At 43.0% G+C, this 61,941-nt stretch overlaps 1 protein-coding gene across 1 annotated transcript; it reads right to left on the bottom strand.

Annotated features, from left to right (window-relative positions):
* Window positions 1-21,884: 21,884 nt before the first annotated feature.
* Window positions 21,885-35,893, bottom strand: LOC121837400 (cholesterol 7-desaturase nvd-like). Its single transcript, XM_042293017.1, has 5 exons — window positions 35,684-35,893; window positions 27,664-27,787; window positions 27,392-27,580; window positions 23,969-24,564; window positions 21,885-22,263 (listed from the first exon to the last, which is right to left on the bottom strand). The coding sequence occupies exons 1-5, from the start codon at window positions 35,834-35,836 to the stop codon at window positions 22,099-22,101; spliced, it is 1,227 nt and encodes a 408-aa protein (XP_042148951.1). The 5' UTR covers window positions 35,837-35,893; the 3' UTR covers window positions 21,885-22,098.
* Window positions 35,894-61,941: the final 26,048 nt, after the last annotated feature.

Genomic DNA, 61,941 nt, shown 5'->3' with positions numbered 1-61,941 from the left:
CCGACCGTCGTATTGCGCGGTCGGACGTCGGATCGGACGGTTTCGTCGTACATGTGTTTCGCGCATAAGCCACATCACCTACCCCGGCCACGTCTACTTGGCGTGACCCGGGGACTCTCACTGGGGGAGGCTTTTGTCCTTGGAGCTTTTTTTTTCTTTTTGCAGCTTCGCGCTTCCCACGAATCTGCATAGTACGGTAGCGTGGACCCCTTTAGTTGAATGTGTCTGATACGACAGCGCCAACATTTTTCCGTTCTTTTTTTTTATTATTTGTTTGGCCGACGAAAAAAATGTGGTGGCGAGACGCAAACAAAACCGCTTTTTTTTAATTCATTTGTTTCGGAGGTACTCCTCTCCATCTCAGCCCACGGCAGCCTACGGAAGAACCCAGTCAAAGCAGTCCTCAGCAGCGCGCTACGGAGTGGGAACTACCTCGCGGCGCAGTAGAGTCCCAGATATGACGCCACATTGTGAGTCCTTACCATCGACTGCAAATAAAGCAGCACTCATCTCTTTCGCAGTTACAGCCAACCGGGTGAATTTTCAGCCTTAAATTCTGTGGACGTAAGGAGAGGCAAGTGACCAAATCCCGGCGCTTCTGAACGGCTTTGTGGTCACGTCAGTCACGAACGGACACAATGAGCCAGTGCCCTACAATAGGGTGACTTACAATGCACGGAATGCACTGAGGCACCCCCACAAGACTGCCCAAGCGAGAACGAACAAACAACGTTCGACTGGAGTCGAATTATACGACATCGCGGATCGTGCGCTCGACAAGCAGTGACTGCGCCAGATTTTATGTGCGCTTCCCTACGCTGCGATAACGGACCAGCAATCAACACGTCGACGGCAGTCCGTTCTCAGATTTAGGAGCGAGGTCGACCATCTATGAAGAACTACTGAGTGAGTCTTTTCATTCTTGTTCCAAGCCTTTCTGTCCCCATTGAAGCAACAAGATTGGTGTCAGAACGGTTTTCGGTGAACTAACTTTTTAAGATTTCTCTGTGACCCGTGATTGATTCAGGCAAATGTCAATGAGCGTCGCACGTAACAACAACGTTAGGAACCTTTGTGTGCATTCGACAAGGTGTGACTCCGAGAAAAAACGACGTCTAAAACGTCGCCGAGTTTGGAAGATGTTTAAGCAGCGCTACCGGACAAGCGCGAGAGGTTTTACGTGTCAATTAAAGGGGCCCTGCAATCATATTTAAGTGTCTGCCTTTTCTGCGGTTTCCACGTCTCTTGGGGTTCGGGCAAGCCAGCGGGCACGGAGAGAGTAACTAAAAATCAGTGCATCATCTTTTAATCGGACGACGCGGAAACCTCCTCCACCGACGGGGGCGACCCGCGGTACCGAAAGCGCGCGAAATGTGACGTCTTTGGTCCTTAGCTTACTACTGATCAGAGCCGCTAAAAGCTTCTTTTTAGTCAAAATACAAAATATAAGTGGCGCGAACCGTTTCAATTATTTATAAACGTAGTTTTTGTTCAGTATTTTAGACAAGAAAAGAAACGAATGCGGTTTCTAAAGTATGGAAACAAGAAATGACCCGTCGACATACCCGCCACCAAGCGGTGGAAAAGGGGGCGCATCCTAGAAAGGTGTAGTGGGATCACGCGCCGACACGAAAAGGTCCCGGATGTACGCGGCGGCGCTGCGGTCGTTTACGGACTGGAGGATCCGACCGGCTCGGAGCGTTCCAAAGGCCTTCAGTGAGCAGCTTTGTCTTGCGTTTTGGCCGTTTCGCGGTAGGGCAGTGCGAAGTGCATGGCTCCCATTCTGAACTGATCTTTACACCGTGTTTGCTGTTGTTTGTGGCCAATGAAGTGTCATGCCGAATTAGTGTTTAATAACGCAGCAAATGCAATGAGAGCCGCTCTGGCTGCCCGCTGTATACAGCCTATCCAGAACACGCTTTAGTGGCGCCTTCTCGTGCCGTCGACACGGAGTGCGGCAGCCGTTTGCGCTCGCTGAGCTCACTATCCCTCCTCTAGTTCACGGCCACGGAAGGAAGCAAGGACGTCACGAGGGAGGTTATTTTTTGCTTGTTTTTGTAATTTTAATTTGCCTATAACTTTTTAAATAAAGCGAAATTCGAGAAGAGAAAGTTGCATTAAGTTACTGCGGTCAGCGCGCTCAGGTTCGGTGCAAATTTAAAACCACTAAAAAGTGCTTGCAGGGCCCCTTTAAGGTGACCGCCATGGGTCACTGGACGAGATCGTAAACTTCGGCATTCGATGTATTCATTGGAAATCGACCGTAGTACCAATTTGTTTTTGATGCTCATTAGAACGGTCCGGGGTGTAAATTTGTGAATAGTTGTAAATACTTTCGCGGACGCTGCGGAGTCAGGCGGTGCGTCCGCCGGATGGCACGCTCGTCACTATACGTCCCGAAGCAACTTGCATTGCCGCAGACGGGCTTTGGCAGGTGGGCAGCGTACCCGCCGTGTCGAGCGACTCGTAGGTGGTGATGCCGGCGTGTGTGCCCCGAACAGTCTCGTATAGCTGTTAGCACGGTGTCACAAAAACCGGCCTGGTCCCGCCGGGCCACGCGTATTGTAAAGGGCGCCCCGTCGGCTGCCTGCGGGGCCATGTGGTCGCCGCGGGTGGTGTGACACTCCCTGGTTGGCGCTAGTTAGCACCTCGCCGGTCCGGACTGGGAGCCTTACTTGACTTGTTTATGGCCTCTTCGACTCCCGTTCGGGGGACGCTTTTGCCCGATGCTTGGGCGCGGTACCACTTCGTGGAATTCGGTAATGAGTTTGCCAGATGCCCCACTTGAGCGTTTTTGGTGTTGACTTTGGAGCTTGGGGCAACGAATGTCTTCGCCGCTGTGACGGTCATTTTTTTTTTTTTTGTGTGTGTGAGTGCACTGCGATTGTAGGGGAGCGGGTGTGTTTTGTTTACTTTATTAAGAAAGAGCGCCGTTCGGTTGAAACTGGGAAACGGCACGGCAGTCGACTTGGGAGGTTCGAGAGCGCAACCCGCTCTTCCTGTCGGCTCCGGGCGTAGCCTCGGGCACCGCGGTAAAGGGGAAGACTCGTCGGGACACTGAACGTCAGCTACTTCTGTGATCCTACTCTGTGCGGACTTCCTCTGCCGGACTGCCCAGTGCGTCGACCGTCCGTGACGCGACAGCGACTAAATCCAACGACCACCGCCTCCGGCGCACCGCAGCCACGTCGAGAGGGAATCAACCGCAAGCGACAGACTTCAGGTGCTCCCACGCCTCTGCGAGCCTCGTCGTGCCGGACTGCGCCCAGTGCGGTATCGTCCCATTCCTCTTGTTGTGTATTCTCTGTCTTGCCCATAGCTACTCAGTTTCTCTTGTATGCTTCTGCCTGATTGAGACTGTGTGTGTATTATCCTTTCACTTTTGTCACCATCTTACTATAGTCTTCATTAAATGTTTCTGCTGCTCTGTTCGTCACGTGCCTTGTCTTTGTCCCCCCGTCCCTGGAGCCTACGTACTGTGGTATAGCGGGCGTCCGAACCTCCGTTGCGGTCTACGGCGAGTGCGCTTTTCCTCTCTCTCCGCACCGGACCGTGACGCACGGGGTTTTTCTTTGAAACCGATTTCTGTCATCGCTGATGCGGATAAACTCGTGCTGCAACGCTTGACCTCTACGAATATTGCAAGTCAAGGTGGCTGTCCTGCGCGGCTGGGGGATGCATTCGGTGCCCTCCTTGGTGCGCGATGGCCAGGGCGGCAGGCGACTCCAAGTCTTTTCAAAGTTAGGTCGCTGTGCTATACCTGGCCACAGGCACTTGCGTTTTAGCCTAAGGTAAAGGCTAACATGTTTGCTGGGTGTGAATGAGTGCAGTGAATAAACTTTATTGTAGCGACGTGTGACTAACCCTCGGGTGAAGCCCATAGTCCGGGGCTCCATACATGGCAGCGACCGCCTTGGCGCGGTCCACCAGCGATTGCTGGCCAGTGGCCGTGTCATCGGTCAGCCGCTTTTCCCAGGAGATGGGGGTGGGATCGGGATCGGGTGTAATGACGGAAGAAGCTGGCACTGCCAGACCACGTGAATAAGGTTGGGACGGTCGCCGCAGTGCGGGCACTGAGGCGGGCTGAGTGACGGGTAGAGGTAAGAGTAGAAGAGGGGGGTCGGGAAAGTGTTAGTTTGCAGTTGTCTCCACAGGACGGCGTCTCGGCGAGTAAGGATAAGGTTAGGAGGATAATGTTGCCGAGCGAGGCGTAGCTCTGCAAGGTGAGTGCTGTAGGAGTAAGGGGCTGGCTGGATGCTGACACAGTCTTCCCCAGGCGCCCGGTGTGAGAGGTCTCGGGCGAGCGCATGAGCGCGCTCTTTACCAGGGACGGCTGCGTGCCCAGGCACCCAGACCAGCGGGAAAGTGTGGGAGGTGGGGGATAGGAACGGGTCGAGCAAAAATGCAGTGGAAGGATGTAGGGTTTTATATGGGAAGTACCGACAGGCCGTCTGCGAATCCGTGAGGATGGGAATGGGGATGGAGGAGGAGAGAAATGGAGGTAGGAAGTATTTGCCCTGGCGACCGCTTGTTCTTCTAAGATGGACACGTCGGCAAGACCACGCTCAGTGGCCGCGTGGACTCTCCTGACATCAGAATCCACGACAACCGGAACACCCCCGCGTACACCCTGTGGACTGGCGTCCGTAAAGAGGGCCGGAACGTTATCGCAGCCTTCATACGATGGGGGATGGGAGCCGCAGTGAGTCTGGCACGTGTAGCGGGGGAGACACCCTCAGCTGCGAGGGAAGCGGGACAGCGGGGGGGGGGGGGGGGGGGAACCAAGGGTGGGAAGGAGTGCCCGCCTCCGAGCCGTGCAGCGCAAGCGCGCAAACTGCGCAGCCCGATGAGCGTCAATAAGCTCCTCCGGAGTGTTGATCACCGTACACACTATTGGCTCTCCCCTTCCCCCCCCCCCCCCCCCCCCCCCCCAACCTCTATTACAACGCTTCTCCTCCTCCAAGCCTCTCGAGGCAAACGGTGGCTGTGCGAACAGGGAGGCCGAGCGCAAGTTTCTGCGCCTTTCGCAGCAATACAGATATACGAGTGCGTTCGGTCTGGCTGAGATTGTGGTAAGGAAGGTGGTGGGTTAAGCGAGTGTGTATCAAGGCCTGGACAAGGCGTAGGGCATCCGCCTCTTTAAGGCCATGTCGACGATTTGAGACGCGGCAAAGCATGTGCATAATTTGGTTGCACAGGAGACATTTTTTCCTACTTCCCACCTGGGGCCTTTTCTTCCGAGGACATTTTGTCCGTGGACTTTTTTTCCGGGGACATACTTTTTTAGGAACATTCTTTCCTACAGCCGAAAAATTCTCAAACATGGCTACTTTAAGGTTTTTATCTTACGTTTGTAATTTGTTATCTCTTAGAGTTTGTAAGATATATCGTTTAAATTATTTTACAGGCTCTTCACATAAGGGTTTATTGTTTATATATAATGTGTCACTCTGACTTATAAAGAAAACGATTTACAGTGCTCTAAACATAGCCAAAAACAAAAAGTCCCCGAACCTCAAATTGCAAATAAAAAAAATCTTAGATTTTTTTTTTTTTTTTTTTTACATTTTGGTGACGCCTTCTACACTATATCACCCTGTTTTCTCATTAAAAACGTGGAGTATTATTTTGTCCGTGTCAGAAATACATTTCAAAATGCAGAAATTTGGATACTTTGACATTTTTAACTAATATTGGTTAGCTGTTATCTCGTGAGCTTTTCAAGCTTTGCCATTTATTTTTTACTCATATATTCTTCTCAAAAGGATCTCATATAGATGTATATTTTGTTGTCCTCGTGCATGCTCTGAAATAAGCACGACGGGCGGGCTCGTCACAGGATGGATGCAGTTGAAACTTCGAACTATACTGCCTAATATATGTTTTTATGGAGTAATATATCTCAAATTTGAACTTAGCCACAAATCAAACAAAATACACAATTACAATAGCTGTCTTTTATAGAACGTAGGAGTAATTGAGGCCGCGACAGCTAGTAACAAAAATGTTCATCTGAATGGTATTCACAAATTCAACAAAATATAAAATTATGATAAGTTTCTTTTAAAGGACGTAGAAGTAATTGAGGCCGCGATAGCTAGCAACAAAAATATCAATCAGGAGGGTATACATTAAAAACATGTTGCATTATTTTTCCTCTGTCAGAAATACAACACTTCGAAATGCAGAAATTTGTCTAGTTTGACGTATTTACCTAATATTGGTTCGCTGTTATCTTCGCAGTTCTGTGCTTATGACCGGAACAAAATAAAAGCAACACACATTTTAATGAAACGCACGGCAATGTGGTGCATTATCCTTTACCTAAACTTAAAAAAAAAGAATCAGGTTGTTTCTTTTTATTTTAGCTGCACTTTGAATTTGCAGAGCATTTTACACTGAGACATGTTTGAAGCGCTGTAAATATTTTCAGTTATAAGCGCGAACAACAAATTATTTATTTATAATTGATCCTTTTGAGAAGAATGCATGAGTAAAAAAAATAGTAAAGCTTGAAAATCTTACGAGATAACAGCAAACTAATATTTGTTTAAAATGTCAAAGTAGCCAACTTCCTGCACTTCGAAGTGTTGTATTTCTGACAGAGACAAAGTAATGCAACATGCTTTAATGAGAAAACAGGGCGATATGTAGTAGAATTCTTCACCGAAATGTAAAAAAAAAAGATCCGAAGATGTTTCTTTGTTTTGTATTGAATTGCACGTTGAAGTTGTGGGACTTCTCATTTTCGGCTATGTTTAGAGCACTGTAAAGATATTTTCTTTATAGATCAGAGTGACATGCTATATGTAGACAATAAACCCTTTTGTGAAGAGCCTGGGAAGAAATGTAAATGATATGTCTTAAAAACTCTACTAGATAATAAATCACAAACATAAGGTAACAACATCAAGGTAGATTTGTTTGTGATTGTTTTACACACGATATATATTTTCCAAAAATGTATAAATTATTTCATGTATTTCCATTATAGACTATTATTTGAGAAAACGTTTTGAGTTTTATAGTGTTCGTTTTTCGTCCATAACGTGCCGTCAAACTTGGTAGAAATGACAAAAAGCCAGAACGGGATTGCCGGCTTGGTGCAGTTTTTTTTTTTTTTCTTGAGAAATAAATTTTTTCTTGCAAAACGTTTCGGGATACCATTCCCTCTAGACGTTGGGGAGTAACATATAACAGTACAAAGAAAAAAAAAACCTGTCAACTCGACACGCGTGCATGATCTTAACAACCTCTACGTTTTATTCTTTTTCTCAATATTTAGTTTTTGCTGATTTCCTCCGCGAAGGAAACCAAAAATGTAAATAATTGCAATAATTTCGTTACGTAAAAAAGTAAGTAAATTAATTTACAGTTACTTCCTTAAATAGTTATTTATTCCCTTACAAAAAGTTTGAAAATGCAAGGGACCAGGTTACTTGTAAGGGATTACACACAAGTATGTTTTGAACCATCAGTCGTTTAAAGTAGATTCAGTGTGTTAATACACTGAAGCCCGTAGCACATTGAACTAGAGCTGACGCTGCAGGACCCAGGGATCCTGGGTTAAACTCCCACTCCTTGCCGTTTCGATACGCGTGATCATCGCACCGGCGTGCGGCCGTGTATCACTTCTGCGTGATGCACATTGGAGTCCAGGCTAGCAGTCTAACTGCACTGGCTAAATTTCTCATATACAATGTAAATCAGTGTCGCCATGACTCTTTTACGCCATGGGTTACAGTCACGGTGTTGCGGTAACGTTTTTCTAAAGCGATTATATTATAAAATTATTGTTACTGATTCTTTTCTAAAAGAGTTGATGTACATCGGTCGTTGGCACATTGTCAGGTGTGTTCCGTTTTTTTAAGTTTTTTATGACAGACACTTAGTAACTCACCTACATTTGAAGTATGCGTTTTATTCTGTTCTACTATATGAAGAATATCAGTAACTTGGATGGGTTAGGGCAAAATATACCTTAAATGGCTGTTGGCGAGGGGTAACAACGATTATACAAACAAGTTTGTCTATGTCAAGCCAAACTAAATATTTAGGATCTGAATTGAATTTGGAAGGGTATTCTTGATATTTAAATAGATTTCATATTATTTTGATGTAAGTATAACTGAATCAACATGATTGCTTTTAAACAGCAGAATAACAGTACTTATATTGTTATTTTTATGAGCTGGTAATAGCTGTTGTTGCGTTCATAGACGTCCTAATTGTAAAATAAAAATGAGATGCTATAGAAAGGATTGAAAGGGCTTAGAGTAAAAAGGCATAATATAAAAAAATACTAAACTTGATGTCATTGTTGGGTCACTTAGATGTGTACTTCACGTTATTATATAGGCAACTTATGTCTGTTTTAAACTAATGTATTGCTCCACTCAATTCTGAAGTAAAACACCAGCACTGCTTCTCTCGCGTGGAGTAAATCCGAGACACGAGAGGAGATTTTACGACGTCACGTGATGATCCGTTTCTAGAAGCCCCCCCCCCCCTTTCCCCCCTATATAAAGTTAAGTAATGCACAGCAGGATGGAACTTTCTTTAATCATCTAGTTCAAGGTCTCCCAGCGTGCAGCGCCCTCAACAGACCGGCTCTTTCTTCCACCGCGGCCGTTCTACAAGGACAGATTGCTCATAGGGATTCTGGTCACAACAAAAGTTTAACTTTCGTATAGTTGGAAGGTCAGAGCGTGACAGTTTTATTTATTTACAAATACCGCCAGGTCTCTGAGTGGTATTACGAAGGGGAGTTGGTGGTTAGTGCGAGGCGAAACTTGGCGTTATCGGCGGTGGTGACGATGCTATCTGGAAAGCCATTCCAGTTCACAAGGGTAGCGGGTAGGAGAGAGGGTTGAAATGCTGTAGAGGTAGTCTTGGGGCGGGAAATCTTCCATGAGTGATCGAGTTTCGCCCAAATATAACTGGGATGGCTAAGAAGTTACCTTTTCAAGTTTCAGAATGATCAACGTTATGAGGATGGCAAAGCCGGAAAATTTTACGACGCGAGAAAAGATCGTGAAGTGCTAGTTGTGATTTCATTTTAGTAACACTTGAAAAACGTTAGTAGTCGGAAAGAATAAAGCAATCAGCACAATTTTGAACCATTTCGATTGCATTAGCTTGGCCAGATTGGTGAGGGTGCCATATGGATGAGGCCTACTCTGGTTTGGGGCGAACAAGAGTGATATAAAGAAGTCGTTTTAGATGAGAGGGGACACTTTTAAAACTACGACGGATATAACCAAGTAATTGATTCGTCGAGGAAATCATTTTATTAATATTAACACTCCAGGATAGGTTAGTGGTTAGATGCACACCTAGATATTCATAATAGTATCTACAGACAGTTAGTTGCCAGGCATGCACTGCAGCAGTCAGTAATTTTTTTAGTATCATTCTGAAGAATAAGATGATGGTTGAGTTTTTATTAGTCGGTAAATGACACGATCATGAGCAAGAGGGTGAATATATGACGAGGGTTAAAGAGGGGGGTCGTTAATATATTTAAAAAAAGCAGAGGCCTAGGACAGTACACTGCAAAACGCAGGAAGAAGCGCGAACCAAGGATGAAGCAGTGTTTTTTGAAGAAACAAATTGAGAGTGATGGCTAAGGAAAGAATGAGACCATATAAAAACTTGGGGATTTATTCTTTGTAATGAAAGTTTAAACAATATACGATTATGTGGGTCTTTGTCAGAGGGTCTAGCGAAGTCAATGAAAACGGCATCACTAGAAAAGTCAGTGTCAAGATTTTTAAACAATTCGTTTAGACAAAATAAAAGTTGAGTGTCACAGAAAGATGTTTGCGGAAGCCATGCTGTGCATTGGCAAATAAATCGCAGGAGCCCAGGAAGCTAATAAGGTGCTAGTAGAATATATCCTCCAGGATTTTGCTGAAAATGTAGGTAAGTGATATCGGGCGGTAATTTAGTGGAGACAATTAGCTGCCGCACTTGTGGACTGAAATAACCTTGCCAATTTTCCAAGCGGAGGGTTCCATTCCTGTTTCCAGGGACTTCTGAAAACGCCTAGTGAGGAACAGTTTCGATAAAACTTTGGTGTTGATTAACAGTTTGCTATTAATATTAACTATTGCCCACGGTTATAATATTTTTAATTATTATAGAAGGCTGATTATGCCATTGATGTCTTTAACTCGTGAAATCCATTCGGAATGCATTAGATGTTAGGAAAAAAGTCAGAGTTATTGGCGTGGTTACAATGAAGCCATTAGAAATACACTGTAAAGAACATTAGACACACTCATCAATCAGTATATATTCACCTCAACGATCAACTAGTTTGTTGTCTGTAGAGGGTTTTTGATTAGAACATTCCACACTTGACGAGGGTTGTTTATTACCATATTTGGTAAAGTCTGCTGAAATAATGTCTGCTCACGCTCCTTCGCCATAGCTTTGTATTGAAAGGAGCATGTAGCATGCTTTAACCAGGCCTCCGCTGTATTTACTTTTTAACCTTTCTAAAGAAATTTTTTCTTTTTGTTTGACGAAATGTCAAGGAAAAAGAAGCATCGAAATTTGTTTCCTTATTTTTATCGCAAGGTAAAAGGTGTGTCTACACTCTAAAAAAGGGTATATTCTTACATTCCTTGTCACATGTACGACACCCCATAACGTCAGTTCGACGTACAGCGCAACAACGCATAAAGTTGGGCGAGTTGGTTTGACATCTTGAAAAGGGAACATGCAGCGCGAAAATAAACGGGGGACAAGCAGAGGAGGTAGCAAGAGACGGCCCGTTTCATGACGTACAGCGCAGTGACGTTGAACTGACGGCCCCAACTTTTACGAGAGGCTTGATGACGCTGCGATGTAACGCATTAGGAAACTAAATTACGTATAAAAGACTACAGAAAACCAACACTGAGGTTTATCAGTAGGGCCGAGGAAACTATAATTACTTCGTTTGCCGTCAGTCACACTGACTTTAGCTATTTTAATGAGTAACACAACTCAGTTATCAAGCCGCTCGTGAAAGTTGGTAAAGTCGGTTCAACGTAAGTACGCTGTGCGTCCAACTGAAGTTTTGTGGTGTCGCATATGTGACGGGGGGCTGTAAGGGCTACACCTCCTTTTTCTTAGTGTGTAGTAGGGGGTTCCTTTTAATATTGAACACTTGTGGCGGAGTGGGTATTTTCCTTTGCACGAAAACTACGTATGCATGTAGTAGGCGCACTTTCGAAATGAACAAAACCATTGTCCAATTTTTTTATTTATATCTTTTCTCAAATTGTTTAAGTGAAGGAAGGAGAAATGCTTCATTTTGTCTGCTTGATTTTTGTACCCAGTTCTGTTGTTTGTTATAAATGATTAAAAACATGGTTTTCGTCAATTTTATACATGTGAAACCCACCTCCTCACATTTCCGCATGATCTTCACGCCACTCTTTAGGGAGGCTCCAGAACTGACTGTATATTTCTCGATTTTTCAAGAACTTTTGATAGGGTTTCTCACGTCCTTCATCATGATAAACTTCAGGGCCTAACCGCTCATTCACACTTGAAGCGGATCCGCGTTCGCAAAGCGGTTGCGAACGCGGTTATATAAAGATACAGTACAATGGCATGCGCACTCGATTACATCAAGTGCGCGTGCCATTGTACCGGATCTTTATAAAACCGCGTTCGCAACCGCTTTGCGAACGCGGATCCGCTTCCAGTGTCAATGAGTGGTTAACGTAGGCATTCAGGTTCCCGCTTAGGTGAAACACTTCCTAACTAAACGTCTCCTATATGCTTATGCTAACGGAACTAATTCTTCATTCTCACGTGTAAACTCTGGTGTCCCACAAGGTTCAGTGGTAGGTCCTTTCTCTTCCTTATTTATGGTCGTCCTATCCGTGTCTGCTCATTTATAAGCCTTCTTGCTTACGTCTATGTTGTCTACAAGGGAGTCATCAGCAATTTCGAAACAACTGATAATAACAGTGTTATTAAGCGGTGCGATTACTGGCATATGAAACTTAACATATCTGAGAGTAAATCCTCGAGAGTCTTTCAAAATAACCTTGTCCTTCTTACTTCAATAAATTTATCCTTACCAGTGATTACCTCGGCATTCACATACCTAATGATCTCTCTGGAATAGCCATGTTGGCTACGTCACTAACAGCGCAAATCAATCATCGGCCTACTTCAAAAGGAAAATTTACCTGGTGAAAATAATTCATGTTCTTATTCTCCGAAGTTCCCCTTCTCCAGTGATTATTATTGTCATTCTTGTCCAGCTCGCTTGTACTTTTGCATTAATTGCATAACCATCATTTACCTGACCCCCGCTTTATTAAAATTTTTCTATAGACCCTTAATTCGTACGAAACTTGAATATGCAGCCTCAATCTGGGTCCCTGGTATCACCTTTGCATCTGCACTGGAACTGATCCGAAATCGCACCGCTCGTCTTATACTTTCTAACTATCCCCGCATAGTTTGCATCACCTCTATGAAGTCATCCCTGTCCTTGCCTAATCTATCCCTTCGTAGAAAAATATATTCCAAATATTTGTTTTACAAGTTTCATCACTGTAACCCAACACTTCGATGAGCGCTGCTTACGAAGCCATCCTGAAGATTATCCCGCACCAATCGTCAACTAAAATTTTGGATACCCCATTGTAGCACACTGCTTCTAATGATTCCCTCTTGCCCCAAACGTTCCTTGCTTTGAATCACCTATTTTTACTCACAGATTTACAATCACAAATACCGCTAGTTTTAGAATTGTAATTACTAATTTGTTAAATAATGTTTCAATGTAATTTTGTATCAAAACATTTTATTGTTTTAACTTGTATATGTGTTTTACAGTGTCCCACGCCTCCCTGTAATGCATTCGGCCCTGAGAGTAAATAACCAAAATGATATAAAAGGAAATCTGGAAGCAACGATCGAGGTCAGCTGACTTGCTGGAATTTAGAATTCTTACTTTTACTACTTTGTAACTAATAACTAATTAACGTGAAATTTGTTTGGGGCACTGATTGCACATTTCTACTGCGAGGAGACTCGCGACGTAAACTTTACAATGTTTCATTAAACAATCCCGACGTTAAGGTATACAGATACGCTTTTTGCATTATTTCCTGGTATTCACTATCTCTAGTTTCAGCCTGATATTAGGGAGTTCTAGAATAGTGAACGCAAAAGCTTTGCGTACGCTAAAATACCGTCGTTGCCACTGCGCATGCGCCGAAAGCTAACCGCGTTTTGCACATGCCATTTTAGCGTGCCAAATTTTTCGAATATTGCTTGTGTACGCAAAGAGTCTTTGCGTTGCTACAAGGAGGACTCGTAATACATGAGTTTGCTCAAGCTAAGAAGAGCGACGAACACAGAAAATGACGGCTCACAAACAGAATGGTGCCCGTTACTTGAAAAGGGTTATAGGATTACAACTACAAATTACCGAGCCTCCAATGTAATTCTTGTTCGTTTACCGAGAAAACAATAGAAAAGGTTTCTATGCTTTCCAAACTTTTTTGCAAAACTACTTTCTACTCGTCATTTGCCTGCATTACTGCAGTTCTTGTTAAAGTAAAAAATCTCTTGCAATTAAGAGAAAGGATGTAGATGCCCTCCGTTCACCTGTAAGCTGACAAGCCAGCCAAAGCTGCAACCACAGTCGTTATCCCGATAGCTTACGCTGACCGGAAATGATCCCAGGAATTCTGCAGGCTAAGTTAGCCGTGTGCTCAGTAGTATGGTCTATCTCCGCTAGGAGTTTAAGGAGAAAACGCTTAATCGGCGTTGTCTTCTTGATCTTTGTTCTTCGCATATTTGTATATGCCCTGCATGGTTTTCTAGCTCTTCTAGTAGTTTATCAGGCAAGAAATCGCGTTTTTATTTTTGTTCTTCTTCGCTTTACGATGTTTTCTATTTTGTTGAACTTGCTATCTTTATGCTCCCGAATTGCCTGCTCCAGTTTCTGTAATATTGTCACATTTTGAAAAGGTAACGAGTAAATAAAGTAATCCGTTACAACATTTGTAACGAAATTACATTACAAATTACTCTCTCAAAAAAAGTAACGTGGAAATCACAAGATTACTTGAAAAACTAACGGATTACTTCCGAAGTATGTTCACAAGGACCGCGACTGCGGCCGCCTTGAACAATCTTAGCGACTGTCGCGAGCGCGGCGCTGGCGGCATACTCCCGATTGCGATTTTGCAATACAGGACGAAATTGCCTCTCTACGGGGAAGAACTTTACAAACGGTTTGGAACAGTCAGCAAAGTGGACAACGATCGCCGGTAAATACCTGCTTCCGACACGCGAACGTTTCTCGGCGAAGACACGGTGTGCGAAGGTCACTGATGAGACTTGTCTTCCTCACTGTTGGTGCGCTGTTTTGAATATGATGTCATCTTGACGACTAGCGCAACTCACCCCTTTACTATAGACTTATCTTTTTGAGGCGACATTAGCGAACACGGCCGGTCGACCACTCACGTCGCATGCTCATATTTCAACAAATCTAAACTCCTAGTTTCGAACAGAAAACGTGTCTTTTGTTACTCAAGTTCCAGCATTTTGTGTATGAAATAAAAGTTGTTACTGTGTCTTGGTGGCATTGCAAGCGCGAGATGCTTGGGGCTTTGCGTCACGGCGGATTAACGCTATTCTCAGTCTCTTGCGTAGCGTGGAAGTAAGCCCTCAGTATAGCGCTAAAATTGAGTACATCATTCTAACACTTTCTATTTACAGTATGTCACCAGATGGGGCACCGGACGTCACGTGATACGATGACTTCACGGTCCACAGTGACATAACCTGACGCCATGTCGTAACATGACTCTCGGACGTCATGTCAAACCGTGACATCCCGAGTCACTGTGACGCTGCGTGACGCTGCGACGCCACGTGACCACGTGGCATTACGTGACATTGTAACGTCATGTGATTAGACCGAGACGAGCAAGAGAGGCTTCGGGAGGTTTCACGAACCAAGCTATTGGTTTAAGGTAGAATAGTGGAACAGAAAACGTATAGGCTGAGTAGAAATACTGGTCTTTTCAGCTTCCATCTGGAAGGCAAGCTATTGAAGTCGAAACTTTTAGAGCGCAGCTCTTAGGCACCTACTTCCGGCTTGAGCGGCGTCGTTGTCGGCCTAGCCGCGCGCGTTGCTTTATAGGAATAAACCACCCGTTGCATTATGGGAAAATTGCCCCGCTAAATTTATTCGGAAAATTTTCGCAAAATTTCTTTGCAAAAGTCAGCGGCAAAAATTTCTTCGCGAAATTTACCGGAAAAAGTTCCCCGCTAATTTTAGCGGAAAATTTTTCCCAGTAAATATATCGAAAACTTTCCCTGCTATATTTAGCGGAAAATTTCCTTGTTAGATTTAACAGAAAAATTTCCCTGCTAAGATTAGCGGAAAAAAATCTCAGATAGCAAGATAGAAAAGCAAAGATAGATCGGAAAACCCTCCACAATAATGATTGCACAAAACAAGCGAAAGTACGAGATTTATTAATTTTTTCAGTTCTCTCTCGAAGTTACAGCCATGGCAAAAATCTATCACGTATTACGCACATGCGCATACCGGCAATAAGACTTTTAGCCGTTTACACACCCATACGCATGTCTTTATTTTTTCTTTTATCTTAGCACATGATAGGTATACATAATGGACGTCAAGTATTCTAAGTCACAAAATGGGACTTTTGGTTGAAAAAAATCTTGGACTACAAGGGCAAAAAAAAAAACGGCAATATTAATACGAAAATCTGCCCAAAAAAGCGAGCTAAAAAAGCAAAACAAAGTGTTTTCATGACCAACCTGACAAGACCATGATCCCACATTGAAGAAACATGCCTCAGACATTCCTAAAGACTGTCTTTCGCATGATTATTAGCCGTGTCACCGCGCCTAAATTTAGTGATCTTTCATATACGCATAGACAGAGAAGGCGCAGAATCGTGCCCAATTTTGGATGGTGTGCCTCTGCGTAGTGACGCCAAAGGAGGATGGGGCAGCGGGCAGGGCGTGACAGCTCAGCTATATACCTTCTCTTGAACACTATATCTGAGCGGTTCGGCAGATTACACCAAACATCCTCGGGTAGTCATTCAATTACTTTCTGATGTAAATTGAATTTTAGAGCGCAGCACTGACGCGCTCACTTCCGGCTTGAGCGCCGTCGCCGTCGCCGTCGGCGTAATCACGCGCGTTGCGTTATGAGAATAGTGGAAGCGGGCGTAATCGGGTGTTGCATGGTGGAAAAACTTCCCCGCTAGATTTAGTAGAAGAAATCCCGCCCCCCCCCCCCCCCCCCCCTAGATTTAGGAGATAACGTTCAGTGCTATGTTTAGCGGAAAAAAACTTCCCCGCAGTATTTAGCGGGAAATTTAGCGAAAATTTCCCGCTAAACCGGAGGGGAGCATAAGATGTAGAGGGGAGGGGAAGAGGGGTATACCCTTCCCTCCGTGCCCTCCCCCCTCCTCGTATTCAAGAGCTGCGCTCTAATTCGGCATAACAGAAGATTTTGAACGTCTTTCATTTCATGAACACTGCGATCTAGTTTTTGGTGGTTTTTTTTCTGTTGCTTTATCACCACGAGAGAGAAACCCTTTCGATTGCGCCAGGAAGGTTCGCTACACCTTAATATGACTCAAAGCCAGCGGGGCCGCTTTTTAGGAAACGCTGCCCCTGTGGCCTCGGCCTCGGCCTTGTAGACGCGTGACCATTACGCGTACAGCTAGAAATGTATTTATATAGCATGCCCACTAATGCTTCCAACCCACTTTAGACAATCCGCAATACTAGGGTCTCTCAACGTATCGCGCTGCGATTTGCTACGAATGTGCGGTTAGGCAGTGCAAGCATGAAATAAAAATAACAACGGATGAGCTTACCATGTTCAGAAAAGAAAAAAAAAAGTAGCCTGTACTGGCCTAACTGCGGCGCCATTTTCAAAAGACGTCATAACAGTGCTCGCCTATTTGTTCGTGGTGCCGAAAGATGGCCTAACCTCGGACACGAGGGTGGTGCAGCGCCTCGACCGATCATCTCTTTACCGAAACTGGAGAACCACGAGAAATTGCAATCCCTGTTTTCTTTTTCATTACTTTCTAAATTAACATTGGATCGCACTTTGAGGATATTGCATTAGATATAGGCGCGCCGGCATAGTGAAAAGTTTCCGTAGGTCGTTTGCTAAACACGGCGCCGTGTGGTCTACACTTCCGACATTTTGAGATTTCGCGCCGGGCTTGCGCTACCTATAGTCGTTCCTCTGTAGTAAACTGCAGCACGATTAGTTAAGAAACAAAATTTTGATGACCACATAAATTGGATTCGTAACGTCAGTGTACATGTTGCATCTGACCGGACTCCACTATAACGGCTTCAATTCTTGGCAGAGATCCCTGTTACACCGTGTGCAAACAAGGCCTCGTGATTTCGCCTATTTGGTTAATGCTTATCTGTAGTAATACAAATTCTTAAAAATAAATAACAGAACAACTAATATTCGGGTAATGTATTTTATGCTATGTATCGATTCCCTTTTTGGGAATCGATACTCTGTTGATTGTTAACAGAGTATCAACAGAGATTCTACTCTGTTGATTGTTAACCGGAGTTCATGGTCGAGGTTGAAACCAAAAGTTCGATATTATAGTTGGTCAAAATGTCCATCGAAACGAAATGTCCATCGGGTCAAAATGTCCAACAGGTCACGTGAGACGCGTGTCAAAGTGTCAGTTGAGGCGAAATGTCCAATCGGATTGAAATGTCCACCGAGTCAAAATGCCCATCAAGACGAAATGTCCAATAAGGTCAAAATGTACAATATGTCAAAATAGCTAGTGTCGAATTGTCCACAAAGCCAAAATGTATAACGTTTTTTTTTTTTTTTTGTTTGGTTTCAGAAACTCGTTAAAATATATCCCGTAACAGGATTCGTGGTAGTAGATGGCAAGAAATCGGGTATTTCTGATCTAATATCCGGGGTTCCGCAAGGTTCGGTTTTGGGACCTCTACTCTTCTTACCTTATATCAATGATATCTTGGAATCTATGACATCAAGCATGCGAATGTTTGCAGAAGATTGCATGTTCTATAGAAAAGTTAATTGCGATTTGATAGTCTTATCTTTCAAAAAGACTTAATGCAATACAAACGTGGTGTGAAAAATGGCGGATGAATCTGAATTTCGAGAAAACCGTATGCATGACATTTTCCAGAAGAAAAACAGTCTGTGAATTCGGTTATAAAGCAAACAATATTAGCCTAAAAGTGGTGTCTCAGTTTAAGTGTTTAGGCGTTTTCTTTACATCTTCGTTTCATTGGAGTCGACAAGTCGATTATACTGTGGAGAAGGCTTCACTATCTTTGAATTTCTTCCCCGAAATACGCGTAACTTTCCTCAAGTCACCCTGGAGCTGTTGTATAAAACAAATTTGTTATCTATTTTATAATATGCCTGCACTGTGTGGGACCCGCAGACTATCACTGACAGAGATAAACTAGAAAAGGTGCAAAACTTTGCGGCCCTCTATGTATGAGAAGGTAGGTAAACGATAGAAATTTTAGTGTTTCACCTGCAAAAGAAACTCTACAGTTGGATACACTCGACTACCGTAGAGCAAAGCTTCACTTGAATTTTTTTCACAGTATATATCATTCCCCAACCGGAATCCCACGTGACACCTATCTTTTTTCACCACATTATCAATCCGCCCGAGTGTATCACGTTCATAAGGTTCGTTAGTACAGATGTAGGACTGCACTTTGAAGTAGTGCTTTTTTTCCGAAAACAATTTGCCAATCCAACCGGTTACCTTCTACCGTAGTATCAAGTTTGTCAAACGATGCCTTTTATTCTGCCCTGAAATCGGTGAAGCTGCTAAAATAAAAGTTATGCAGTGTGTGTCGCGGAATCGAGGTCTGCTTTGATGTACATAAACTGTCCTGCTGTCATTTGTTGATATAGAGTGATGCTGTGTGTTGCGAAGTTGTGATTTGCTTCCATGTGTATGGAAGATAACGTCAAGTATGCCGTTCATTTAACCCAACTGTACTTCACAAGAAGCCTGCTTGTGTGTTTTCAAGTAATGTTTGGCGTTTGAAACCCCCTTCCCCCCTCCCCCCGCTGTAATGCCGAAAGGCGCTGCGGGTTTGGGATAAATAAATAACTCGGAACCCAGAAGACAAAAGGGACTGAGAGCTCTGAAACCACGAAATGTGCGAAAAATAAAGTGGTCTTCGAAACTTTATCTTTACACATACACCCATGCCTCCCTTTTCGGTGTTTGACCAGTTGACCCAGTTACGAAGTGTCCTATGACGAATTCTCCTATGCGACAATAGCCCAGCTACTAGATGACCTTTTACAAAATGTCTTTCAACGAATAGATACTTAGCCTCCTCCGCTCAGCTAAGTATCTAGAAGGTTCAGTTTAAGGTTTATTGTATTCTGTTGTGTCCGAGACCTTGTGGTGTGGTGAAGTGTAACGTTTCATGAGGCAACAATGCTCCATTTGTTCTGGAGCTTTATTTTAAAAGTTTCTGCTCCAAACGTCATGTGCAACTCGTTCACTTTCAGCCGAAGCTGGCACATTAATGATCCGATTTTATAAATTATTACAGGAGTCAGAAAATTGTTCACCGAGATTTTGAGCCAGGAAGTTATAGTCGAGTTATTTCTTTTTTTTTTTAATTTGTGTCTTCAATTATTCTTGGCGTTATCTTATCTAAATAACAAAACTTTTTACAGTAATTGTGTATTATTTTAGCTGTATCAAACTATATAGATACTACGAATACACAGGGCGTTGGGAGCGTATACAGCCCTGTTTTTCTGCCGCTAACATAATTAAATATCGCCAGACCCTAACTCCACCATTTTGATAGTGGAGCGGAGGTTTTCAGAAGAAAGCTCTGTGTCGTAATGTTGAACTACAGGCCAAAAGAGACCAAGCATACTGTGAGTTAGATTTTTTTTTTTTTGCGAGTTTGATATTTGGCAAGTTTCTCCAACGAATTTTCTAGATTTTGTGTGTTATACTTCCTATTCATTCGCGTGGGGTTATTGGCTCACGGAACCAGTTGTTCGTGATTATTTTAATATTGCTATATTTGTGACACTGAAGTCTGCGAACGTGCCCTAGATTGTTAATGACATTTTTTTTTTTTAATCGCTCACACCTTTTAAACGTTTTACTGAATATTCGGCATTTTGTTCCAACCCCTAGGCACGTTCTGGCGCAAGTTCGACGGGCCGTAATGTTTGTTTTATTTTTCGAATAGAAAAAGCTATTCTCTCCTAAACATTCGGTACAGGAAAATAAGATTTGTCACAAAATACAAAAGTCCCTCAGATTTGCTAAAGCGGTACGATTATGGCCATTTGTGCAAGAACGCGTGTGTATATATACTACATATTTTTTCACGTCGGTATCAGCACCGGTGTTAAATATGAGTGAAGCAGGTGGAGTGCCCAACGGGTCGAAATGTCAATCCGGACGAAATGTCCGTCGAGTCAACATGTTCATCCAGGTAAAAACGTACATTGACACATAAATGTTCATATAGCCAAAATGTTATTGGACATTTTGATTCGATGCACATTTCATCTTGCTGGACATTTTGACCTGTAATCGTAAAGGACCCAGTTGCGGTCATACTAAAAATAGCGCAAAAGAGACGGGACAAAAAGACGAAGAGGCACACAGGACAGGCGCTAACTGGCAACTAAACTTTATTGAAAGCTTGCAACTTTGCTACCGCCATGCACGCGCTTAGTCTCGTTCAACAGAAACAGGGCGTACCGCCAAATCGGTACGCCCTGTTTGCCAGCAGACCAAGCTTTTACGACCCAGTTGCTCCGCTCCGAGCGCGAAGTGTCTGCCTGTAATAATACTTCGTCGTACGCCAGAGCCATGATGATATCAAATCCTTGCGTCTCGGCCGAGCCATAATAATAACAACGCCTGGCACCCAAAATTGCATGAGCAGGGCAAAAAAAAAAAAAATATATATATATATATGAAGTGCTTCAAAACGTGGCACCGGTGTTTGCTTAAACTCTGGTAGCATGGTATTCAACTTCAGTTTCTACAAAACGGTATTCAATAAACTAAAATAACTATAAATAAACATATTTAAACTTGGCCATGCTTATACATTTCTCTTGCTTCTGGGCTTTCGAAAGTACATTAGGTTTGTAATATCTAGAATATGCATATACATTACGAACGATAAAATCTTGCCTTGGGTACCTATTGTTTACCTAAATTACATTACTTAAAAATAAAATGCATCGTGGTACAAACTACCTTTTTCAAAGTATACTTTGAAATAAGATTTTCAAAATATTTATCGTGCATTTTCCTATCATGGCACTGAATACGCCATGTTAAAGTTGACTGTAGTATTAGCGAAGAAAAATAAAACACAAATGGAAATATTTTTTGCGTTAACTCTTAATAAAAATATTTTTTGTGACTTCGATCGCTCGCTTTAGACTAACCAAGAACACAAAATATTTGCGCAAAACCATTTGTGACTATATATTTTTACAATTACTTTAATAAATCTAGAGCCCCCAAGGCACTCCGAATTTTAGAAAAATAAATACCGCCATATGATAGACAATATTTTAGCTAAAAAACTTTAGCTGTATCTACACTTTTTGGTGCCTCCTGGGGGGATGATTATAGCAGCTTCTGGTTAGGGGTGACTTCGTTCAATATTTGATTGATAATATAGAAAAGACCCATGAAATTCACATCGATCATATAAATGTTTGTGGTATTGTTTTATAATGTTTGGAAACATCCATACCACAAAAAAATACAAAATATAGATAGCATGCTGAAAGTTCATTTTCATAGTCATTCACAGGTTTCCACAGCAAACATTTATTTTCAGCAACCCCCACCACATGGAAATATTCCTGTGATCATAGACATGAGCTTTGCCAGGTATGTATACATACAAAAACCTATCAATCTGTACATTTGAAGAAAAAAAAACAAAAAAAGGGAATTATTTTCTCCCAGGGCGCTCTTCATTCAAAGAATAGCTCGTTTTCATAGAACGCATGAAGAATCACCACGTCATTGTGTTATCCATGACATCCTTCCACGTCGGACTATGGAGGCTGTAGAACTGGGAGTACCACTTGCGGAAAGCCGTAATGGGATGCTCCTCCTTCACCAGCAAAGGGTTCCTGAGGCGAATCTTTTTGTTCCAAACAATGATGTCTCTTTCCATCTGAAATGGGAAGACCCTTCATCAGTACAAATATTTAAATGCTTGAAAGATGACACATGGATATTGGCAAAAATCCTAAAGTGCAACGAGAACCTAAACTTGTCAACGTGATGACACAAGAAAATGACAAACCATTCGAGCTACGGCAAAGCTCACGATGGTCGAATAATGGTCACCTATGTCATCCATAGAAAGAGCTTCCAGCCAACCTTACTTGCCATTTCAAGATGTAACCCTCCTTCCCTTCCCCCTCCACAACGTTCGTCACCAGTTCACTTAAACGCCACCTCTTTCGCTCGTTGCTGCAGCTCTGATATATTTCTGGAAGGACTCACCGCTGCGTGCAGAAAGGGTAGCACTTCAGTCGACTGAGGACAAACATCAGCAGTAGAGGGGACAGAGTCTGTACCTCGTAGGTTTGCCAGCTGACTTACTTTGATAACCGTACTATAGCTAACCACGTAGGTAAACTAACGGTCTGATCAGCAAGAGCAATCCACCTTAGAACCTTCTGATGTCTCAGATGCATTGTCCTAACCATGTAGATAAATACATTAAATATATTTCGAACTTGTTATTCGCTGCATGTTTTCTACATACATTTACTTGGTCATTAATTAATCTTTATTTATACGTACATGTCATGACTCTTTTGTATAAAGTTCAGTCTAGGCGCTCATTGTCTTTACAGGCTCGTGATTTAAAGGTAGAACAGCTAAGAGATGTTCCTATGTTTGCCTCCACTAAAAGCCAGCATTTCCATCCTAGTCTTATATCTAAAGCATCGCCTAAAGCATGTTCCAAACACTGAATAAAATTAGGCGTGTGTTGATCCTAGCTGCATTTAATAACCAAGATAGTGCCGAAAGAAGGGTATGAGCCTTGTATTTGACACGCCGTATGTCCACATGTTAAAGCTTAAAAGCATCAGATTACGATTGGTAAGTGGCCCAATCAGTCCGATTGTCTAACCAGCTATTGCATAACGACCTATTCCTTTAACAGGAAAAAATTCCTACGCTTATCTGGCTTTAAATTTAGCTTTAAAACCGGCAAGTGGTAGGTGGAATATTGATTAGACCACACTTATAAGCCACGAGTATAAGTATGATCGTTCACCAATTAGCCTGCGCGATTACACGTATGTCGTCTAGACATATTGTTCTCAAAAGAGGTTGATGTCTACATACGTCCAGTTTTGCGATATTCTATATTTTAATGCATAATGCCACTAGAGATTCATATTGCTACTCAAAACCAAGAGGCATTGCACCATCTGTGGATTTATAAATGAACAATTTTAACGCTAAACAAATGAGATTTTAATGCGCTAAGTGAATTATCTCCTCATCTCTTCTTTAAAACTATTTTCATAGTAAGAAAAAGGGGGCTTGAATACATTCGTTCACTTTTGACGAGATGAAGGGAATAGTATGGTATGTAGGTTGATTTCAAAGCTCCTACTTTCAAATAACTGCAACAGCTGATTGTCCTATATTGTCAGGCTTTAAATCTAGTGTAATCTTTTAAAGTATATTTGTGTAATGTAGAGCCTAACAGAGCATTAAACGCAATATTAAACCAAATAATAGACATGAAAAGAATTTCTTTGTGCACCACGTTTTCCCGTTTCTATACTTTCGAGTGCGACGCACAACTATCTTCTCTAGACTTCCAAACCCACGCCTTAAATATACAAACCCACCATTCTTCGGTTTCCAAGTTCAAAAAACTTTCGCATAATCCATGGCATCCTAGGCTCAGTGAACGTTAGATGGATCAGTCGTTGTTCCTGTGGTCCCATGGGTGTCACAGCCATGACAGTTATGAAGCCACCGAACACTGTTCGAGCGCGGAACACAAGCAGGGCTGGTCCCAGTGCCCTGAAGTATCCTTCTGTGACGAACTGTTTTATCTCTAGTCCCATGACAGACGGGTAGATAGTAAGGTCAGTTCTGGCAGTAGTTCCTTGTGAAGACCACGCAGCGTCGAAGCGGTAGGACATGAGACGTCCTTTCCACGACTGGCCGGCATCACGGGCAAAGTCTTCGGTGGAAACGAAAGTCGAAGGCTTGTGGATTGCGTTCAGGTGACCAATGTCCGCTCCATTTTCCGAAATGTCTTGAACGTGGCAGAGGGCCCGTCTTTCAAAGCGCGATGTCTGTATCCATGCACCGTTGCTAATCTCTGGCTGATCTTCCACCTCCCAGGACGGTGCTTCACACTCGGCGTGATGCCAGACAAATATGAAACCCAGCAACTCCCGACAGAGCCACGTCTTGACCTTCGCAAACTCCGGCACTGCGTTGCAAGAAAAGATTTTTTTTTTATATCTTAGCACATATTGCAATGGTCAGTTTATTGAGGTCCTATAGGACATTCTCGCGGTGCTTGAGATAGCGCAGAGTAGAACATCGCGTGCACGCGTTCAACACTTCACTCTAATAAGTAGAGAGTTCTGGTAGACTTATATTTGCACACTGATAAAAACAAATTAAAGAAAACAGAACACGGCAGTCTTTTCGCGAGCTTGAAATTATCGAGTGTTTTAGGGTAAACGATACTTCCCGGGACCATAGTCCTGGTAACATGTCTATCTGAAATATCGTTTAGTAAATGTCTTTTTATAGCTCATATGCAATTGACCGAAGCTTGCTTTCGTATACAGTAGTTATATAGTGTGTTTGCAATGCCGACACTCGATCTCAAATGGACCATGAAACCGGGCGCCTTCATGTTGCCGTCTTAACTTTTTGTCAGAGGTGTACATCACAGCTGGGTTTTGACTAACGGGGAGGCCACGTGACCAGATGGGTAGGCGAGGGGGGCTGAGGCTTGCGAGGAGGTGCTCGACCACCTGTGTGCACTGTGGGACAGGAGCTCGAGAGTATAGAAAGCACTTGAAGAGCTCCAGATTTATCTGCACAATTAACGGTAGTATCGCTTTATTCTAGGAACAACTGTCAAGTGTACACAAGCTACATGTTAAACTCTCTGATCAAGAGCGCCGCGCACGTAGGTGTCTGGCGTCTTTAAACTCAGAGTATCGTTAAACGACTGTGAAGCTAGAACGTTTCACGTATGCAACCCGATCGGCCAATACTTTTCCATACACTTTATGTCCACGCTTCTTTATTGTGAATCTCTTCAATGGAGTTCCGATTGGCTACTCCCGGAATCTCACTGGCTGATAAGCGACTATAAGATGTTCAGGCTTCGCCCCGTTTTTTTAGAGCGCAGCTCTTATGCGCCCGTTTTCAGCTTGCGCGGCTTCGCCGTCGCCGTCGGCGTCGGCGTAACCTTGAGGTCACATGACCCTGAAGTCACATGACCACATCCCCTCAGGTCACGTGGCGCCGTGACGTCACGGGTTCACGTGACCTCAGGGGGGGTCACGTGACCTCACGGGGACCACGGGGGGTGAAGGAGAGGAGGGGAGGAGGAGTAGCAAGCAGGATGACGAGGTGAGGAGGAGCGAGGAAATGTATACCCTCCCCTCAGTACCCTTCCATCCTCCTCCTCAAGAGCTGCGCTTTAATTCGGCGTTACAGGGAGTTGTAAACGGCTTTCATTTTTTTAATTTGTGAGTGACTATACATGCCCTGCACGTGACGTCAAGCCACCGTAGCAGCCGTCACTGCTTCGTACCATGCTCGTACCTTCTGCAGCATACATTTAATGGTACCACAATATTTGTTCTTCTCGGTGCAAAGTGACTGCTGCATAAGGTACGGGCACTGGAGCATGGTACGGGGATTAACGATGGCTCATATGACGCCAATGCAAGCGATGCATAAGAATTGATTTTCAATCAATTTCAGTACTCTCCTATATATTGATCTGTTCATTGTAATCAGAGAAGAAAGACGATATTTTAGATGTCCCTAATTTCACATCCTCTCTTTCTATCCATACATTCGCGCCCTACGCCAACATTCGATGTCAAAGATGCTTTATGCCAAAACAGATTGAAGAGAAGTAGTGATCTCATAATTATGGATAATGACATGTCATCAAAATAAGGCGAAAAGCTAAAAAAAGTCTCACCCTTGATGGCGCGTGTCTTCGAGGCGGAACACCACGAAAATAGAACGCAAGAGCCATTCACATAAGTTTCGTCACTCAGATTATAACGAGTGAAGTTTTCTAATTGCGGGGCTGCTAAAACGTAGCTTTTAGAAAGTAAACTAGAAGAAGCGACCAGTGTTTTACTGGATAATTTTAATAATATTGTTTATATTATACCAACAATACGCTATTTATCAACATTCAACCATCTTTCGTGTAATCTATTGGGCGGTTGCGGGCTGCCGAAGCACGAACGTCGGCTGTCGGACACAAAATTTCAAGTTATCATTAAAAGTGAATAAGGTTGACGTTTTTTTGCTTGGCATAATGAAAACAGCGTAACTAGACGGTACAAAGTGAAAAAAAAAAACACGGGACAGGTGCTAATACTGTGTGCTTCTGGTTCATCCGAGTGCGATATTCAACCGTTTAGCGCAACTTAGCAGGTGCTTAGCGCGTGCCCTATGTTGTTCTCTTAACCTAGCCTCGTCTATTTGTGTTGTTCTCAAAATATTTATTTCTATATTTATACTACGTCTCCTATTGTGGAATTCTTAGGAGTGGGGAAAGATGATTGAATAATACAAAAAAAAAATAACAGCATAAAACAACGGGAAACTGTCAGCAGTATCAGCAGGATAGGTATGAAATAGCTTGCGCTATGCCATTCATTCACCAACTAGCCCAGCAAGCCACTTTTCTTTTTCTTTTTTTTTATAGAGCAAGAAATTAAGCTATGTTTAGCGTATCGGAACTTCATTCCACGCTTTTATTGTGGGTGCCGCCATTTTGGGGCTTAGGACAGAATGCGCGCGATTGGCGATCCTTACTATCCGTAAGTGCCCTTTCCTGTTCTTGCGATACAGTGTCTAAACGCTCAGGCGATACTATCTTGCCCTCCGGCAAACTGTTTTAACATTTCTGGAGGACGACGTAAAACCCTTTTTCTGCAATTTCTGATAAAACTTTAGATCGCTGACAACAATTATTTAAGGTGCCAAGATGGCTCAGGGAGCCCTTACCTCTAAGCGTACCATATTTATCGGGTTCTATTCTGTACCTTTGCTAGCATACGGCACGTGGGTGCAGACTCCGTCTTCTGCTCTGAACCTCCAGCCGTGAAAAGGGCACTCGATGCAGTCCCCCGTCACGCGGCCCATGGTTCCCAAATGAGCACCCAAGTGGGGACAGTAAGCATCCATGACGTGAGGCACGTTATCTTGGGTTCGGAATGCAACAAGTTCCATGCCTGAGAAAGAAGCATATATGTACTTAAAATAAATGCGTTATCACTGACAATTTTGTTAGCCACCCATGCAGTTCCTTACGCACCGATCGCACTGATGGACTCGACTTTGTTCTTCTCCAACTTTGAAGACTCGAGTATCGGGATCCAACCGTTCGGGAACACCGGTGGTAATCCTCCTGGGGAGCGCCGAATTCGGTTCGAGTGGCCCTGGGGGGTGAACAAAAATGCTAAAGGGGCACGTTGATGTGGTGTTGCATTCATCTATGTTGATGTGTCTCTCCTAGTTTCGTACACACTATGTGCGCCCAATGATGAAGCAGTTGTGCAGACGTCGTCGGAAATTAATTTTTATATGTTACCCCTTCCCTTATGTAATACCCCTAACCGGGTCTTTAAGGTAATAAAATGAAAATGAAATTAAATTATAGTAGACACCAAAACGTGGCGAAGACTTGCAGTGCAGAAGACACTTGCCCCTTGCACATGTCTGCCCCAGCGCTGTCCCGCTCTAATTCCGCCCGTCGTCCCGCGTGAGAGCTGTGCTTTTGGCCGCCCGAGGCCAATGTTGCCCGACGATGCCAAAGGTTTGGTTTCGGTTTCTGATCACGTTCAAAATAAAATTTCATAAAACATATCCCATTTTCGAAATGCAAATGACGTAGTGTATTTTATTAGTGCTTTTCTTTATATTGTGCACGTGCATGAGCGAAAAGGAAGCGTCTTCGTACTCCTAGAACGTAAAGATTACTCTTACTCTGAATGACTCTCAGCGTAAAAGATAAGAATGCCAACATTACATTACCGAGTCAGTCTCGTCCTAGCTCACTCCCGAACATTCTAGGTCGAATATTCGATATGACGAGTGTATTAGATCAGGAGCCGAGAGTGTTCTCGCCGACTCTCTCTTTCGCAGTATCGCTCCAGCCAGCTTTCAAGCCGACGCAGCGACGTTGCCTGCTGCTGTTTCGACGTTTACACTTTCTTTCGTTTTTCGCACAACTTCGCCGATCAAAGCTTCATTTTAAGTTTACGCTCGCCGAGCCTTTTCCATCCCTGACAAAATGGAGTCACGCATGAACACAATTTTTTCGGAATTGAGAGGAGCTGCCAGGGGACCCGGAATCCATGTTAAGAAGACCGCGACGGACTTCCCTTTTCAAGCATCTGGCCGGATATCAGCACAAGACATTTCCGTCTTCCGTCGGATGGGCGTTGCTATCTTGGAATCACATGACGCGGCCGCCATACGGTGGCTCCCGACCCGTAGCTCAGCTCTTCCCTACGCGCCTTGGCGGATGCATTGCATTCTCATATTTCGTCGCGTTTCACCGCGAGGAGCGCCGTCCTATGCTTATAGACGCTTTACAGCAGCTGTGCATGGGCGCCGCCATAACTGACCTTCAGTTTTTGTTCCCTCTTATTCCGTTCGCTTCACTTCATCATTACCACAGCAGGACAGGTTATTGCCATCTTAGGTGCTACAGTGTACTTGTGCCCAGCATAGGCCCTTGTGAAGACCCGTCAACGCCCGCTTCAGTGGCTCGGCATCTCGGTAAGACAAGAGAAGGGCAGCTATGGCGGCTCAATCTGGCGCGTGTGTAAAGCGTCTATACAATAGTATGCTTAAATTCATGTAAGGTGCACAACTTCTGCACTTCAGTTTATAACCCGTTTTAACTACTGACTTCGTTCAGTGACTAGTCGGCGCACCAGATACGTGTGTGTCAGCTAGAGGAGGCAGAGGAATCAGCCTGAGCACAGATGCACATTGAGTGTGTAGATGTCTTTAATAAGGATTTTGCTTGGGGGATTTGGAGCGGTTTTATACCATAGTTACACAAGCGCTCTCAACTGCCACTGACCCAACCACCGTTTGACTCAATCGCGATCGGCCGGCGTCAAGCTTGGTCACACAATTCTGTAAGTCGGACAGAGTGCGACTAGAACGCTTGACGACGTTAATCCTTTTACGGGTTGCTAAGGCAGCAGCTGCGTCGGCTCGAACAAAACGGGGTCAAAATCGATTTTGGTTGAAGATTGCATACGACCGCACGAGGGTTGAGAGGCCAATTCCAAATTACAGGGCAGGATGTCTTATTGACAGTAGCGGAACATTAGCAATAAAAAGTGGAATGTACATGTATGATCGCGTATCTAGGATATTAACACTCGATAACTAGTGTCAACTTAAGGTGCCACCATATCTGTTTTTGAAAAAAATCGTGCTCTGTCTTGATGAGAAATCGAAAACAGAGGGTCTTGATTTTATGGAAAAATTTTTTTGCTGCCCTAAATATTCGTTTGTTCGGTTTATTTATGAATTTAAAGAAGCTTTACATTGTGCTCGGTCCTAAGACTGCACTCATTTGGGTGTCTTAATGTTTTGCTGAAGATATATAATTCAATTATTTCTTTTAAACAGAAGTGCTAGGTATTCCCATTGTACAAACTTTTTTTCCCAGAGAGCTTGTGAGCGCCATGAAGTACGCGATATGTGAATCTCAAAAGAAACTGTCTGAATAAGAATCATCAGAATGCAGCCTTGTCGATGTAGGACTTACTTTCAGCGGCTGGCAACTCTGCTGAAAGTAAAAAGCGCATCTGTTTAAAAGAATAAAATCGGTCTACACAGGTCCATGAAGTGGTACCTGGCATTCGACTCCAGCTCAGCTTGCAGGAGGTCCTTTCTCTTTAACCTTTTATTTTCATTTCGCAATTTTTTCAAGAAAACAGATGCCAACCCTAACCTGACGGGTCTCTCATTTATCTCATAATTTCTTCAATAAAAAAATGGGAACAATATTATTATTATTATTATTATTATTATTATTATTATTATTATTCCTCCTCTTCCTCCTTTCCTTTTTTTTCTGTCATCTCCTTGTCCCATGCAGAAACGATTGCGCTTGAAAGTGAGAATTTCAATTTCATGATTTTTATGTGAGCTTGTTATACGCCTCCTTCACAAAGTACTAGGAGTTTTCTAGAAAAATTAAAAAAAAACACTCAACTGCATAACAGGGGCTAATTTTGCTTGGTTGGCAATAATAATAATGATGTAACAAAACAGGATCGATGTGATATGTCTGATCATTTGAACATACTTGCAAACGAGGGTATTGGAAGTGCTTTTAAAGCTCGTACAAGAGAAGAGATATTATCAGGTAAACTAGTCACGTCCTGCATCGATCATATCTGAGTTCGAGCGGAGAATACCGTTACAATGTCATCGGTTATCACGCAAAATCTCGCCGATCATTATTTTGTAGGATGTCAGTTTGTAAACCCTGGGGAAACCAAGGCTGAAGCCGAAACAAAGCAAATAGAAATTATCCATAATGTAAAACTAGGTCGCCTCATTTCGACATTTGACTGCATCTCGTTTCGTAAGTCTACATCCCAATCTGACCTCTACACAGTGTTCACACAGATCATTAATTCTTTCACAGAGAAATGTAAACGAACAGTTAGAATTAAAAAAAAAACCGAAGACCGGATTACGCATGGCTATAAACACGGAGGTACTTACCGCCATAAAAGCAAAAGAACTCGCTTGGGCACGGAGTCGGCGAGCATCAGAGAATAATAAACTTGGTTCTGAATTTATAATCACGAGGTACAGAGATAATGCTATGCTTCGACTGGCGAAAAGAAAGCACTTCAAGGACAAATAAGAAAAGGCCCGATTTAGCTCTTCACAGGCATGGTCACTCGTCAATACTGTTTGTAGTCATCAGCGAAAGCCATTTGTGGAGGACCTTGTAGAAAAACATTTTGGTAACAATTTGACAGAAATTGTTGAACCATTCAATTCCTACTTTGTTAGATCCACCCGTGCTCCACAAAGAGCTGGTATTTCGGAAGCAGTAATAGAGATGAACGCAACCTCCGCTTTTCTTTGTCCTATGAGCTTGGACGATTTACGTTCCATTATTTTCAGCATTAAGCCTACTAAGTGTCCAGACGTGGATGGTATAACTCTTGGATCTCTTCAGAGAAACTTCACATATTTGCAGGATAGCTTCTTTTCGTGTTGAACGAATTTATCGAATCGGGCATGATCCCTAATGAGCTTAAGACTTCTATAGTGCGACCGATCTTCAAAGGCGGGGTTCTTAAAAAGGTAGAAACCTACCCCCGATTTCGATTTTGCCCGTGCTAGAACATGTTTTTGAGAAACACATTTTTTATATAATGACTCGTTTCATAGATCAGTGTTTACTGTTTTCTTCTAGGCAGTATGGGTTTATTTCTGGGAGTGGTACACAGTTGCTTTTAGAACATGTAGCTGGCGAAATTTACTCTGCTTCTGAGGTCAACTTGCTTCTTTGCGCCGTTTTTCTAGACGTCAGCTAGGCCTTCGTACGGTAAATCACGATATTTGTTTGGAGAAACTTTGGAGGTTCGGTTTCCGTGGACCTTTTCACTCGCTTTTGGCAAATCTGTTAGAAGGTAGGGCCCAGATGGTTCTATAGATAAAGTTAATAGCTCAACGCAGTTTCTCGAAACTGGCGTCCCTCAGGGGTCGGTGCTATCCCCATTACTTTTTAATGTTTATTTAAATGACCTAGAATCTGTTATTTGTGGATGTAATATTTTTCAGTATGCCGATGACACCTTACTTGTTTTACGACGTATCAATTTCGATAGGGCGGTTCGCGCTCTACAGGGAAATGTGCTTAAAGTTATGGTTTGGTATGCGGCCAACCGTATTTTTGTTAACCCATTATAAACTAAACTCGTCTGTTTCCGTATTCCCTAGAAACCTTTTTTTTTCAGTATCAGTCTTTTTTTCGATAGTTGGCACTAGTAGCCACACTCCATATTAGGATGTCATATGCTATCAATATGAATTATGCAGTAACAAATTGCTCTCAAAGGTAAAATGTGTTTGTGGCGATATATATCGGGCGAACGATGCTCGATGGTTTAGATAGAATACCGTTAATATCAAAACTCTACGACATCTTTCAGAAAACAAAAAGTTTGAAGATCTAAGCGCTGGTGCTAATTAAATGTTCGAAGATATGAGAAAAGTGTCTTTGCTGACGTTATCCTGTTTTTTTTTTTTCATTCCTTTTCATGTTTATGTTGAAACATTCGGTGTAGACTCCCTGTGGGCATACTCTCCTTCACTCAGTCGCATGGATCGCAGCCGATGGTACGATCCCACGTAGCCAATCAAGCAACGACAAAGGTGCGTCGTCATGGCGCTCACGCGTTCACTTTGTAGCATTGCCATCACCGGCTTATCAAGAATAAAGAGCCACAATGAGTGCATCTCTCATCGCTGCCTCGAGATTAGGGGCCCAAATATTAAGCACCGCACCGTGAAAAGCGCGAGTCACTGGGCGTTTTCTATTTACGATTGGTTCTGCGATTACAGAACACGTAGAGAAAAACGACGAGCATCATGACGTGGGTTTTTGACGCTGTTTGATTGGTTTTATTGGTTCGTAACTTCGCGGCTGCGTCTGAAACAACGTTACTAGATTAGCTACGTTAGCTACGCTACCTGCCTGCAAGTCACGTTCGTAGTTGGGCCAGTCGTTATGTCTTATAAAATCAACAAAACAGCGCGAGAGACCAGTTGAACAAGAGGCCAGGTACTGCGCCAACTCCCGAATTACCTTCTCTTTCACTACAATATGCGCGTATATTAAAAAAAAAAAAAGAAATCCTGAGAGCAGAAAGGGTCGGCACTGCCGCTAATATTTCTCATGTCTCTTTCTTGTTTTTTTTTATTTTCTATAGCTTGAACTGGTTATGAACTGCAGTCAAGAGTTAACGGAGTGTCTATATTCTGCTCCTAATGGGCCTTGCCCTTTTCTACACAGAGTGTTATACTTTTCGCGCTTGAAAAAGTATTATACAGGGTGTCGCAAAAAACAAAATACAGTTGTTTTTTTTACCGCAAAAATAAACTAGGCATCGCCGAACGCACGTTCTCTGCCCAGAGGTACCACCAGAGGCCACAACCAGTAGCCAAAGTTTCAGCCCGATCCGATACCTTGATCATAAGTTATAAGGGGTTTTCGAAAATTTCATTGGAAAAATGGTGGCCGACGGAGTTTTCGAATACAAAGGGATCTATTTAGGCACCAGAAACCGGAAACGGGCAAAAATGGGCTCCATTTTCCCATTCAAGTTTTCGGAAAATAACTTATAACTTGTGAATAAGGTGTCGAATCGAGCTGAAACTTTGGCATCTGGTTTTAAACTCTAGCGCTATTTTTGGGCGGAGAATGAGCGTTCAGCAATGCCTAGTGTATTTTGCAATAAAAAAAAAAAAACTTTCATTTTTCTTTATTTTGTGACACTGTACATCTTTGAATGTTTTATGCAGAGGTTACAATTCCTACAAAAACAAGAAGTATGTTTTGATACAGACCATATCCAATAGTACTCTACAAAAAAAGAAAAAAAGAAAACGTTAAAATAGTTTGAAAGTTAAGGAGTTCTATGAGTACTTCGGGGACACGCGTTACAGATTTTTAGGTCTTATTTAGAGCATCGAGCGCAATAGGTTTGTCTGAATGGGAATTCTTCCTCTATGAAACCTATTTTTTGCGGTGTTCCTCAGGGCAGTATATTAGGTCCCCTCCTTTTTAACCTCGATGTTAATGACGTCATCAACATTAACCCAAATGTCAAATTTGTAAATTACGCCGACGACACAACGCTACTTATTTCGGTCGAGGATCGCGACGTGCTAGTGGACATTGCAAATCTGACGCTGTCGAGATTTGAAATTTGGAGCAGGGAAAATTCATTAAAAATTAACATAAACAAAACTAAAGCTGTACTTTTTCGCTCGAGAAATAAATCGATTGGAATAATGACACATATTGCTCTTAACGCAACCCCAATTGAGATTGTGAGCAATTTTAAGGTTTTGGGAGTGATGTTTTCTGAGAATATGTCCTGGGATAATCACATAAATTATATAATTCCCAAACTGTCACGAATAACTGGATTGATATATCGCCATCGATCAATTTTGCCAACGAATGTGAAATCACTAATCTACAATTCTCTGTTTATTCGCATTTAAATTATGGCCATCTTGTTTGGGGCTCAACTACATCATCGAACCTTGAGAATATATTTTTATTACAAAAAAAAAAAAATACTGAGGTCCATCGGCGGCGTCCCGTTTGACCCCCATACAGCTGGTCTGTTTAGGGCTTTCCGCGTTATTAATATATACACTTTATACAATTATAGACTTAGTAATATCTTTAAAACAGAAAACGATAGAAATACACGTTTCCTTACAAATTTGGCTAATCTTTATCTAAAAGAACCGGTTTACCCCACTCGTCATGCACACCTTTGGGAGATGGTGGCTCGGAGAACAAATTACGGCTCCCAGATGGTTCGAGATACGTTGCCTAAATTGCTGAACCAGTTAGAAGAAAGTGAACTGGAATTGAATAGAATATCACCAAAACAACTTAGAGAATATTTTATAGGCTTGGATAGGTAAATTAGCAATGATTTCATAATTCATGTAATATTTTTTTTTATATTTTTTTAATATATATATATTTTTGATTCCTCGTTTGCTTAGTACTATTTTGCTCTTGTATAGTGTCCGCTTGTTTCACCTTGAACCATGTTTCGGTATGGAAAATCTTTTTTGTATGTGTTTTTTTTTTTGCTATTTCTGCTATTTCGCCTATGTAGGAGGTCGAGGACCTTGTCAAGCTGTACTTTACAACTTTTTTTCTCGACCTCCACCATCAGTGTTGATGGAAAATAAACTTACTTACTTACTTACTTAATTCACAATTTTAACTTATTCACGACGATCTCCTTTACTCACGCATTATAGATCTCCTTTGCGCACGCAACATTGTCTGTGCTGTGCGACAGATCTATTTAACCGAGACAGGTGGGAAAAAAAGCAATTTTTGTGCCATCTGACAGAAATATGCTGGACAACTATGTCCAAACATCAAGTCGACCTGCGCCTTGATCATTGAGAAAAACAAATAGGGGGATTTCATATGATACAATGAAATAGAGGTCTCATATGTGCATGCGGCTTTCTTTTCAATAGGAATAGACTTTTTTTATCAAATATATTAATAACCTTACCTCTTTGTGTCCTATCGCATGACGACGATTGATATAGTATATCCAAGATAGTCCGCAAAGAAGGCCGAAAGCGGACACGTAGAGTAGTCCTTCAGGAGTCCATGGCGCACGAGTTCCCTCCATAGCAGTCGCAAAAACTACAGGATAGTGCATCTGAGCAGCTTATACTAGAGAGGCAGGAGTACGACTTCTGGATACGAACGGCTTGGTGTGCTCATGGCCAGAATAGCAAATGTTCAATCGAAAGGAACGTGGAACGTCGAGGGTCGGGCTAGTTGGTATTCGTTGATTATGATCTAGAAACAGCGCCAAAAATAGGGACGGAGCAGAAGATACACGCGAACGGGGCAAACGCTCCTTGTGGAACTTCGGGGATTTCCAAAGGAGTGAAGAGGACGCGCGCACAGCTTTAATCAGCATTCGTCTGTTTGCGTGTTTCTTACTCTCCGTCCACGCTTTATTAATTAATTTTTGTTGATTTTTTTTCTGTATAATTTTTAAAAAAGTAGGAATGCATGCATATATTGCACCGCCTGAGAAGAAATACATAAACCAAGGCCTTTCATCTAAACGATCTTCCTTAAGGCAATAGATCGCTAGATAAAAACCAGCTCCACTGACTTGAAAACTCCGTTCACTTCGGACTCCGTACTTCTTAAAACAAAGAATAACTAAGACTGGGACAGCGCAGCGTATTGAAAGACACCGCACTACTCATGTGCGAATGTTGCGATACCTAAAACTACACTTTTTGCTGCATATAATTCTGCAAGCGGAACGGGGAAAGTGCATTTGGGGGTATGCGCCTTGCAAGTGGGCGCATTTCGGTCTTCTGCGCATAGGAAAGGAGGTGTGAAGGTGGGAGAGGAGGTTATACTAAGCTTCGCCTCCTCGGAATGGGGGTAGGGGTCGCGGATGGAAACATCTCGGCGTCGGCAATGGCGAACGTGCTGTAGCAGCTGTGGCTGTAGCCGTGAGTCCTTCCCGTGCTTGCTAGTTAAAAGAAAGAGAAGAAAACGTTCCGCTTCTGTCCTGTGTGGAGGCCGTCCGCATATATACCGATGGAAGGGGCTGAAGCTTGGTTTGCCTTCTTTTTGTGCACCCATATAGAAGGCAATGGACAGTGGTACCGCTTGCATCCTTGCTATGTTCCTCTAGTCTAATTGGATAGTATCTTGCACTGGACACGCTACCAGCAAGCCAGCGTCTGTCGTGCTTTCCTCCTTGACCAATGTAGCCGCACGCCGCGCCGTGTTGCTAAGGGCAAGGCGGCTTCACTCAGGGAGGGGCGTCTCCGCTCCAGCAATATTTTTACACAAGAATGACCTCTGAGGAATTTATCTATTACTAACCTGATGTCAGACCCCAGTGACAATTTTTTATCACGCAACAGCGCAAAAAAGGTGTCGAAAGGTGGTGTTCTGATGCAGAGGGGAATGTTCAGGTGCCTAAGACATCTATATATAGGAACTACTGTTTGTGGAACTTCTGAAAAGAGGAAGAAGCATGCCAAGCTTTACTCAGCACTCGATCAGCCTGAGCGAGGGCACGCGTTCCAGTTTCTTCGACTGCATTGCTGCAGAAAGATGGTTTGAGTAGATAGCTATACCTCATTCCAGACATCATCATTGTTACACCATATTAAACTAACCTGAGGTTCGCATCCGAAACGAGTCAGAATAAGATTAGCTAGAAATGTTCGTGCGGATGCAGATAAAAGCGCAACATTAAAAGAAAAGTAAGCACAAAATGCACGTGGTAGGCATCTGTCAGACACCAATGCTCCAATGTTTTTGAGCCACACAAGGTATGTATATGTTCTTCAACGCTACGTATTTTCGTTAACAGAAGCTTCCCGTATGCCAAGCTTATTTGTCTGAATATATTAAATAATTGATCATATATCAAAATAATTATATACATTAAATTGAAATTATTCCGCAGTCACAAATCAAAGAGTGAGAACTGAAACATTATATATATATATATATATATGTGTGTGTGTGTGTGTAGAGAAAGAAAAAACTTAGCGCAGGATGCCGAAACGTATGTCCGGCAGAATAACGCACTTCAGACGGTTGTTTGAAGTTTTAAAACATATTATTCGTAAATGTTTGTCGACGTTTCGGCCTGAGACAGACCTTTTTCACGAGTGGTTACGGTCTTGAAATGTTATGTGAAGTTATGTTATCTGAAGAATGTTTCAGTTGTAACCCTTCGATTTATGACCGCGGAATAATTTCAATTTGTCGCACACACAACGGCAGTCAAAGTCATTGATTTCTTTTCAAGCAAATTATATTGTTTCATATTTTCTTGCTTATGCTGCGTAAACATTCCTATTTGTTGTCTGTTCCCATTTCTTTTTGCCGTCATGCCCACAAACAGTTGTAAACCCTTTTGTTTTGTACACTGAAGGTTCCCTCAGAGAAAAATAAGTAAATTAAAAAATACGTAGAAAATATACGTAATATACAAACGAAGCAAATTTAAAAAAAAAAAAAAAAGTGAAAGCCGTTTACAGCTCCCCGTAACGCCGAATTGGAGCGCAGCTCTTGAGGAGGAGGAGTGAAGGGTACTGAGGGGAGGGTAGACCCCTCCTCTTTCTCCTCCTCCTCCCCTCATTCTTTAATATGCTCCGGGGGGGTCACGTGACCTCGGGGGTGGAGGGGTGTCACGTGACTTCGGGGAGGGGGGTCACGTGACCTCGGGGAGGCGTGACCTGGGGGTCCGTGACCTTGGGGTGACCTTGGGGGGTCACGTGTGGGTCACGTGACCTGAGGTGACCTTGGGAGGGGTCACGTGACCTGGAGGGGTCACGTGACCTTGGGGAGTGGACCACGTGACTTCGGAGGGGTCACGTTACCTGGGGGTCACGTGACCTTGGGATGACCTTGGGGTCACATGACCTTCAGGGGGTCACCTTGGGGGTCACGTGACCTTGAGGCGACCTTGGGGGGGTCACGTGACCTGGAGGGGTCACGTGACCTTGGAGTGACCTTGGTGGTCCCGTGACCTTGGGATGACCTTATTTACGCCGACGGCGACGGCGACGCCACTTAAGCCGGAAACGGGCGCCTAAGAGCTGCGCTCTAAAACGAACAAAAGAATGCAATAGTAAATATTTAAATATACTAACCCTTTACCACAAATAATTAGACTGCCCTGCAAGGTTGCCTTGGTTACATCTAAATCGCTAAAAACTATTTTAGTTGCCCTTTTCTATGTATTTGTAAGCCATGTACATTCTACCTAAAAATTACGACTGACCCCGCTATAGGTATTACTACTTTATAACAACAAGAACACCTCAGTTTTCATGACTCCGGATACATTATTGGGAAAAAGATCAAGTCTTTAATTACTTGAAAACGAAGTGCTTTTTCTTGTTGTTTTTTATTTTCGTGTGTGCAATATTTACACCCCCTGTGCACACGTAATAGTCTGAATAAGCATCGGCAAATATGTGCGGTCATGTAATCACGACTTCGTGGTGGATGTTAAAAAAACCATGTTGGCAGTGCCACCACACAGGCCTAATTACCCGTCTACTGCGGAGACGTCAAATGCAATCGTATGGCAGACTAACCTCCAACCGCTGAAACCTTAAGAGTAAATTTGACTTCCATGGGTTCGCCCCTTTTATAGTATATTATCTTTTCCAAGTTTGATTTTGCACTGTAAATAAACCTTTCTGTCAAAATGACGGGAAATGTCTTGACAGCTCTATTTCCAAGCTTTTTACCGTCAAAACAACGGTAGGCCGTCATTCTCAATTGGCGATGTTTTGTCTCATTTTGACGCCCTATTTGTTACCTGGAATACAGATAAGCCGTCAATTCTATCGTCATTTCATTAGACGGTCCGGCGTCATTTTTACGTCCTAATCACCATCCTGAAATACACTCGAGCACTACTCATTTCAACATTTTAACGTCATTTCATTATGCAGTCAGGCGTCATTTTGACGTTTGCTTGTTAATCTGAATCACAATTCGGTCGTCAATTTCACTATACTGCGTTCATTCATAAGATGTGACTGCGGTAGGAGGTACGTGCCGGTATGATCAATTAGCCGCCTCCTTTTCATTACCTGACCAGCTCTCTGCGCGTGGGTATGGGCGAGAGCGTGATCACGTGGCGAGAGACGCCTGACTGGTTCAAGGACGTATAGCTCCCGCCGCAGTCTCTCCTTACTGGTGAACGGAGTATGTCCGACGACATTGCATTATACGATCCGGTATCATTTTACTGCATTCATGAATCACTTGACACTAGCACCGTACCGTGATAAGATGTGTGCTCGTAATTCTTATTTATCGAAGTTTATGACGCTGCAGGCTCGTTTCATCATCCTCCCGTTGAGTGTTTCGAAGTTAGAAATTGAACGGTGATAGTCAAAATTAGTTTAGACTACATAGAGGCCCAGCGACGTTAAGGCGAAGTTCAAAGCAGAGAACCCCGAAATAAAAGAAAAAAGAGGGACCCAAAGAATAATCTCAATTGTTGTTTATGTCCTCCCTTCTTATTGCTTGATGTTTGGATTTCACAATGCTGTAAGTCGAACAGCTCGCCTGTGTCTTTTGTGTCATTCCTGTTAATATAACGTTGTCAGGGTTGTGCAATATTTGATCAAATAAGCTACAAAAATTGGTATCTCTTCTTACATATTTCTTTCTTTTAAACACTGGATGAAACATATGTTACAAAGATGCACAGTAAACTTGCGGCTTGCTGTGTGATCTGACAAATTGCATTTGCCAGAAACGAAGCTTTTTTCCTTTTCCTTTCTTTTTGCACGCCTTACTTCTCATTCTTTTTGGTTCGTACCTTGGGCGTTGACCACCAAGAAGAGCCATGGACCATTCTCGAAAACCTAAACATAATTCTATACCATCATTAGATGCATGTAGGAGACTGCGAAGGTGCAGGCTGTGCATGCAGCGGCCCCACACACCTTTAATGAGCGTTACCAAATACCACTAAATCAACCAATTTCAGTCAATATTTTGAGCACCATTGGAACATAGCGGGGTGCAAAAGTTGCCACTTTTGATACAGGCGCAAGGCTGGCGATAAAAAAAAAAATACATTGCATGTGTTCTCAATGTATTCACATATTAAAACGTAACTGATTTTTGTAGTTTTCGACAGAGCCCAGCCTGTTTCCTAATGCAACTATGTTTTATACATGTAATATCGTGAGTGTGTGACTGGACGGGTTACGTGCACTGCCTTCTGTGATATTTTGTATGCTTGAGTGTGGAAATACACATTACAAACATAGTCCTTGTTGATGTCCTGGCTGCATCATGTATCACCACATTAATTGTGTGCTAAACTACAGTCACATCGTCCATGTACTACTGCATATGGTTCAATACCAACGGTGACTACATCGCTTTTCCAGTAGCAGGTACAATGAGCATAAGAAATATTAGATTAAACTGAGCTCAGGGTGACATATCCGTAAACAGGCACGTAGCCAGGATTTCGTTTCGGGGGGGGGGGGGGGGGGGGAGTGTCCGCTCACGACAAAATGCTATATGAGGCGGAGGGAGGAGAGGAGGCCGCAGCAAATCGGAAGATCTGGAAGGGGGGGGGGGAGGGGGAGCAGGACCCATGCCACCCCCCGGGTGCGTGCCTGTCAGTAAATAAAAGAACCCAAGATATTACTTCATGATAAATCAGTCAAAAACATCCCCTACATATATTGAAGACTGATGACGATGAAACTACAGGAGCTTCTCACATTAGTACAGAACACATCTTAAATTGCGACCTGTAGCACGAGACATGAAGCCTCAATTCAATTCAAGCTTTATTTTCCAGATGTACAATAGAGGGACCGCTAGACAAAAAGCTGCTATGTAAGCAGCTTGACGGGGTCTGGGCTCCTGTAACAAATGACAGCGGCAACTTCACGAAAATATCCTATATACATTCTGTAAAGTATATGATATCACTTCTCACGCCATAACGTCAAACCAACATGTGAAAAAAAAAACATTTCCTATGGTTTTAAGCAAAGTATGTGCGAAGCTTATTTTAGGAAGAGTGAAAATATTGGTACTATGAAGATGCCATTTATTTAAGAATTTGGGAATGTTGTAGTGAAGAGATTGAAGATTGTAGTTTGTGCGATTTCGAGGGACCAACCATTTCTCTGGAAAGCGTGTATGATTGTGCGTTTATGTAAAATAGTTTGGAAGTGCGATCTAAAAAATTCCAGAACGTGGAAGATAAGAAGCGGATTGAATGAAGTAGGCGGAATGAAATAAGGATTCAGTATAATAGTTATACGGAGCATCCGCAATAAAACACAATATCTTTTTTTTAAGTAATAGAATGCTATTTAGGTTTGTCTTTGTAGTTGTTGTCCACACCAAGTGACAGTAATTCATATGGGAATTGAATAAGGCGTAGTATATTTTTAGCTCAATGTTTACCGGCAAAAAACTGCGGCACCGAGCAACTGCCCCCACTACTTGAGAAAGTTGTTTCGTTAAGTATTCAATGTGGTTCAGAGAAGTACACGCTAAGAGTTTTGTGTTGATGTACTATTTCAATTGACGCATTTCCAGTCACTAGGGGATTTGTAATATTTACAAATTATTAACGGGTCTACATAGAATTGCTTTCGACTTTAATGTGTTAGTTTTTAATCCATGGACATCAGACCAAAAGAAAATTTTTTCTAATACGAAATTTGCCCTTCTTATAAGCTCATCAACATCATTACCGGAAAAAGAAGACTCGTATTATCTGCATAAATTATTAATTGAGCTTGATCAGCAATGTCTACTACATCGTTTATATAAGCATTAAATAATAAAGGTCCATGGATACTGCCCTGTGGAACGCCACAAACCATGTTCGAGAACAATGAGCGTTGGCCGTCAATAGACATTTTTTGGTGGCGATTCTCAAGGTATGATTTAGGCAATTCGAATGATATGCCGTGAATACCATATTTATAAAGCTTTGAAAGTAGTGTTGTGTGATTGAGGCAATCAAACGCTTTACTATAATCGATGAAACCAGCAAGTATGAGCAGTCGTTTTTCAATATTTCCAAGTATAATTTCTCTCTGTAGTAACAATGCCGATTCAGTAGATTTACCTTCTTGAAAACCAAATTGAAACACTGTTTGTATAGAATGTTTTACGAAAAAATGTTCAAAACGTTTAAATATAATTTTTTCTAGCCCCTTGGAGAAAATAGGAAGAATAGAAATTGGTCTATAATTACTCAAGATGTTTTTATCCCCTCCTTTAAAAATAACTGAGATTTTAGCTAGTTTCATATTTTTAGGGAACTTACCAGAAGTTAAAGACAAATTGAATATATATGTTACGCACGGTAAAATATTATATCTATAACAAATTTAATAGGTTTTATCTGTGAATAATCGATATCACAGCACTTACTATTTCTGTTTTATCTGTAGGTTTTAGAAACAAACTGCCATTGATTTCGTGAACAAACGCTAGAGCACTGTCACTGTGCGGTCTGAGTGTTATATTTACGAAATAGTCGTTAAAACGTTTTGCCAGAGAGACTCCAGACACAGTTTGGCCATCTACAATTAAGTCACCTATTTGTTTTGAGATTGTCCCGCGGTTCAGAGCTTCATTACCTTTTTCCCGCATAATATCAGGTCGGTGTTTGTCAACGTCATTAAACATTTCTTTGTAGTACACAGATTTCGCTTTTCGCAATTCAGCGGTTAACTCGTTTCAAAATTTCTTAAAGATGACTAGTTTGTTTAAATTCCGTGACCTTAAAAGCGCTTTATATAGACGGTCGTTTTTTTTGCATCATTTTGATATGGAGTGGGGTACCCAAGGTTTTCTCATTTTCTTTGATACAGTAACTGTTACTTTCGGAAAGTGCAAATCGTAACGCATCTTGAATGTTTGAATAAATTGATTGTATGCATTGTGTACATCTAGGAGAGATGATTATCTCGTGCTACTAAAAATAGACCTGATGTAAATAACGAGCAACAAATCAACAAGATACGTTCTATCTTCACTGAAAACGCACAAAAAATCTCAAATTTACGCATGAGCTACAGAGAGGCAACAGCCTTCAATTTCTTGATCTACGAATGATATTCCAACTAAACCACAATCAAGAAAACATTTACTCCAATATGAGTCCTCCCACTCAAAACTCATTAAAATGGCTATAATCAAAACTGTCTTAGCGCAGCCCTCAAGAAGTAATGTGACCACACGGCAAGAAAGAGCTTTGAGACGCAAATACACCGATTGAAAACCTCTGGTTATCTAAGTACCATCTTGTGCGATGTAGTAGAAAGAATGATCAACACCGACATACAGAAAAAAAAGCCAAGAACAAAGGACAACGCCCGGCTGTAATACCCTACATTCACCTAGTATCACACTACATAAAAAAGTGGCTGCCAGGTATGACATCCCTGTCGTCTTTTCAGCATCAGACAAGCTAAAGAAGCTTTGTCTTATGATCAATTCCCCACAAGAACGTCGCAAAGAATGCGACCAGAGGCAGAAGCAAACATATATACCTTGCCAAAGCCAGGTTATATATGAAATACCTTTCACCTGTGGCAGAGATTGTGTTGGTCAGCCTGGCCGGTGCGCGTACACCAGGTTACATGACACGCTGCGTCACTCAAATCAACACCAACGGGGAATCTCACAGTGCACGTAAGAGACTGTCACTGCAAGCCGATACTTACAGAGACAAAGGTCCTTCGAAGGTTCCGTGAGAAGATATCCAGGAAACTATACGAGGCAATGACCATAAGAGAAAAGGAGAACTCGTGTGTCAGTGCACCATCAGTGGCATTAGCTGACAAAGAACTTCATTACCTTAAATGTCCTGCTTGGGGTTGTTTCATTGGTTTACTGTGGACAACTTCCTCTTCCTGTCTTTCGGCTAATTCTGTTCTTTTATTAACGTAACGCCCTCCTCTCCCTTTATTGTTATTTCTCAGTTCGTTCAACGTAACTTCCTCTTCCCATCAAGGCAGTTTCATTTTGGGAACTTTTTTTCATACCGAAAAGACGAGAGAGAAACGCTACCTCTTTCTAGTCTTTTGTGTGATTATTAAAACGACAGTTGTAAGTTAGCGCTTTTTCCATCAGTTTGTACTTGACCTTCGCTTTATTTATTTCGAAAATAGTCCTATATAGTCATTGCAAGATACGCACTTTATGCCGCTTTAAAAATGTAGAAGTGTCAGAAATGCAGGACAGTGCTGACCGCAGAAGACAAGTCGGCAAGTTTCACTCGCGAAAGAGAACTACTTTCTTGTCAAGGAATTGTATCGAGTGGGTTGTTTTATTAAACTATGTTCGTCACTCTTGCCATGAGACACAACTACGCAGTTGCTCGAGAACTTTCCGAACTAGCGCCAGTTCGTCACCGAGCTCAGAATGGAACTACTGTCTACCAATGAGACTTCTGATTTCGACGCCCCTGAAGGACACACAAGTGAGCTCGTGCTGAAACACTTATTGTAGTACAGCACGAACTTTGCGTAAAAAGTATTGTGGGAGGGTGAACGACCCTATTTATGAGGCTAATTCTAAGTCAAAGAAAAAAAAAGTGAAACGCCAAAATCTAAATAAATATTTTTTATCCCGCGCAACAGTTGTTATCGCAACATTATCATTGTGCAACTGCATTAAAGTCTACATGCCGTACATGTGCTGTGTGCGAAAGCGCAGAACGATATCTAAGATTCTTGTGTTCAAATCGTGTCAAGATAGATACAAGAAAGTGTGGATACAGGAGACGATACAATTTAAAAGCTTTCAAAGGTGAGAAGACTTCTATTCAGATCTTCATTTCAGAATGAGAATTAACGCAGCTAGTTGGGGCATGAAGCTCCCAGACATCTCCTTACTGAATATTATATTTTAAGTTTACTGAGTTTGCCTGCGCTCGTTCAATCAAAGCTTTTACAGTTTGATATAAAACGTGTCTGCACCTCCTTTTCGCGACTCTTCTGCTTTTAACTTTTTTTGTTTTCGTACACCAGTCTCGGAATTATTACCTTATGGTAAACATTCCCCAGATCGCCTGGAATTTATATTTAAATTATTTGTTTACTTCTGCTAAAAATTACATTTCAACACATTACATTTTTTCGAACTCCAAAATAGCATCAGTCCACAATTTTTAATACTCCTCTTTTAATTAGCTCCACAAACGAATTCAGTAACCACACACGAGCAAGCAGCACCTACTTGATTGTTGCTGTTATGTTTTTCGGCGGGTCCGTTCACTTATTAGAACAACGTTTCAGAGCAATTATTATTTGATTGTTTATGTCTACTCGCTTGTAGAGATAATTAAAGCACCCAAGAGTCGGTTTCCTACAAGGAAGACCCATCTTTCTCAAACCGTCGTTAACCAATTATTTTTGCAGATCATAACAATAATTGTACGTCATGAGAGGCTGCCCGGATAATAACATACGTTTTTCAGTCATATAGATGTTTATAACTCACGTTTTACCTATTAACAAATGTTTGTGTTAGTAAAAGCGCCGTACTATGAGGGTAGGTCCATACGACGGTAAACCCAGTGCTTTTCCACGGCGCTCGCCAGCCGACTCGCGTGACGTCACCGGAGGAGCGCTGCGGCGTTCAGCTCTAGGTGGTGTTGTATGGGCCTGGGGGCAGACTGAGCCCGAGTATAAGGGGTGAGAAGGCCAAATCTCCTAGCAACACGGCAGCAACGCGAAGGCACCCAAGGCCAGCTAAGGCGCAAAACGCGATCGCATCCGATAGGTTGTTAGTCGGATGGCGTGCTCCCAGTTGCAGCTAATCTGAACGCTTTATTACCACGCGCATTTCGTTTTGCTTTCTTGTGCTGTTTCGTGGCGCTCTCCTTGCCTCTTGTTGACGGGGGAGTAACGTTTTCTTCGCTGACATTGAGGACTCGTCAAAATTGGCAAGAAAATCGCTGTAAAGGTGACAGTCACTTTTAGAGCGCAGCTCTTAGGTGCCCGTTTCCGAGTTTCGCGGCGTCGGCGTTGGCTTAACCCCGCTAAAGTTAGCGGGAAAATTGACGTGAGGTGACCTCACCACCAATTCAATTTATCGCTAAACTGAGCGGAGAAATTCAGTTTCTGCGCTTGATTTAACGAACAATCTTATTTTATCCGCTATATTTAGCGAGAAAATTCAATTTTCTGCCAGATTTAGCGCGCAAATTCAGCTTCTCTAGATTTAGTGGCAAAATTGACGTCACGTGACCTCAACACTAATTCAATTCCCTGCTAAATTCAGCTGGGAATTAAACTGGTTTTGATGTCACGGAACGTCGATTTCCCCGCTAAATTCTAGTGGAGAAACTGAATTGGTGTTGAGGTCACGTGGCACCAATTTTACAGCCAAATTTAGAGGAGAAGCTGTGGAAGGAGGGGAGGAAGAGGAGGAGAGGTAGAGGAGGAAGAGGAAATGAAGAGGAGTGGAGAAGATGAGGAAGGGATGGAGGGGAAGGAGTAGAAGGTACGGAGGTGGAGGAGGGGCATACCCTCCCCTCCGTACCCTCCCCTCCTCCTCTTCCTCGAGAGCTGCGGTCCAATTTCGCATTACACATATTTGTAAACGTCTTTCATTTTTTACAGTGTTGTTCAAGGCCATCAATTCGTGCTTCAATGAAAAAAAAAAATAAACTCAAGCAGATATAACAAATCAGTAAGTGCGTTGTGCATTGATACCTGAAAAAACACGTTAATTGAGAAAGCAGTTTCGTGATGAAAGTATTTCCTTCGCATTGCGTTTTTTTATTTGTTTTTGCAGAGACAGGGTTAAGTTTAGAACTTTTACAAGTAACGGGACATCCTCATTATATAGGAAAATAAACGACGACTCAGTGCTTTTATCAGAAATATTGCATGCACAAAAGTAATACCGTTTCGTCATCAAAAAAAAGAAAACGTACGTCAGACATAATTGAAATATGTTTTGCACATGCACTCAAGAGATTCAGAGACGAAACGTTTTGAAGGAATTTTGTCTAACGGACAGTTCTACCATATTTATCATAGGGGGATTAAGGCAAGGGAACTTTGATTTCAAGTAAATGTATCAATCGCTCTAGAGCGCACACAGACATACCTCGGGCCTGTGGTTTTGCAATTTGTAAACTGTACCAGTCACAGCTCAAATTTAGCGATGTTTATCTGGACGTCCCGTGGTGTGCTCTCTATTATCCTAATTATTTTTTGATGATTTTAGTTGCATGTTATTTCTGTCATAAAATGTTTGTGGCATTTAAATTTGATGCTCGGATGCTTCCACAGGGACAAAATGACATTGAATTATAAGAATTAAATGTTGCACAGGCAGCCCAGATACACATTCCAAGAAAAAAGATGGCCTCAAAAGTCTAACGGCAGCATTTGGTCTTTAGAACTCCTATTTGCTCCCAGAAGATACCATCTGGTTCAAGCAAGGTATCGTGCGCAAATCCTAAGGACTAACTGCACTCGACCGGGACTAACCGAGGCGTGCTTGAGCAAATGCAGCCGTTAGTCCTGTTAAGACAGACCAAACGCGCTGACAAGATGGTGACGTCTACTGAAGAAGAATTGGGGTTTGTGTATGTTTAAACAGCCTAGAACTTAGTCTGCCTCAACAGGCGACTTATCTGCCAGCTGTAGATGAGAAATTTAGCCAGTGCAGTACACGTGTTAGCTTGGGGTCCTGAACGTGCATCACGCAGTAGAGATACACGACCGTAAGCCAGTACGATGCTTATTCAGATCGAAACAGGCAGGGGTGGGGATTGAACCCTAGATCCGTGGGTTCTGCAGCGCGAGCTTTCACTCTACGTGCTCAGACCTGCTCGGCCACCGATCCCCCTGCGGCGTCTGCTGCATCGCCGATGGCCAGCGTCAGCGACGCGCTTACTGTTTCGGAACGCATGGGAGGTATCCACAGACAATCGTAGCAACAAATGTTTCAAGAGGGGCATGTTTTAGGGTTGAAGGTGATTTAATTTAATAACAATCGCAGCCTCTGTTCCAGCACGTCGTGGAAGTCAGCGCTGCCGCGAGCGCGGCCGTCGTAGATGCAGTTACCATGCGGCTTTCGACGGCTGTCCTGGCATCCTTGCCCTTTGCATTTCTTGGAAGATGCTTTGGAAGTATTTATGTATTTGTTTTTTTTAGCTATGATGAAAATAGGCACGTAGAACGTGATAAGATGTTTACAAAGACCAGACAAAAGTTTAGGATAGGGCCAGTTTAAACTTGGGAGACCAAAAAACGTTAAAAAAAAACAGATACCGGAGACAGAATTAGAGATCCTGCTGGACTAACAACTAAAAATGTAATGCTGCTTACTCGCATTGAACCTTCACTGTCTGTTTATTTTTCTCCTCACCCTCAGAGCACCATACAATCCAAGGATGAAATGAAATGAGAACCACATATATTCCACATACAATCCCAGATTGAAAAAACCGCACTCCAGCAGGGCATGATACACAGCTAATATTGTTTTTCTTTTGAGGTGAGTTTGATAGACGGCCCGCTGACACATATTTCTTCACTTTCTTCGATCCATGGTCTCCAGCATCTCTCGTGCATACGGGTTTTTATTTCTTGCTAGGATGGTGATGCTGCTGAAGGCTGTGCTGCATGTGTGGCGCTGCTGTATGGTGAGGCTGCTGTATAGCGCTCTCAGGATGAGCAGTAAAGAAGGAGCAGATAGTTAGGGTTCAAGAAGAGGAAAACGCATTAAATCGACAGTTGGTAGTCCAGCAGTATCTCTATCTCCACCTGTTCCTTCTATCTCTGTTTTTTGTTTTTTACGTTTTTTCGTCTCCCAAATTTAAGCTGGACCAATCATAGTAGTGCAACAACTAGCTCAACTCAAGCCCGTAACAAGAAATATGGAAGACGTTTGGAAATCTCTGCAATGCGAGATTAGAGCGCAGCTTTTGAAAAGAAGAGGGGAGGGTACAAAGGAGGAGGATGACAGGTACCCCATACCCTCTCCTCCTTCGTGCCCTCCCCTCTTCATTCTCTTCTGTACCCTCTTTTTCCAGACCCTCCTCCCCTTCCATACCAACCCCTCCCGTACCCTCCCCTCCTTCTCCTCTCCATAACCTCTCTTCCTCGTCCACCTGCGTACCCTTCCTCCCCCTGCGTACCCTCCCTTCCTCCTCCTCCATACCCTCCCCTCCTCCTTCCTAACCACCTCTCCTTCCACAGTTTCCCCGCTACATTTAGCGGGGAAAATGATGTGACATGACTTCGTGTCACATCACCTATGAACAAATTCAGTTTTTCCGCTAGATTCAGCGGAAAACTCGACCGTGACGTGACCTCACCACTAATTTTTCAGTGTCCCCCTACATTTAGTGGGGAAAGTTAATTTGTGTTGACGTCATGTGATGTCAGTTTTGCCACTAAATTTATTGGGTAACCGATTTCGTGTATAAGTCACGTGACATGAACACATGTGACATCATTTTTCCCACTAAATTTAGCGGGGGGACTGAATTAGTGTTGAGGTGACCTGACGTCAATTTTTCCACTAAATCTAGCAGGGTTACGCCGACGGAGACGGCTACGGCCACGCCGCCAAACGCAGAAAAAGGCTCCTAAAAGATGCGCTCTAAAAGGTTCCTTTTTCTTTTGTATTTTTCAAAGTATGTTTTTTCTCTCGCTAGAGACGATGCGGTCGCCACGGAGACGCGTAAGCGCAAAGTGGGGCAGTCCATGTGAGGAAGCGAGAACATGGCTGCTGGGAGTCTATAGGGACGCTGTTTCATACACTGTCGCAAATAATTAGCTGTGTGTACCGTTACTTCTTAGTAAAAAGAGATACATTCCTTGGAATGTTTAGCAACAATATTGGAGAACAATATTAGTGCGAAAGCCGCACCACATTTGTAACATTGTTCACGGTCGAGTTGGTCACTGACCAAACGATTTTTTTCAAGGGATTAGTATAAAAGGCGCATGCGTAGCCTTTGGGGGTGGCAATTGGATTAGCGTGTCGTCGCTTGTGCATTGTGCATGTCTGTCATCTGTGTTCTAATTTTTTGTCTATGTTAAATGTATGATAAGTTAAATAAAAGTACAGAGAAAATGGGGGATTGGTGACCGAGTAGACTACCGCACACCCGCTCGGAGCACGTGGAGCGAAAGCTCGCGCTGCAGAATCGAGGGGTCCTGGGTTTCATCCCCACCCCGGCCCGTTTCGATCTGGATGAGCATCGTACCGGCGTGCGGTCGTGTATCACTACTGCGTGGTGCACGTTAAAGACCCCAGGCCAGCGGTTGTACTGCACTCGCTAAATTGCTCATCTACAACCAGTGAGTCGTCGCAACTTTGAAATGGCTGACCAACTACACGCTGTTTAAATATCCACACATGTTAACTAATTCTTATTTAGTGCACAGAAACGACATTTGTCGTCGACGTGCTTCTTGAGAGGTAATGTCCGTTCTTGGAAAACGACAAATGGGAGCTATGAAACGTAAAACAGTTAAGACAAAGCACGATTGCCATTCGGTTAAAGTACCTAGACTAAATTACCAAACATAAAAGAAAAGTAAAAATAAATTCTCATCAAATTTAATAATTTGCGAAATTGCGTAGACACGAACTCAAGCTGGAAATTGAAAGATACAAAGAAAACTAATGAAAATAGAGTTTTATATCTTTATTCTTAATCAAGACCATCAAGGCAATAATCAAAGCCACTACCTTGAAGGAAAGAGCTCATTCTAGACACAAAGTTGAGTCATGTAGCTAGGGCTCATTAACAGTATAGAGAGATAGACAGATAAAATATGTCCGTGTAAAATGTGAAAACGCTGATGCTTTCCTCGCGCCAACTGTGTAGTGTAGTATTTATCATGACTTGATCTAGCCCTTTGGTAAATTTTTATCTATAGCGTAAGGAAAATGAAAAAAAAAATATCCACATCATTTTACAAACGATGTCGCACCGGGTCATTTAAATATCATATTGAAATATTTGTCCTTTTAGAACTTTTACCTAATATAAAAACCTAAAACCTAATATACGTATAATCTTAACTGGTTTCACGAGCCTGAAAAACGAATAATCCAGTTGTCTAGCATGATATAAGCACGTTCATCTTTATCAGAAATTTACAAGGTGTGCGTAAGTCAGACAACATATATGAAATAAGGACTGTGTGTTTTAAGTTGAAGATTTATTTTCACGAAAAAACTCGCACAGGCAAAAGAGGTTAAACAGAAATTATCGTAAAAGCCAGAGCCCTAACGAAAAACACAGAACAGCTAGGTTTACAAATATCAGCACAGATTCACAAAGTTTTAAGAATAGAATGATATGAGCAACTTTCGTTATACAACTTCTAATGACTACTTCTTACAAACTTTGGCTTTTTATATTCAGCAAAAACAGTAAAAGTAACGCAGTGCAAAATGATGGCTTTAAGGGATTGAAAGGCATTTCTTCACTTATGTTGTTATGTCAGTTATGTTTTTATGATTGTCGTAAAAATTTTAAATGAGGTGCTCTGAAACTTACTATTAATTGTAGGCGGTTTTTCGTGTTTTACTGCATATTAGTCTCACAGCCTCAATTCACGGCGTCTGCTTTGATTTCAACGAGGGTATCCTGTGTCGATTATGCATCGCCGAGGGCACAGTTTTGTTGGTATTTGAATAAAATGCGCTGCGAAGGCTAATAAATAATGGTATTGAGACGAGGCAGAAAACGCGACACACAAAAATCTACAAAACTACAAATTGTCTATTTTTCCTTCCACATAGAAGTGTAATAGCTGCCGCTTTGTTCCCTTTTCTTATTTTTTTATTTCTCCTTTGTAAAAAAGGAAAACCAAATAGTTGTTAGTTTTCGCTTATTTCGGTATGTTGTTTTGTCTTCTTGTCTCAGTGTCGTTATTTGTAATCCTTCGCAACGCAGTTTATTGAAAGCATAAATAAATCATTATCCCAATCCCTAGTCTCGTTGATTTCCTCCAGAAAAGCTTGTCATTGACACTGAGTTCTCTGCTTGCACAAGATCACCCGATCGTGAAAAACATCGGTATACGCAAAGCGGAATGCGAGATAGCTACGCCGTAATTGATGAAGCCATGGTGAAAACATACCGAGTAGCTGATGAACATCGAGCATTTTAATAGACCCGGCACTGTGTGGAATTCCGACAAGAAACAAATACTCTTGGCAATAAAGCGGAGGCGAGGTATTATGTAAAATAATCGTGTCAGATTGATCTATCAGTGTCCCAATACCCCCATCTTGACTTCATAAAAACTTTCATAAATGCGTTGTTTCTTAACCAACTGGTGTGGAAACAAAAACAAAAAGGATATGAATTACAGCTTTGGAATTATAGAAAGTTTATAGTGAGTACTAATTCTCAAAGTAAAACATAATTTCATTGTATATATATATTTGTAGCCATTCCCTGTTCAAGCCGTCGGGAAATTTATGGCAGAAACTGCACCACTAAAGCATATCACGTGCCTTTCAATGCAGTTAAAAGAAACACGCAAACATGGCTGGCGGAAAGTCCTTCGTATGAAATTACATGGCGATGACACAGGAAACCAAGTCTAGCCCTGGCACCTAATGAATGGCACTAGTCTAGCCTAATGAATGGCACTATGTTACCATGAAGAACTTGTGACTTAAGCACCGGGATGGAACTGTCCACCGCATCTTTCACCAGTCAAGAGTCGTCTCTTTGACCTCCTGCCACGTGGGACTTTTACTGCTGTAGAATTGAGAGTACCACTTGCGGAAGTCGGCGATGAAGCGATCTTCTTTTACCAGAAGAGGCTTGCCAATTATTGTCTTGTTGTTCCAGACTGTTATGTCCCTGTCCATCTGTAGAATGAGAAAAGTGAAAAAAAATGCGTTTTGATTAGAACAATTTGATTTGCTTGCAGAGCATTGTATACGGTGAAGTGGCGACAACGTGCATATGCGTTTTTAGAATCTTTTATCTGATAAATTTGGTGGCCTAAATATGACGAATAGTTTAACAACCCTAGCTTAGGCTTACCTCAAAATCAATCAAACAAGCAAAAGGCTTGCGTTTATATTTCCGCAGCACAGCGTGTATCACTTTTGCAAACAAACATTGCTAAGACATATACTGGGTGCATCTAGGGAATGCCAGGCTCTTTACATCGACCGCAAAATTCAGTTTCTTAACCTATCGCACTACGATTTTGTGCAGCGTTGCCCACAGATGGTGCATTTTTCTTTTGTAAAATTTGCATGCAAAGAGCGAGCTTACCTGAGGAAAAAGTAGAAAAAGAAAAAGGCTTAGCTCCTATGGAAACTCAGCGACGCCACCGGTCTTCAAACAACACAGCGCCGTTTCGCACGGGACACAAGAGATGGCGCAACGAACGCCGCCAACGAACGAGCATACGGCGCCAAGAGCCGGCGTCTATAGCAAACGATCATTTCGACTCAAAAGCGGCGTGCGTTCCGCAGGCGGCGACAGTCGCTGAAACAAAAACAGGCCCGCTAACAACAAGGAAGTGCAGTTCCTTGTCTGCTAAAGACGCCGGCTCTCGGCGTCGTCTGCTCGTTCGTTGGCGGCAGTTGGCGTCGGGACCGTTTGCGCCACCTCTTGTCTTCCGTGCGAAACGGCGCCGTGTTGTTGGAAGACCGGTGACTGTGCTGCGTTTCCATAGGAGCTAAGACTCTTCCTTTCCTTACTTTTTCCTCAAGTAAGCTCGCTCTTTGCAAGTTTTACAAAAAAAAAAATGCACCATTTGTGGGCAACGCTGCAGTAGCGCGATAGGTAAAGAAACCGAATTTTGCGGTCAATTTAAAGAGCCTGGCCTCCCCTTGATACACCCAGTATATTGCTTCGCATAATACTGCATCATGTTTCTTTATTTTATCAGTCTGTCAATATCATCACTATTTATATTATTACAAAATGGTGATTTAATGTATATATTTGTCGACCTAAGAATCATGTTTTATTCTTTAATGCCAACAGAAGAAAATAACAGAAAGTTAATAAAGAGGCGAAGTGGTTAATGCTTCATTCTGACTGGAGACGACGGCCGACAAAGGGGAGAAGAGAACAACACACACGTCTCAATAGAGACGTGTGTGGTTGTTCCTCGTCCCCTTTGTCGTCCGTCGGCTCCGGTTCGAATCCAGTGTAATTGGTAAAAGGTGTCTTGACAATAAAAAAAAGGCGGTGATGTTATCAAAAAAAAAAAAAAAAACTTTCAGCCTTTTCATCCTGGTGAGGAAGGAAGACCAGATGAGCTGGTAGCTTAGAGCACTGCACGGGCCCGGGCAGCCCGAAAACCCGAGCCCGGCCCGGTCCGCGGGCCGAGCTCGGGCCGGGTAGCACGCATTTTCTCGGGCGCGTCCCGGGCTCGGGCTTGAACAAAATATTTTCCAGGCCGTGTCGGCCCGGGCCGGCCCGGGCCATCGCTGGGTAGTCGTGTGCCACAAATTGTAGATTGTTGATAACAAAAAGCTGCTCATTGATCTTCTCGGTTCAATGAAAACAAACAAGCGAAATGCAAAATTACTACGCTGCTGTTAAAAAATAAAAAAAAAAGACGTCTTGCACTTGGAATGCTTTCACGTGGATAAAAGGAAACGTATGGATTCCTCCACCATAGTGGGAAAGTACGGTCAAGAAACCCAGGGCACTCCAGTCGCAGGGTACAACATGAGCGTATTTTTCCTCTGCGTTCCAAACTGAACACAAGAAAAACAACGTGAGCTTGATTTTGCTTTTGTGGAGGGAGCCTTACTATGCCGCCAAAGATAAGCTAACTAGATATTTTTATGCTTATACAGCTTTTTGAATATGCACTAGCGTGATTCTGATTATTTCTTCACAAAAACATGTAGAGAGAAAGGTTCTCTGAAACGAATCGAACAACGAAACCCGCGATATTTCTTCAAGAAATGCATAAATAAAGAATACGACAATTTTTTTTTAAATCACTGATACACTGCATATTTCGCCAATATTCTCGAAAATACACCAAGTCGGGATATTTATTGTGCCAAAAAATTTCGTTCCAAGTCCAAAAGAAATTTAAATCAAATATGCTCGCTTTATGCTTAGTCAGTCTTAAGGCAAACATTTTTGGGATCATGAATATAAACAGTCGGGCTCGGGCCGGACTCAGGCTTATATTTAAAACATTTTTGTCGGGCTCGGGCCGGGCTCGAACTTCTGTCTAAAAAATCTGCCGGGCCCGGGCCGGGCCCGGGCTATGTCTCTTCCGGGCCGGGTCGGGCCGGGCCTAGAAATTAAATATTCTGTCGGGATCGGGCCGGGCCCGGGCCGTGCCTCTGCCGGGCCGGGTCGGGCCGGGCCTAGAAAATCCGGCCCGTGCAGGGCAGCTTTTGTTCTCGGCGGTGGCCTTCCAGGCGAGCGATCTGCTCTTGCTTCGCAAGGGAATCTGAAGAGCTGACGCCGTGTAACTTAGGGCGATAGCGGCCTCGTGGCGGTTGCGAAACCATTCGCGCTGCTGCGCGCTCTTCTTTCTCCGAAGAAATGTTGTCACGATCTATGAGCGGCGGCGCAAGCAGACAACCGGCAAACACAACACTCTGGACAGCTACCGCCATCTATGAGTGACGGCGGCAACCAGAGTGTTGTGTCACCCACGGGTGTCGACATTTGTTTGGTACCGGACAAGATTTTGAGGAAACTAGCCCTTAACAGTTCCGCCGTAAAATAGTGGGGGTCTTACCAAAAAGACTACGGATCGGTCCCGAAAGGAACGCAAGCTGCGCTTATTCAAAACAAGGAGGAAGCGCAATGTGAATCGAAAGCGCCTACTGCAGAAAAGAAACAAAATGGCGCAAAAATTATTAAATTTATAACTAGTGCAATCGCAGCGAAATCACTGCGCCGGTACTGGCAAGAAATGTGAACATTCCATGAATCATTTCACGACGCTGGCAAGTTCTTTAACTGAGGCAAATAACTACCATCGAATACTTGAAAGAATACAACATCGAGGACGAGGACGGAAACAGGACTTCTGTTTCCGTCCTCGTCCTCGATGTGTTATTCTTTCAAGTATTTGTGTCATTTCAACAACACGCTCGTTTTCAAATATAACTGCCATCATTCTGGCGGTTCATCACCCCAAATATGACGAGTTCGGTAGAGTACGTTTGTTTCTATTGACTTCGATATTACGTAAAGTTGATATACAAGGCAATCTCTTTTATTAGAAACAGAATTTTTAAGAAGAGTGCAATTGTCTCTAGGTGTTTCTCAAGTTCGGAGGGCATTATCTAAGGGGATGGTAGTCATAGTTACATGGCCAATTAGCTAAATCTCTTAGTTAACATTTTAATTGTTGGTTTACGGGTCATGTTGTAACTGCGGAATCGACTGCATTTGCTATAAAGGGGAGACAAATAAAAATAACTTGCAAAAGTTTACTAGCGTGTAGGATATTATTAAATTTCTAATTTTTTAGCCTGGCTTAAAGATTGGACTAAAATATGGCGCCACGAGCCTTGCCTACAACGACACTTGGAAGATGTATTCCCTCTTCTGAGCGTGATTGTGGGCCGAGCTTCCGGCGCGCCTTTTGCGCGCCAGTTTGAAATCGTCTTAACAACATAAAATTTGAGTATTCAATATTTTCAAACCTAATATAATTTTCCGAAATATTTTAATCTGTATGGCTTTCAATAGTAACCACTGCCATTTCTTCAATTGAAATATGACCTGTAAAATAATTACAAATGTGCAGCGACCTTTACCTTTAAAGTTTTATGATGCATGAAATGCCTTATAGGGAATTGGTGACGAACTTGGTGAGTCAAGTGACAAATATCTTCCCGCTGAAATTAGCAGTGGAAGTGAATGACCGTATAGGTCACGTAGCGTCAGGGGTCGTGACGTCAATGCCCCCGCTACATGTTGCGGGGAAACTGGATTGGTTTCTAGGACACAAGACGTGAATTTTCGGCTAAATTTAGCGGGTAACTGAATGGGCGTATATTTCACGTGACGTCCATTTCTCGCTAAATTTAGCGGGAAAACGTTATTGATGCTTTGGCCACCAGACGTGAACTTTCACGTTAAATTTGTCAGGAAAACTGAATTGACGTATAGGTCACGTGCCGTCAATTTCGCCAAGGTGTATAGGTTACCTGAAGTCACGTAACGTGACGTAACGCCGCTTTCACTGCTAAATTTTGTGGAAAATGCACAAATGGACGAAAGGACGAAAAAATTTAGGTGGTTGCGGGGTAGTTTTAAAAACCATTTCATGATTTAAAAGTTGATTAACAAATTTTAGTAGATTAGGTAATTTATCTCGACGATTCCTCTATTAGCTATTCCGCCGAAACTCGAGAAACACGTAGTCAATACGGCATTCAGCTGCCAGTTTTCACTCTTTTTCTTTTTTAATTATGTTTTCATTAAAATATCCCACTATTTTAGAGGCAAAGCTTTACCTTTGTCAAATATGAACTCATTACTGGATTTCATTAACCGACATAGTATACACTGATGCAGAGCTTATATATATACTCCGGCTAGCTACGTGCAGATGATAACTGCGGTGAAATTATACGTGCAAGTGCACCTCCGTCTCTCCCCCTCCCCCCCCCCTCTCCCCGGTTTAGTGTAAATCGAACAGATGTATAACATTTAAGTTAGAAATGAGACTTGTGAGGTATTGCATAGAGTTAAAATATGCCATCATGAATGGAGTAGTAACGTTGGGAGCCTGGGAGTCATTTAGATGCGATGAACATTAAATGAAAATAGCGATGGAATGGTAAATCTGGTGGAAAATACAGCAAGCACAAAGGATGTAACCACACGAGGAATGAAAAAATAAATGATTGAATTATATTAAGGAATGTGTTTACGCTTATACTTGACTAGTACAACAAGTCTTTAGAACATTTTCGCACTCCGATAGTTCTTCCGGAAATCTGAATGGACAAAAGTTCTAAATTCAATTTTAGTAAATCAGAGCGAGGCTTATTTCGCCAAGTAGCATGCCGGATCCCCCTAGTGGTGACGTCTCAAATAAATCTGAACCAATCACTAAATACAAAATATTTACAGAGTCGCTGGCATGTAATATGATGTAAGCGATTTTATTTTTATATCGCCAACAGATATTTTGTGCCCAAGGCGCTTCCAGAAACCAAATGGAGAAAATGCAAGCTCGCCATGTATAGCTTGCCGTCAGCTAAGTCGAGTCAGTCCATAACCACCCGCTATTTACGATACCCGGGATAAAACGAACCGATAACCTTCGAATATATCATGCACCCGAAATACGTGATAACTCAGTGTCCCCTGCAGCATCGGATGCCATTCTTAAAACACAAAAACGATTTTCTGGAACTCCAAGTAAACAACTTGTTGACGGGAAGGGACGAACTTACCATTCGACGATTTCCAACTTCGATGAACTTCCGCAGCAACCAGGGCATCCGAGGCTCGCTGAACGTAAGATGGACCACTCTCACCTGGAGGGGCCCAACTGGTGTCATAGCCATGACGGTCTTGATGCGACCGGAACTGTTCACAGCGCTGAAAACCACCAGCGCTGGCCCTAGTACCTTGAAGCATCCATTGGCGCCGAGGGAATCAAGCTCCCAGCCCATAATGGAAGGATGAATGCAGAGCTCGGTGCGTGCTGTGGTCCCCTGCGCCGACCAGGAGGCGTCATAGCGATACGAGACCAATCGCCCTTTCCACGAGTGACCGGTGTTTTTTACGTATTCTTCGTGTGTCACGAAGGTTGACGCCTTGTGGATGACGTTTAAGTGTCCGATGTCCGCCGCATTCTCGGATATGTCCTGAATGTGACCCGAGACCTGCCTCTCGAAACGCGATGTCTGCTTAAATTGACCCATCGTGATCTCCGGGTCGTCTTCCAACTCCCAAGATGGTTCTTCGCCATCGGAATGGTACCAGATGAAGATGAAGGAAAGCACCTCACGGCTGAGCCACGTCTTGGCCTTCACAAATTCGGGCGCTGTGTTAAGAAAAAAACAAAAGAAAACAGAGAAGTAAAATTTTAGAGCTACGAACAAGGTTTAAAAGATCCGGATATTTCAAAGCAACGTAACCTCCTGCACCCTCAAATTTGTCGTGTATCACCCCTGCGTTATGCACGTGGAAGACCGCAGGCTAGCAGCGGTACTGCACTGGCTATGTTCCTCGTCTACAACCGTGACACCAGATGCCTATTGGGGCTGCCTAAATTCCCGCTGTCTATACTCCGTTTCACTTTACGTCCAACCGGAGCCGACGCCATGATCCACTGGAGCAACCGGCTCGCACAATCATAATTGAGTTAACGACTTCTAGATGGCGCGACGAGTCGACGACTGAGACACAACTTGCGCGCCACCTTTATTCTGAAAAGAGAGAAACAAGGCAGGCTCCACGCCCTTCTAATGTGAAGCGAAGTATTCACATGGAAAACCCACAATCACGTTTTTTTTTTCCTTCGTTAAAACGGGCAATCTTAATCTTAAAACAAAAAGTCTATTGCGCACAAAAAAATAAAAAGAACAGAAAAGGCCCGGTATTCGTTACTGATATGATCGTAAAGCCGGGCTCGATTTCATTCCGTCTCCATCACTCTGAGAAGTGGAACTAGTATAGTAGACTAGCTGTCATTTTTACGGCTATCGAGTTGCGTACTTGGTGAGTGCGGATTTAACCAATGCCGTGGGAGAGCATTGAGGTGGGCGGCTGTTTGGTTGAACATCGGTGACTTTTCGCCTGAGTATCAATGTCTCCCGGGAACGTTGTCTGGGCAGCCTTTACGACTTCGCATTCAGTCGCGGCTTGGATCTGTGCTTTCAAAGTGCACAGCCCTGGCTGTCCGCCCCTGGATGTTGAACGCAAACTGCCCGGCAACCCTCTTTTTCCTGTTTGCGTGATTTTCCATTCCTTTTGTTCCCTCAGTACAGACTGTCACGACTGACACGAAAACAAGTTCAAACATCTGCAGGTATTTTGCCACTGTGTGCAAAGAAGTGGCAGCGATAGCTATTAATCTCCGTGTAAACTCCAACTTTTATGTGCATCCGCTCTTTCTTTATTCGACGATACGCAACAGAGCCTTGTGGTCACCGATGCAGAAAAAGGAACACACTGCACACATGAGTCGACACCCTTGCTAAGACTACGGTGCCTGGAACGCGTCTCCGACTGGTGTGTTTACCGGGTCCAAAAAAGTGGTCCCTCGATTTCAGCCTGATGACGTCATAGAAGTGTCGTGCTGTCGCCGGTCGTGAATCTGGCGGCTTCCCAATAGTTGTGGTGTATGTGGAAGACGCCTGTTCTGCTGCAGGTCGCTCTCCAATGCGGCAGTCCACGGATGCTAAAGGAGCCGGAAGTTGGGACACCTGGAACGTCGTCACGACAGCGAGACTCGCGTTCGCCTGTGGTTTTCGCCGGCATTTCTACGATCAACCGCCAGCATCGCGACATGCAACCGCATGACACTCCGGCTTCTGTGACGTCATTTGTTGCCACTTTGGGACCACTTTCGATGTATGGGCGGGGTAGGACGCTAAACACACCAGTCGGAGCGGTGCTCCAGGCACCATACTAAGACTAAATCGAGACGAAATCACGAAAGGTGAGTGGTGGGTTGCTTTATATCTGGTAGTACACGGCAAATCGAGATCTACGATGAGAAATGTGTAGCGGCGTCCCCTGTCAACCGTAAAGCCGGGATCACACTGCTCATTTTCCATACAAACGACAGTCTGCATGCAGATTCGAACGCGAGTCACCGCGAGATCCGTGCTTCGAACGCCGCATGGCAATGAGTTCTAGAAGAAAATTGGCACGCGGAATTCTAACCACGGATATTTCGGTGACTCGAGTTATCAGACAGTATTTTTGGATGATGTATGAGCAGTGTGAGCCCGACTTAAGAGTGGAGATCACTGCTGTCTGACAAAAGCAAAGTGCGTGTTGTTTGCCTTGTTCTTTGGGCGGAGCACGTGTAAGTGCACACGAAATGAATTTATCTGCCTGTCACAACGCCGACGTCGCGAATGCACCTGGGAAGTCCTATAGGGAGTATTTTCTGGCGGCCATAGCTGTGTGCTTGACCGCTGAGCGCGTGCTGACGGCGGGCTTCCACAGTTCTTGTGCGACGTAGATTGCGCACCATCAAGATTGCCGGTCTCAGTAGCCTATTAATGTGAGCTCGTACTGAGCATGCGCCCTAAACATCGCACTCAAATCTG

The sequence above is a fragment of the Ixodes scapularis genome, unplaced genomic scaffold (assembly GCF_016920785.2).
Source record: "Ixodes scapularis isolate PalLabHiFi unplaced genomic scaffold, ASM1692078v2 PGA_scaffold3__209_contigs__length_174095766, whole genome shotgun sequence".
NCBI lineage: Eukaryota > Metazoa > Arthropoda > Arachnida > Ixodida > Ixodidae > Ixodes > Ixodes scapularis.
Note: the sequence above shows the minus strand (reverse complement) of the source record. Positions and strands in the feature narration are given on the sequence as shown.

What these genes read in the sequence shown, in the direction of transcription:
- LOC121837400 (XM_042293017.1), bottom strand. Translation starts at nt 35,836, where the DNA reads ATGCACTATCCTGTAGTTTTTGCGACTGCTATGGAGGGAACTCGTGCG. An exon ending in CGTGCCGTATGCTAGCAAAG is followed by an intron (nt 24,565 to 27,391) that starts GTACAGAATAGA and finishes CTTGCAACGCAG; the next exon opens with TGCCGGAGTTTGCGAAGGTC. An exon ending in AACTTGGAAACCGAAGAATG is followed by an intron (nt 22,264 to 23,968) that starts GTGGGTTTGTAT and finishes TTCCCATTTCAG; the next exon opens with ATGGAAAGAGACATCATTGT.